The following is a 60,948-nucleotide window of genomic DNA, read 5'->3' on the forward strand; positions in this document are numbered from 1 at the left end:
ATCCCCGCACCCACTCTTTCTGTGATTACACCACACCACCCTCGTTCATCCCGCTCTGTGGAAATACAATTATGATATACAACAGTCGCGGAAATTATAAAACTCGAGGATTCTTTCAGGTTTCACCCGCGGGTTCGTAACCTCCGAGCATCTACGTTTTGTTATGTTTCATTGTCTGGGAGATGGAGAAAAATAACATTTATCCTAAAATCATCGATCAGATGACGTAATTAACACAAAATACCGAATAATTTCAGATACAGCAGAGTATTTGATCATCATTCTTGCATTGGACAAACATCTCAACATCTTAAAAACCGTATCTCGAATCACAAATCCATCATTAGATCTTTAGACCCGGAGAAATGCGCACACACATTTCACAGAACCTTGATAATACTTGCAACAAATATCCGGATGTACAAAATTTGAGTCACCTGTATTCTGATATCTTACACATTTGAATTTATACCGCCTACGCTAACTTCACCTGAGTAGTAACACGCCATCTTTATATAGATCTGTAATCTCACCAATCTCAACTCAATATTTGGTTTCGATATTCAATCGGTTTGGACTTGTACATCTGATAATTTATCACTTCTACACATCATGGCAAATACATAACATCTAGTCCAAGTTCTCACCTTCTTTTTTTGTGAGTAATATTACTCTTCTTCATTTGAAACTTGACTATTATCATGGAAAATTTGGGTATCTACTTGTCGTACTGATATTTATATCAATTATCCTGCTTGTTCATCATTTTCTAAATTCTTTTCAATGCAAACTTTCGCACACCGTGTAACCTTGGCCGCAATAATTTTGACGGGAATTGCATCGAAATTCAGCAATTTTTTTCCAAATTAAGGAGCTTATACCAGTAGAATATTATTGTTTCTGATCCATCAATCTAGTATAAAGGTATATAGTTATAAAAATTATATTTTCCTGGTTTTAGTTTTTTCTTTTGTTAATTACAGCCCGATGATGGCCAGCCGGGCCCGAAACGTTGAATCAAATAAACAAAATTTGATCATATCCGACGAATCCTGATCCGAATTGAACTACCATGGTCACGAATCCCAATTCAGAGTATTTGATATATTTGAAAAATATTTGTCGCGTGATCGAAATTTTCAGCTTTAAAGGTGGGGAACCTTATATCGTTACCATAAGTAATTTAATCCTAAACAGCATAAAAAAAAAAAAAATATTTTACCGTTTTAAAATTAACTACGGACATATTGTCATGTTAAATAATAAGTATGGTATATTTTCACGAGAGGTGGAAAATGGGGCTAAAAAAATAATAACCCGAATGCGTACCGCACCGCACTGTAAAGGGCGGTGAAGAAAAAATGTAGTATATTAAAAAATTCAGGGAACAATATACTTTCGTCGGTAAATCGTAAAAATAATCTCGTTAAATCGTTTCCTCTATGCCGCGTCAAGGCGAAGTCTATATTTTCACCAAAGTCCACGCAGCGGGGAATCAGCTTTTACGACTAAACTCGCACGCCCGTCAACAAACCACGTGAAAAGTACCCTCACACTGTGCAATTGGGAAAAGTACTCGCAGGGTTGTAGAAAAACGAACCGAACGACAAAATGCGAATCATTCGCACGCGAAGCGGTCAGACTGATTGTAAGTTTACGCTGCTTCGGTTTTTTTAAGTCTGAAAATACCGCGTGATCCTTTTTTTTTTTTTTTTTTTTTTATTTCGTCGAATAGATTGAATCTCCGAGACAAAAAATTTGGCAAAATTCTCAAAGATTATCGGGGTGTTTTCGGTCGAGGGTCACGTGTCACGGACAAGCGTCACGCACAGGCATCTTGGGCATAAATTCCGCAGCTAGTGTTAGGCGAACAATAAACTGGCTCCTGCCCCAAGTGTCATCCCTGCAGAACGACATCAATACTCTTCCCGGGGGAACCCGGCTCTTACCCACCAAGACAAATGACGAGCGACACGACGAAGAAACGCCATCATGTGTAACCATCTTCGTGTAACACACCTGTTTTCGTATTTATTCCACTCCCATCCCCGTGGAATCCGGAAAGAATAAATAGAATTCTGCATGTTAATATATTTTTTCATCGCCTCCGCGATCCTTTTTTTTCTTTTTTTTTTTTTTTTTGTTTCTGTCACAGATTCATCTCTCCGTTTCCCAGAGGCGCGTGGTGAACGTGTTCGCCAATTCCTCGCTCTCCAATGGCTGAGGATTGTGACCTGGGAATATGAGGGGTACACGGGTATAATGCTAATGATCGCGAACGAAGAGAAAACGCGTTACGTACATTTATCGGTGTGATTGTGTGCGCGGGCTTGCGGGCGTCTGCGAAAGTGTATATATAAAAAAAAATAGAAAGCAGACTAATAAACAACGGAGCGAAGCTTCCAGCACCCCGCAGAGGCTTGCACGTCAGATTATTAAACTTCATCGTGCAGAATAAGGTGGGTAATACTTATACCTTCCTGCCACCTGTATTATAACCCTGGATACTGGGGAAACGCTATACCGTCTACGCGTGTATTGAATTTCACGTGTACGAATACATTCGCGCTGAAGAAAGTAAGGTGTGAGGGAATTAAGCTGCCTTGAAACGATCAAATTAATAAGGAGACGAGATCATTCCCCGTTATATGGTCGCCAGGCAACTCCGGGGAAAGTAAGAGAAAGTAAAAAAAAAAAAGAAAAAGAAAAAAGTATACACCACCTGGGATTTTGGGTATAAACGAATGAGAATATTACGCTGGACGGAAGAGAATAACTTTGGATTAATCGATAGAGGAAAATATTTATAACGAGTCAAATTGGAAAATGGATAACCATTGGCAGATGAATGAGTTAAGCGATCGATACGGTGCAGAAATGCCAACTGCATGGATCTGAAATTTGCAACATATAGCCGAAACGAACCTGATCCCACGATTTGTGAACTGATTCTAGAAAAAAATTCATTTCGTCATCTTGGCTGAGACATATAAGCTTGCTCCACATTTCTCAACTCATGTTATAAGAAGTAACGTTTGTTTTCAAAATGCACGGTGAAAAGTATATACGGTGGCATGACATGCAATGAACCGTGCACGAAACGGTTACCATGTACATGTACCCAGCAGCCAAGTAAAAAATCCGATTACGAGGTATAATTTTTGTACCTCCAACCTATTCCACGCCAGTATTCAGACGACAGGTAGCACTGTTTATGAAATTCGCTTTCAGCCACTGTAACAACGCAGCTCGACACTCGCGTGGCTTCGGTCAACGTTTCCCTGATCCAATGAAATCCACAGTAGTGTACCGGCGACTACGTGAGCGAATTATATAGGCAGTATGCGAGTCAATAAAGTCGATGAAACCAGTTTTTAACCAGGGAAAACCATGCGAAACACAATCATGTGTCTCCCTGGTTGAATGGATTCCACAAGACTGCTAACCCATTGTCAAAGAATGAGAATGCACCGTGAGATGTCGGACGCTTTAGGCATTTGAACGAGTCGCAGTCGTGCCAATTTTCCTCGCTGGTTACACCGATGCTTGTTAATCGCCAGAATCACTTCACACGGACTATTCGTACTGTCGTTGCTGTCAAGTTGGTTGTATGAATGATGTTTTACCGTAACTGAAGTGCATAGAGTGACGCAGCTTCGGAAGTTCTCTTAAAACTCGTCACGAAGTAACGTAACGTACCCTTTACTTTGTCTTTGACATTGAATATTTTTTAACACCGACCATCAACCCAACGTTTCTTCCTATCATTTATAATCATCATGATCTGTGACAAGCTGGGTTAATTTTTTGGGGGAATCCGAAATGAAGTTTTGTACGTGAAGTTGGATTTAAACTTTATGTACTCGAAAATGACACATTTCTTTAACAATCGACTACAGTGAAAGACTACCTTGCTTTCAAACTTACCTCAAACGGTAGTTGTACCTAAATAATATTAGTCAAGCCGGATATAGCATTGCGGAGGTATTTTCTCTCGCCTAATTACTTCCTGAAAACAATTAGGCCTCCTATTGTTAATTTAAGTTTTGACATACACTTTTAGTAAAAAGCATGCTGCTGGCTTACCAATCTGCCCCTAGTGGGTTCGCCTATCACCAGCGGCTATCAAAGCACTCAACTCCTTTGCACGCAACTGGCGCATAAGGTAGCTAATGAAAATAACGACGTCGAGGCGTTAAAAATGGTTAACCAAAATGAAGAAAGAGAGAAGGCGAAGGCAGCAGGAAAAATTTAAGAAACAGGCTAAACTACTTGGCAAGAAAAAGATGGAGCGATATCTGTCGTGCAGCGTCTGTCATGGCTCACGACTCGGCGGTTTATTCGTCAAAGGAATTGCTGACAAATTTTTCATGAATATTGAATGTTTGTCAAAATTGAATTTACGTTGCGTGGGTAAATTGTCAAGAAAAAATACGGGAAGTATATTAACTGTGTTGACAAATGGGCTGACATTTGAGACTGACTGGTTGAATTAAGTTTAAAATCACCAGAGACCAAACAAAGTTGATTGACTTCCATCCACTTTTCGAATGAAATTCGAAATTGAATGTCAAGAAATTAGGTTCCAGTAAGATGATAATGACACTAATCAAATTCGATGACTTTAAAATCATTGCTAAGGTATTTTCCGTCGTATTCTCACATGATTGTGCAGTTCTAGTTCAGTTTGAGTGACAGTAGGCTATTTTGAAATCACGTAGGTGGCGCAAAATGGATGGAAACATGCTGCCGATTCTTGTTGCAGAAACGTTACAACAGCTTCTCAACTAACCGAGATACTATCGACACTAAAAAGTGTGTCTACGCACGATTCAAGGATAGGATTACACGCTTCCTTGGGTATGAAACGCATTGTTCGAAACGAGGTTGCAGTTCGCTTCCTTCGCTAAGTGAAGGACTGGAGCAGCGCCATAGTCTCCTACTCTCATCCGCGTTCCTGTGTGAAGATGTTGTACGTATGAAGCGCATACATGCCATCCCTTAGCGAGAGAGATTTCAGAGCCTAAGACCTGCTTGACCCCCACTACGCCGACTGATGCATAGTTTAGGACTCGTGATAAACAGTACCAGGTTCCAGCATTTCAAAGCTAACTTCAAGATCGTCAAGAGCACTATGAGACCCTCTTATCTACGCGTCATCCCGTCCATTTTACTTCAGAGACTCACGTGACGCCTCGCGACTTGTTCAACGTTTTACAAATATCACGAGAAATGGGGGAATGAGTGATAATGTGTTTCTTGAATTGAGAGTTCAACTCCAGGCTATTTGACGCGTCAAAGTCTCTTCGGCAATCACTTGTCATACCACTTTTTCAATCGCGGAGGTTTTGATTGTGCCTAAAATTATTTGGCGCCTTTCAGGTGCTGAAGATATTTGTAAACGGTGATTTTTTTTTATTAAAAAATCACTATCTCGCTAATTGAACATTTGGAAATTTCAATTAATCCGACGTGTTATTTTTTTGTTGTATCGATTTTAGAAATTATTACCGTTATAGTATACGTATTCGCAACGTTTTGCCGAATCGAATTCTAACAAGTGCCGCACAAATTACCCACCCAAAATTTATCTTTCAGGTACATTGATTTTTCTGATTCGTAGCATATTCTACACGAATAAATTTCAGAGTTCCATACATTCATTTACTCTCGCAATTTTATAACTCGATATTATCACGTTACTATTTTTTGGTCCTTCCCCATTCCGATTCATATTCTACCACGCATTTTTAAACGAATGTTTGCAGCTTACGAATACAATAATTTCATAACCACCCAATGTTCGATTTATCGATCTTTGATTCGTGTAAACTTGACAAGGTTGAAATTTTTAAATGACACTACCAGCTTCATCGGTCGTTTCACAGTGAGTATCTACAGATATAATCCGTCTATCGTAGGTATACCTATATTCAAACACGTGCTTCAGACACCATAAGAAATGTCCACTGGATGATACATTCTTTATACCCTCTGAATTCGGATGAAGTATCGATCAGTTTTAGAAAACTCTGTACCAGAACGCCGAGAGAAGTAATCTTTGCTTTGATATAGAAAGATAGGTAACAAGGTAAAGTCGGGTGGGCCTGAACCGAGTAGATCTCAGCTTATTTTATGATCAGATTCTGATCGTTTTCTTCGCTCTATTTTGATATACATCCGCACGACAGAAAGTCCGATACGACTTCCTGACCTTTATTATTATGTCGATTTATTTTCCGCTGGGATTTTAGCGACACTGTATCTACCGAACCGATCTCCAACCGTGATAAACCTTTATTGCCGAATCTCAACCGTTCGGCATTTCGGTCGCATATTCTAACCCCTCGCTCTTTGTTTCCACGAAAGCAATGTCACCGAATTGAATGATTTCTTCGCTCTCTTATTTAACTGCCGTTTTTGTTCTCTTCCGTCTCCAGGATTTTCAACATGCGAACGTTCCTTCGATACAAGAACTACATGACGTATATAAAAGTTTTTCAAAGAAACTGCTTACTGATTACAGTGTAAATTGTTCCCTTAATTTAATTTATACGGAATTATATACAAGAAGCTTGCTCCAATTGTTTCTTAGAAATCTAGTGAGATGGCAAAATCAATGTCGGTGAAATCCAACTAATTTGTTTAGACACAAAATATAACAGTAACTGATGTGACAAAATAGCAAATCGATAGTAAGAAAAATCAATACGCAATAAAGACAACCAAAAAATGAAATATTTTTTAACTAACTGCATCTTTATGTACTTAAGAATAGAGACTTGTTTACATAATCTTCATGCGATTATTTGAATTTCAGAACAGAACTTATTGCGGAATTGACAATTGTCTACAATGTTCGAATTTTCTAAAAACCAAATCGTAATTGCTGTTACGAAACATAAAAAAAAAAAATATCTGAGGCCCAAACGCAACCTGAAACAATATTCTCCAGACTGATTGTGAGAAAAAAAAAAGTTATCTTATTTTATTTGGTTCGAACAATTTCTCCCTCAAAAAAACAACTTTTTAGTTTGGACAAAAATATGGATGCATTGATTTGAATGCTATATGCTTTCGAGTTGAATATATTTCAAACAAGTAAAAAAGTTTCGCTCGAATGAACAAACCTCATTTAATTCGTGAAAGAATAGTACTTTAACGAGCTGAACACATCGGTCCAAAAGTACCCGATAGTAGAGATTGGAAATAATAATCCTACGCTTGCTGAAATATCAACGTTATTGCGAGATGGTATATTTGGCTCGATGTGATGTTTTAATTATTTTAAAGTGAAGCTGCTATACTTGTTTAGTATCAGTCAATAACAATAGTACATCGTATTTAAAAAAGTGAAAAAAAGTATGTAACCGAGCGATATTTACGCTACATTTATATATTCTAGAGCAGTACATTACATGGTCGCAGAACTGGTGTAATACTTAAATACTAAAAGAGAATCATTGAATTATTCAATTACGTTATTAATCCAAACACGGGGTTAGTCGTTATGATTTCAATTTTGAAGAATGTCCCCTTTGTTCCCTGTAAACATTATTTGAGCGAAGTATGCAGCGTTTGGATAAAAATATTAAACCAGAATAGTAACTCAATAAGTTATGCCGCTCAATCTCTATTCAATTCATTCAAATTGAATTTTATTGGTCTTTTTTTTAATCCAAACCTACATAAACTGTCGCTTTGAACAAATGTGCTCTCAGGACTATACAAACGCGCATGGATTATTTGGATCAATTAATATTTATTAAATGCAATAACTTTTTTTTGCCCGTTTAGAATCCCATGAAACAGGGATTCACGGTTAATTAAACGGCGAATGACATCACGTGTGTATCCCATTTTTCTTTTTTTCTTTTTCTCTCATACCTGAATGTAGATAAATGACAATCAGGCGTGGCGAGGATGAAAAAAGCCGTGGATACGATTGGAATGTGAGTGAATAGAATAAGGAACAGGCATGTAAGCGAGGCGCAATTATTATCAGTTAGCTCAATACTATAGTTTGCAGCCGGCTGTTACATGTGTGGCCATACCACTGCCATGCTTTGCACCGGATACAGCTGATTCTGGCGGCCACGTACGACTCCCCAGTGGGGCTAATTATGATGTATAAGCATCGTTCATCACCAGAAAACGGGCGCCCCCGCCCCTGGACCATGTGGACTCGGCAACGGGAAACACGCCTACGCGAATAGCGACAAACGAGGTGGTTAGCAGAATTAACCCTCGGGTGAATTTCCGCCCAAGTTTTGTCGCCAACTCCGTGATGATGTTGCAACTCCACGGTGCAATGTCTCCCCCTCACCACTCTCTTTCCACCTTTTCGTGCACCTGGTCAGACTTTTCGGAACATTTCTACTCCCTCTGCCTCTTCCGGTCTGCCTCTCTCTCTCTTTATCGTAAGATAAATTTGTCATCAGACCTATGACAAATGACAAAAAGCATAGCACCAAGCCTCGAGTCATCGTAAATTGATATTGACGACAAATAAAAAATAAAAAAAGTATTGACTCGTGATCAATTTATACTTCTATATGTATGAAAGCAAGTTTTCGAGTTTTACTCATTGAAATTAAATGATGTAAATCGAAGAATACGTCTTGTGCGAACGAATAACTCTAATGTTCAGTCGATGCGCAAGATTTTTGTAACTACAAATTTCGCCACCCGCTTCAACCATTCAACTCCTTACTCAACAAAACACGAATTACAACAAGCTCAATTTTTTTTTTTTTTTGATACAACAATTTCGTATTTTTAATACAAAACGATTGAGGGGCGATCGGTGCGATCAATCAAGTCTTAAGTCATCACGTTCACACATTTTCTTGATAGAAAATTTATATTATCGCCAGAATCTCGCGCCGTGTTATCTTCGATAAACTTATGTTTTCAGCATGATTCATTCAAAGACTTGATTCGATTCTGTATCAAGTTGTCACAAGTAGTTCGTCCGACAAAAGTATTTTATTGAATCAATGAAGTGTTGTGTTCGCCGCATTAGACTATATCATTTGATTGAATAAAACGAATATCACTTGACTCAAATAATCATTCCCCTCGATTGTAACCTTGGTTGCGTGATATCGAAGAAGGTTGATTTGCTGAATAATTCGTCATTTCTTCTAGTGGAGATCCTCGGTAATTCTGGATTATAACCTTGTGCTAGTTTGCTCTGCGTCGCAGGCCTTACGTGATTACAATTTATCTAACCTATTAAGTTGGAGCATTTTTTTATTGACGTTTTATCCTTACGGGGAGTTCAAACAACATCAACATATCATTATCACTTCTGAACACACACGGTGTACTAAATTTCAGCAGGTTTTTGGTAATTTCTTGTGACATATCTTCAATATTTGAAAAACCAAGTACTCTTCGACTATTTTGATCGTCAAGATTTTGCCGTGTTAGATCGGAGTCATAGAAATCTCCAGTCTTCAAATTCTCTAATCTATCGCCGACATGTTTATTGTTGATGCAAAGGGATGATCATTGGTCATTTGTAAATAGAGCTTGTACGATAAGATTAATGTTCTTATCGTAGAAGTGCTGGTGAGCAAGGCTGATTGCTGTCTAGTCAACCTGATATAATCTGTTTTTTTTGTTGTATAGAATGGTGTAAATTGTAGTTAAGATGTCTCGTCGACCACATTGGTTATTGGTACCAGTCAATGACGATCTTAAATTCTGTTGTAAATATATCGAGAAAGCTAATTTTATTGTTCTTGTCCAGTCGCATTGTGAATAAATATTCCGTTTGACGATTTTAGGAGTGACACCGAAGTTGATTAAGTTGGATTTTGATGAAAGAGTCTCTTTAAACTCCGCAAAAAGATAAATATTATAATATGTAAATTTAAATGTAGAAAGTTAATCTGTCAGATACTTCAAAATGATCTCATCATTGTTTTGTTTTTTTAATGCCGTAATCTCATTCTTACTCAATTCATCACGAGTCGCCGGAAATGAATTTTGTTTAACGTTAATATATGTTTGTCAATAAATCAAAAGCTTATCAATCATAGTTGACGATGATTCTGCATATTATATAATCATGTTACATCGTCTGTAAAACCTGACATATCGTATAATTTTTCGCTTAAGAAAAATGATATAACCATCCAATTTATTTGGATATCATTGACAACACTATGCAACTCAAACAAATTTACTAATATCTCGAATAGTTATTCGCATTCGGTATACGTAGTAAGCAAATGAAAACAAATTCATATTTATGCTTATTACTGTGAAATCTGACGTGACGTAACAATGTTATTTATAAACTTCAATTGACTTTAAGGTGAGGAATCATAATTACATACTGTAAGCCCAGTGAAAAAAAAGTATATACTTGTTGCGTAATCTGGGTTTAAAGTCAAAAGTTAAAGGTTGTGACACTTCAGCCACGTGCACTTTGTTAAAAAATAAAATATGGATATTGGACGCCAATTGTTTTCTGTAATAATAATTAAGAACCAAACCGAGAGCGACAAGATCCTTTTCAGGACGTTTGGATTATACCACGGGCTATGAATAAATGTTGGGTTGGATAAATGAGCGTAGGCAATAAAACGACAAGACAAGTCAGACAATTTGTGTGATGAAAAAAAAATTAAGGTAAATTGAAACAATTAACGGGATAGGAGAAATACGTGATGGGTTAGAGTAAGAATGTTGGATGCTTGAAACTTGGCACAGTTTTCTGTGTATTTGGGACAGGCGAGCATACTTGGGATAATTCATTCCATTTCCACTAGCTGGGACATCCAAGGATAATACTGAACCTCCGATATTGGACAATTTTACTCAAAACTAAATTAGTAATTAATAATAAAAACACCTCCGCTATCGTATGGATAATGGATATAAATAATAATTCCGCTTTCGGTTTATTTCTATTAAATCCTTGTGAAGCCCCCTTCAAGCCCACCGACGACTGGATAATAATCCAGACACACGAGCTGCATCGTTGTATTTTCACACTTCCTTGATTGAATTGTGCGCTTGATTCGTGTTTAATATCGAGAGACAGCCAAGAGTTGAAGATCGAGAGGGCAGAAATTTTACAAGTACAGTAAAGTGAATTTTTCCAATCGATCGAGTTTCCGTTAATGAAGTGACTGAAGATTCATATCCGCGTATTTACAACGAGAAAAAAATTCTTGCTACCATGGCTACATTTTTGTGACTGTTTCAATTGTTTTGTACCGGCATGATACGATGACTGCGAAATTGAAGTTCGGTTCTCGCAAGAATTTACGAAACAGTTTATCGAATGCTCGTCGCATCGCGAATTGATCGCGTAGCGTCAATGCAAATATATTGAATATAACCCACAATATCAATAATTCGCATCTTCAGACGAATTAATATCCAAAGAAAAGTAGAGGACGTATTATTTTACTATCATAATGCGCAGCTTTTTTCTTAATGAAAGAAAAGAAAAGGAGAGGTTTAGATTCTTTTTTCGTCCGAAGAGACAAGACTAATTTTTTAATTAATTTTGCAGGGTATTCTGCTTCAGACGAGGAAGTGAACGTTCAATGATAGACTTTAGGTACACCTTCCTTCGAGATGTAGAGTGACTCAAAGGATTCAAAAAATTCTTTCAGACTTCCAATGAATTTAAATTGCTGCAGTGCTTGACTTTCAATGACTTCGTATGACGTCAAATAAATTCACAGATTTCCAGTAAGTGAACGAGTAATTTCATTTAGATGTATTGACGTCAATTAACAAATTTATTTATAAATATTTATTTTTAATCACAGACATACTTACCAATTCCATATAGAAATTTTTCGTGAAATAAAACTTAGCAGACGAAGATTTCAAATGTGATATTTTTTTATTCTTGTCATCGTTAGCAATTTTCTCACCAAGGTAAATCACAATTTAAGATTTAAAATCCTTCACAATCTTCTGTTCGAAATCATTAAAACACAGTAATTCTTCAGGATCATGTTACTAGGACATCTTTTAGAGAGAAAATAAAATAATCGAAAGATGCACAACAATTTTCCTACCGGTAAGAGGAATAACCAAATTTATACTTTCAATATTTGATGCGGGTGGGTCGAGGAAATCAGCATATTTCGAGCATAATTTGTTTCAAATCTGTCTACTATTAAATAACGACTGGGCCAAGTTTTCAGCGAGGAAACATATTTCGCCCATATCGTGTTATATTACAACCAGTTGTATACCCACCTACGCAAGTTCGTGAATACGTGCATATACAACACGATTCCTAATCTTTACTGTGTACAGGTAGCGTGATAGTAGCGATATGCTGCATGAATATTAATTTCTGCTTGTAATAAGGCTCGCCGTTTGACGAAGCATTCTCTACACCTACCTTGTACGTCTGTGCAGACGTGTGATTATTTAAGACGTCCTCGCGGCGATACGATCATACACACCCCTCTAGCATTATTATATGACCCGTTGATAAACCCTCCGCGATACATTACACCTACCTAGATGAGGATGGGGTCGTAGAAATTTTGCGCAATATCACCACGATCGATTAGTATCACTACTGTGTTGCACCAGTCTCAGAGATTATCGTCTCAAAGTTGAACAGGTTTGTTCCCGTGCGTGAATACGTATTAGGCATTTACTCGGGACTTCTTTTTTTTTTTTACTCTAGAAATTCAGCAGGCTTCCAATTTGCAATATTTTGCAACAATCTTCACTGTCCTGTAGAAACGTTCCACGAGTAAAGTGTTAGAATTTTCCAACTCTTAGGAGACGACTGCGTTGTACGCTTTCGAACAATATGTCGGGTAGATTGTGTCACACGAACATAACTTCCCAAAATATATATTCATTCAATGTTCAATGTAATAAATATCTGCAGTATTGAATGAAACAGGAACAAACTTAAATATCGTGAAAGAAACTTGCCGTTTGATTTTGATTAGTTTTCTTTGTGTACGAAAAAAAAGAATGAAAAAAATAATTCATGTAATCGTACACCAAGTAAATACGATCACAAAAATATTTTTATTTCCAGATTTACATCGTCTTGATTTTTATTGAGAAAAATTCTTACTCATTGAAAACTGTCATCGATAAGAGAAATCATTATGGAGTAATAAATTAACCGTCAAGTATGGTGAGTATGGGCTTCGCGACAAACATGATATGTCGTTCAAAACCAAGATTGTACAAATATTACTGACATTTTATTGTGCGACTAAAATAAATTAAATAGTCTTGACGTCCCAACGACGAATCTGACCAGTTCCTCATCGTATCAGTTGAATTTAGTCGTTACATTGCCACAGTAAAAACTATACTAAAAATACATACCGCATGTGATATATATATGTATATATCGTGATGTGGATGTAGGCGGTAACTACACTAATTGCTAGTAAGCACTGATCATCAAAAATCCGTCTATTTCCATCATAATATTCGCTATTTTTTTTTATCGAAAGTAATTTTGTGCCAAAATAAAAAAGAAATAAAGTAAAAGTGGTGTTAATACCAGTACTAATATTAACGAGGAAGGTAAAACCGCTATTCCATTGGGCCGAGCGAACTTCTTGGCAAAATTGTATCAACGGTGGAACTTTCATTACCGCTTACGGTATCTTCGCTGGTCTTACCGACCGAAACGTTGGCTGGTAATTCGGAATCCGTTATCGTCCGCCACGTAGCCTATGTGGATGGGGATTCCCTCGGGACTGGTGTAGCTGTAGCTCCCCTCTTTAGCGATTACGTACTCCCATCCACCGTTGGTTGTTATCAAGTGACCCGATTCCTGGACTTGGGTGCCGTCTGGACCTGAGAACCTGGATTCACGGATAAAGCCGAGTTGTATTGACGCATGTGTTGAGTATGGAAAATTTGCAGAAGACTGTTATACCGAACCAAGAGCTCGATGTTGCCGAACATCGGTAAGACTGCGGCATGAGAAAAATCATAACTTGCTGATTTGTTGCTTCATTCGTCGGTAAGAAAAAACCGTCGTTAACCCAGTGGATCAGCATGAGTGAGTTTTAAAGATTCTGTCTTTTCCGATACTGAAGTTAGCAGATTAATTATAAGGAATGGACAAATCCGCAGTGCAGTTGTTTTATGAAACTCGTCTGGGCGAGCGTCGAGTTCTTACGCCGATGTACAACTTTGATTACAAAATTCTCGGCCACGAAATTTCAGATTTAATTCAAAATGTCTCAAGTGTCGAAGAAATTTGTGACTTTTTTCACGCTGTACAATGCTGATATTTTGCTCAAGAATGATGATTTGTTTGTTTCCATGCGAATATCATCAAATGATGATAGGAAGCTTTTTTTTCAAATTGGACCGACTAAATTGGACCTTCTTGAAGTGAAATTGGGTCGTTCAATGAAAAATTCCGAAAAATTCCATTGGGCCCGTTAGATATAATGACGAAAACTAATTGATACTTTTTTTTTGTTTTGTTTTCAATTCAATGTTTAATAATATCCTTAGCGGCCACATGAGGTAACTCATTACCCCACGCTGAAAAACCTAGTTGTACAAGACATAAGGGTGTTTTAAGACTTCTAAGCGATTGTTTCATGTTTGTTGAAGAGTTCTTCAACATTTTTAATGATTTTTATCACGCTTCTCTACTACCGGCAGATATCGTTACTTGTATCAATTTCAAAGGTTTTAAACCTCTAATTTCACTTTTTCTGAGCCCGGGGTAACTAGGTACCCCGTGTGGCCGCTAAGGATTAACAAAGACATAGCCAGTCGAAGTTGCGTGACGTCATAATGTTGCATACCTATACCTATGCACATTGTGACGTCACGAATAAATTTCAAACTGTTATATTTTTGTTAATGAACATTGAATCGAAAAAAGAAAAAATGCGTGTCAGATATTTCCGTCATTCTATCTGACGGACCTAATGGAATTTTTGATTCAATAACCTAATTCTCGTACATCGAGTATAGATGGAAATAATCTATTTAAATGCACGCTGTACAGTCTAGCTGACCATATCGATTGAAACAGCAATTCACTCTTGAAGGACAAGTTCATAGTTGAAGCAAACACCGATGGATCTGCCTCCGACTGCCCAGGAAGAGGTAACTAATGATTCGTGGTTATTGGCCAGGGGTATAATGTGAACATGAGACGTAATGGTTTGGACTGTGACGTTAATGACACTTGGAACGATGTAAAAACATCGATAACCAGGCTTTTACCCGATCCACAAATTATAGGGAAGTTGTTGGGAGAAATAATCAACTGGTGACGCGAGCAATGCTGTTATTATTAACTCGGTTCTGAGCAATAAGTCGTTAACGAACTCACGCCGCGAAATAATCGTTTTATGATTGTACGTTTAACGATTTGTAATTTCAACAGGAAATATTCTGTTGTCCACCAACTCTCGTCACGTAGTTTTCTTTCGGAGATGAGCGTTAGAGTCACGGGACAATAGGTGTTCCTGTTATTCAAGCCTTGGCAACTTCACTTTTAAATATTCCAGGACGGAACCAGACTCTGGCATATTTGCCCCATTTTTGACCATCTAAATTGCTAGTCGAGTTTTGGCCCTATGCAAAGTACATTTTTTCTATATTCCGATTTTTTAGGTATCAACGTTTCGAGTTTAAATATCATGAAGATTCACGATATGAATGAAAAAATATATTTCGCCGATGTCAAATCAGTATTTTAACAGCTACCCTGGAAAAACATGAGTTACAACAAAAACTCCGAATGGATTTAATACGTCTTTAACCATTTTGGGGGAATTTTTGACGGAGAATTTCCGAATAATGTGAACAATGTGAGCAAAGTCCATATTTAGCAAAACAAAAGGAACATAGCTATGTAGTTCAGATTCTTGGATAACTAATGTGATACCAGAAGTAACATACAGAACCTTGAGAAAAGAATGTGTAAAGAAGGTCAAATCTTACAATTAGTATATTCGACTTAACCCGTCGGCAACTTGGCTTCTGTATGATATCTTTGATGCTCGAATCCAAAGATTTCTCTGAACCACCCACCGTCTACAGTACTACTAACGATAAGTACGTGTTACATCACTCACCCATGTGAATACTGCCCACGATTATCCTCGATCTTGCTCGTGGTCCCAGGTGGAAGAATCACAGGAGATTGACTATTTGATGTCGGTAGACGCGATGCACCATTGCCAGTAGAAAGGATGTCCTGACCGCTTTCTGGTTGAGGAAAATTCGGTCCGATCACAGTTTCGTAAATGTTCGATCCAGCTTCCGGTGGGAACCGTATACCAGCACCCGGTGCTGGTACAGGTGGGTAGTAGTAGTACGGAGTCTGCGTGGACGGTTTCTGGTAATCATAACCTATACTTTCCGGCTGCTGGGACTCACCACCCTGATTATCGGGTCTTGGGTAGTCGTAGCCCTGGCTTTCCGGTTTCGGATATTCGTAACCCTTACTTTCGGGCTTTGGGTAGTCGTAGCCCTGGCTCTCCGGCTTCCGGTAGGCGTAACCTTCACTTTCGGGCTTCTGATAGTCGTAGCCCCGGTATTCAGGCTGCTGTCGGACATTACTAGCCCGGTAATAGGCGATGGGTCGGCTAAAGTAGCCGTCGTGGTACTCGTGCTGCGGGAGCTCCGAGTTCTCCGGAGCCACGGCGACCTCGAGGACTTCTTCCTGTACCGCATTATCCTGGTTTAATTCTGGGATAGGAGGTAAGTTGGGCAGCTGTCTCTTCGACGCGAGATTCCTCGTGCCGGGCAGCGCAGCCACCGGTGTCTGACTCGCGGTGTTAAAGAAATCGCGAGTTCCTTCAAAAGCATTTCTGGCGGGAACTCCATAGCGCAGAGTCGACGCCCTCGGGATACCCAGAGCCCCGTGAATCGCAACGAGGGACAGTATAAGCTGTAAAATAAAAGATAGATGAGCGAATCCGGCCGTAATTTGTACTTTCATGGACGTTCCTCGGTCCTTGTTTCACAAAATATTACACTAAGTTGTATTTTCGATGCACTGTGGGTAGTGGTATGGTGCTTTCCGTTTCACCTACCTTGATCATCTTTCCTCAGGGTGTGGAATAAGACTGTCGTTCAAAACTCCGGTGTCACATTTATATATAAGCTCTGCATACCGGACTTACGACACCGATGATCGTTTTATTTTTATTATTAATTTTGCCCGCGGGGAAATTTTCAATTCTGTTTTGTCAGAACAGGATCTCAGCCCACCTATCACACCCGTATCGATGTGCCAGCGACACTGCTGGACAGGGACCTCTGCCTTCACTCATGCCTGCACGTACACCATCCCACCGCAAGTTGCACCTCCACCCTCTCTTTCTATCTCTCTCTTTGTCTTCATCTCCATCTATCTCTACAGAAACCGTATCAAGAAATACCGTTCACACGATCTGTTTGAGTTTCCGTTATTTCCGACCGAATCACGCTGACCCTCAAACTGCTTCATCAACACCGACTGATTGATGTTGGTTATAAGGGACTTCAAACTGTGAGCTGTTCGAACTCGTCTAAGGGGCATGAAAGATTTAAACTAGGTATCATCAATTCTTTATCATCAAATCATTAACAGAATCGCAAAGTTCTTTGATGAATGCTATTGATATTATAGGCCTGAAATGTTGCCACGCACTCATCACAGGTACCCATAGTAATCCGATCATTTCAGCCTTGGTTTTGGAGATTTCAATGAAACTCTTTTCACTATGAACAGGTTCACTTTTAAGGTGCTGGAGAACCATCAAAGGAGGTTGAGAAAGTGCTGTCAGAATTTTGGAAAGATACAAGGTGAGAAACGAATGACTTGGACTGAGAAGATGGAGAGACCATCGGTATCGATCAGCAGGTATAATTCTAAAATATGTAAATATTATCACTACAGAGCTTGAGCGCCTGGCATAAATTAGTCAAGGTGATCCAGAGCAGCTAGCTAGGGCTCTGTTAATAGTTTGACTATTTGTTTTAAAACCGTGGTGCGGTTTGTTGAACACAGTGGGCTGCGAATCAACCCCGCAGAAAAATTATTGCCGATTTGCTAAAATCTCTCTTATATATTTATCTAACTGAACGAGCAATAACTTATTCCTACGATCCTTAACTCTCCTCTTGATCTTATTGGCTAATTATAGATCATCGTCTGCAGCGAAGTTCACGGCGATCATCATGTGGAGGAAAATAGAATTTACCAAATTGTTAGCCACCAAAAGTATCAAATTTGCGTTACGGAAAAGTTTCGTTGTACAATTATAAGAGAAAAACAGACGCATTCCTTCCTGAACTTCAGACTGCACGACGTCAACTTACTGTAATGATCGTTCCGAGAGGCTTCCAACGTACACGGACGCTAGCACGTAATTTCATATCCTAAATTCGAAGAAATTAATGACTTGACCCATTTATGCACTGTCGATTACCGATGCACTCATCCGGCCGAGTGGTAACATCAAATTAGTAATACCCTTCGCTTTTTCGGTTATTATTAATGACATGGGACATCATGAGGTTACACGTGTCATACATTGAGGAATCGAATGGCCTTTCTGTTATCTGGCAGTCACAATGACGTGTGATAATCATTCGTGCGTATTCTTCGTTGTCACACGTACTGTTATGAAATGATTCACAGTTTCTTAGGACATTTCAGTGTTTATCAGGAATTCGAAATGCCCGATCTTCGGAACTTATAATTGCCTGGTGATAACTTTTAGTGTTTTCAATCAAATGTTTTCATTTTCAGAACATTCATGAGTTCTATTATTTGATGTATGGTTTAAAATTCGACTTTTACGTCTATCTACTGTAAAAAGGCGTATAATTTCACCAATGAATCCCGGAAAGACCGTCAATATACGAAATTTAGCAATCATTAATTCCGTCGCTGTTACGACAGAAACGATCTATTTCACGGTGCAAAGTGACACAAGCCTTTGACGGAACGAACAATAACTTGCGTACTTCGCGTCGAACGAGCACTTTCATAATTTGCAGGTTGCAAGAACGTGCTGCGTGCATAAAGACATCCCTGCATGCGCAGAAGACTCGAGACTCAATTTTGAGTCCAATTGCAGGTGCCAGAGGAATACTAAGGCGACTATATCTCGGCCCCTTCGGCAGTCCGACGTGAAACATCCTGTAATAGAAGGTACGGTACGTAACGAGTTTGAAACCTTGGCTATTCCGTCGGAAAGATAATTAAATACCGAATTGGCACAATCCCTTCACTAATATTCGTTATATTCGGTTTCCGTCCGACTTCCTTATACTGTCGAACGTTTTGCAATCCAAAGGATCTTCAACGCGGCTATTTGTTATATTAGGTTTATTTTTGCTCGAGCTTGATGATGACCTTCCACCGGTGTTCAGTTACTATTGAGAGAGTCGTTCGATTTGTGAAAGCGATTACAGGGTTCGCATGGAACACAGAAACCCGTACAATTTCATACTGAAATAAGTGAAAAGTCAAAACATGAACAAAAATGTTGGTTAATATGAAAATTCAATGACTACCTGTTCAAAGAAAAGAATCAATTACAGTGGCCGTAACGAGCTAATATATTATATTAAACACTGTACTACCACTTGATCCGGATCCGAATACGGATGCATAATGATAGTATAAATCTATTATCGATAATACTCGCGATGTGTTTAAAAAATGAACGAGGAAGTTGGGCATAAATCATTGTCCTATTGTTGACAGGACGATTAGAACCGCACGGCAGGTTTCTCATTCAATAGTCCCTTTTAATAAGAATAACCGTAACATTTTTTTGAATAACGTATGTAAATGTTTGACATAAGTTCTATTGCGTATTCGTTCGGAAATGAAAGATTTGTTATCTGTTGATCGAAGATGCTCGGGATTCAAGCTAATATCCAGTTGTGGCTTACTTTACAGTTCTTAACTGTTTTCTTTCTTTACCGTAACCGAAAAATATGGTTCTGGGTACAAGATGAAAATCAATTTGTAACTGTAACCAGAAAATACAGTTTCATTTACTATTCTTTTTGATTACGGTCACACGTATTTTATTTTCTTGTAACTGTTGTGATCGTTTGATGTTGGTGCAACAATAAGTTACGTTCAATGCCTCATATGACTGACCAAAATAATATACATAATGTACAAAATTAATTGGCAAAACAAAGTTGACTTTGCAATATCAATAAAATGCAGTATTGACAATTATTATCACATGGAACACTTACTACATTTTCTTGAAATTCCAACAATATTCAAAATCATTTTTGAAAGCATATATCGAATGAAACTTTTCTTAGCGAAATCTTTACAATATAATTAAGTTATTTTTGCAGATTTTGAACTAAAGCTTTTGGAACGAATTGTAAATCGTTTTCAAGACCTTTAGTTTTTTTCAAATGAAATTCGGATGTCAAACGAATGCCTTTTAAGTATTTTTTTTTATTTTTTAGTATTTTCCTACAAGCTATGACTACGGAATGTAGGATTCCAAAGTATTCAATTGAACTAACATGACTTAAATTGTAAACTAAAATTGGAACTCATTGTAATCCCTCTAGAACAGGATTGTTTAGCTGGCCTAATTTGATTAATTGTAATTAGCCAACCGGCAAAGATTGGTTGACCTTCCAAAATGGTCAAACGGTTCAACCGGTTGATCGTTGAACCAGCTGAAAATTGATTTGTTTAAAAATCATCTACCCGGTTAACGGGTCAATCCATTGGTTAATTAACCAGGTTAACCCTCTTGGCTAGTTTAGCCTATTGAATTGTACAGTCCTACTTTCGAATACGTATACGATGTCACAGTTGCGTTGTGTTAAAAAAAAAACGGTGAAAATTTGTTTCTGTGATTTCAAGCAATATTGCAATTCATGGCGATTTTCGTCAGAGACGTAACCACAACGACGATGTGATAATAAATTTTATGTTTGTTCGAAGATATATTTCATAGCGTTGTTTATAATTTTTAGATCAGAAACAAACTTCCAAGTTTCCAAGATCGATGAAATAATATTTTGCATGTGTTTACAAGGTCATGGATGTTACATATTTCATTGCTGTCCGACTGGCAAGGCACGTAAAAGATTCCTAGATCAACAGAATAAAACGGAAAGTGAATTATTACGTATAAATGAAGAAATGAAGAACAATGATATGAGATCAGGTTGTTTTTTCTCACCTATGATAAACGTACGTTCCATTAGTATTTTCAAATTGACGTGATACGATTAGAATTTGTATCCCATTCCGTCAAGCTCTGCATTAACGAGGTAAATTTTCGTGAAATCATTTAATTGATCAATTAAAAATTCCCATTCAACTTGATATATACGAATGTGGAAAGACCTAAGGTGATTGTCGTTATTGATTATCGTTGAATCAGCTGCAATAAATGAAAAAATTTTGAAACTTCTGGTGAAATTAAACTCCAGTTGACAAAGCAGTATATTAATTTGAAATCAAATAAAATTATGAATAGTTTTTTTAAACTGTCGTTGAAATCGTTGAAACGACGAGAAGCTAACTTTAATCCAAACAACTGTAAACATATCAAGTGTTTTAAAGAATTCAATTACGGATACGTATACTTGGAATACGCAGGCATTTCATATAAGTAAAAAACACCACATAAGTACCGATACTAGGAATTTGTTTCAAATTGCTGGACCCCCCTGATCGTTGAAGAAATTTACGATCACCTAAATGATTCAGAACGCAGAAGGAAATAATTGAAACGTTTCGACGACCGAACAACTGGGAAATTTGGTGAATATGACTTTCGTATTTCTTTCGGGAACATTCCGTAAATTCTGAACTACTTAAACTCGTTCTGACATTCTTTGCGCGATCAATATTGTCGGTGGTATGGTAAGAATTTTAATGAAACTGAATTCCGTTGAGTTTAGAGAAAAGGGTGAATGAAAATCTGGAAACATGTCAATACTTGACAATATGTTGTTACAAGATTCACACGAACGATTTTGTGTCATCGATCCGATGAGTTTTCGTATCCAGTTTCCACTGTCATTGAAGAAAAAAGAACGGAATCGTTTCCGATTTCGCAATATGCATTTTTTATTTGTCAAGAAAGTTACCTTCTTGACTGAAAAGGATAGATAGGGGTTTGATTTTTATCCACAGATGATGACTTTCTAAAAATGGAAAACGGAAAATTGGCGGAAAAACTTGCAAGAAATTTCATCATAAATAAAAATTCTCTTCTGCACACGAAAAGACGGTGTAATCTTGAATCTATTAAAACGTTGGCTATTAAAACGAGCCAGAATAACAGGCGGTTATAAAATTATTTATAACCAACATCAATTGTTGGTTTATAGTTGCGACGGCTAACTTCTCAACTTTTAACGTGACTCCGGGAAGGTCGAAAATAAAATTTCAGTCAAAGTCGATAATTTGCTTTCAAATCAACACGTCTTTACAATTCTTTGGCTAAAATTTGTAAATCTTCGTGTCAACGGGTGAGCATTTCAATTCGGAAAACGTCAAATTTCGTTGCTTGCGATTTAATGGACAAACATCAGATTTGACTGCAATTGTCTGCGTTGTCCTTGGAATTACTTGTCGATATTTCATTCCGCAACATTTATTACTTAAATATCACACCGCCGATACCAAATCACTCTGAAATTAAGTGTTCTAAGTTTTTACTAACACGCTTTGAAATATGACTGTGAATTGAATTGAATACGTATCACAAGTGCAATTTAGAAGAACAAAATACAATCTGAAAAAGAGAAAAAAAAACATCATATTGAAGCTTACAAAATGATATTAAAATTGATTGAGTTGCAATAAATGAAAGAATGATATGGGAAAGAAATATAAATCATAAACACAAATTACATAATTCCAGTTATTGATGATTATGCATGCGACAGTTTTATCACTAATTAAACAGGGAACTGAGTTTTAAAAAATTATCCCAGTTAATTTTTGGACGATTCGCTGGCATGAAGAATTAATATTTAATATAATTGGACCAAGGAACGCTTTTTGGGATAAAAAGAAGTAGAATAACTTAATTATCTGAAAAACGTTTTTTTTTTTTTTATTTCTCGCAAATTGGCAAATTTAGAATTTTCATTCCTACATTAGGTGAAAATCATTTCAATAAAATTTATATTCATAACTTTTTGACTTCAAGAAGTTTTTGTTACCACTGCAGTGAGATCCCAACAACATAAACTCTCTCAAAAATGAATCATCGCATCATCATTTCCCAAATTATTCCTCATCCAGTATTGAAGCATCACCCCAACGCAAATTTCGTTGAAACTGATCTTTTCGAAGTGCGTTTATAAATTTCCACCGTAAGATTTCAATTAGCCGTTGTAATTACGGCCGACCGTGAAGCGGCGGTTGTATATATAGACACAGTAATTCCCGACTCGGGAAATCAGCATGAAATCGGCAAACGGACTGTGCAGGCATTCACGTACGCCAAGCCATCAAGATTACACAATCGTTTACATTAGCTTTACCAAACGAACGCCGACGAAGTAAGTGCGAGCTCTTTATAACCGAATCGATTTACTTGGTTTCCGAGTTATCCAAGGTCAGAGGGTAAACCTTAAATTGTTTCTTGATTTCGGAAACGTTTCACCTGCCTTACCTCTTACCGTCTACCTCGGTCCCAAAATTCTATCCGCACAGAGAAAAATTTCATTTGTTGCAGTAACTAGAAAAATTCAGCAAAACAGGTATCGTTAAAAAAACTGTATGAATATTGTTGGTATTACAAGAAACAAGCTACGCCCAACCATTTTGCGCTATCGTCGATCCTTTTTTGGTAATTGTAACGCAAAATCAGTTTGTGAGGTTTACTATACTTTTTTAATTAAATAAGGCTTTAACGTCAATTTATTGCTGCATAAGCGTTAAATTTTCGCAACAGTTACGCGAAAATACACAGTGACCGTAATGAGAAAGGATAGTAACGGATGCTAGACTTTCCGGTAACAGCTACAAAACTAATTTTCATTTCTTACCTAGAACTATATTTTTCGATTGTGGTAAAAAAATGAAAATAGTTGAGGACTGAGCGGTAAACGGTACTAAAAATTTCTCTTATTGTTAGTGCGCATTTGTAGTCCACCGGCAAATTCTATAAGCGTTATCTTACAACCGCCAAACGAACTATGCAGCCAGATTCTTCGTGTCCAGATCAACGGGAAAAACAAAGCTCTACTTCATACTCGTAAGCGATACATGGGATGATATAAACTGTTTACAATAATAATTCTATCACGCGAGTCTCGCATATTTTTTCTTTTTTTTTCTTTTTCCATTCCTACTCTAAACCAAAAGTACCAGTTATCAGGAATAATACGAATACGAATTATTGTCCCGAGCTAGAAATAACTGCGACCCTTGACTATTGCTCCTCCATTAATCCTGTCCCGTGGATACACCGTCAGAATTCCCTTGAATTTTATGAGAATGTAGAACAACGTCGAGGAAAAATTACTAGTTACTCTGTTTTCCTTGAGAGCAAATCACTGCGATTTTTTTTCTGATCTGTGAAAAATTATGAGAACGTTTGTTTCTTCAGATCGATACGGATTTAGGGGTTGGAAAACATTGTTTGGCATAGCTTGAAAGACTTCTTGGTAAACAAGTATCGATCTACGTTATTTGGTAGAAGGAAATAGCGATGCAACTCAGCTGCAACTGAGCCATAATCATTTAATTTAATGAATTAAACAGTAAACATCGTTTCTTATTCCGCGTTTCGAGATACGAAAATCTAGTACGGCTAAATCGATGTCCAACAGCCTTTGCAAAGTTTTCTTCGACTTTATATTCTCTCAATTTAGGTGTCTCAAAATGATCATCTGATCAACCATTTCCTTGACAATCTTCAACAGGATTCTTCGAACAAGAGGAAATGATAAAAACACGTTGAATTATTTTTGAGAGTTGAAAAGCTTGTTCGAAATTCCGAAGATTCTTCAAATTGAATGGATGATAAAAATTCTTTCAATACGAATTTGAAGACGAAACAGACTGAGATACGTTGGTAAATTCGTAAACAAAGAAATTATGAATCACTCAACCACGACAAAATCAAATCTGACAATATTTTTAGATTCTAATTTTGTACAGTCACGCTGGCAAATATTTTTCGCTGTTACGACGGTAAGTAGTTTGAAAAATGAACGTTTTCCAGGAAAAATCGTTACTTGTTTGAACATTCTCGTCTCTCATATTCATAAATGTTTTTTATCGAGTTTGTTTTCTGCAAATTTTGTATCTACCACTGAATAAGTTGTATTTTTAGCGGCGAATTGCGCTTCTTTATTGCAAGCGAGTATGTAGGTAGATAGTGAATTATTGCGCTGGCACATCGATTCAAATTGATACATTTGCCGGGGAGTTTCTGTTGAAAGCCTCAAATAAGAAAGATTCATCTTCGCATTTGGAGAGGGTTCAACGACGTTTCGTTTCATCGATTATCAAACATAAATCGTTCTTCATAACGAACAAAAAGTGCCTGAACCTCGATTATTATCATCTCCAACAGTTAGAAATGTATACATTTAATGCTTCGATGTACAAACCTATGTACTATTTCACTCGAAGAAATTGATTAAGTACTTCATTTTGGTTCATATAATCATGCAGTGATCAAAAAGAAATGTCTGAAAAATACAATATATTGTCAAATAAATTTGGCGATGTAAAAATCTACTTTTCCCTCTTATACTCTCTCTCTCTCTCTCTCTCTCTCTCTCTCTCACTCCCTTCGCAATTACACAAGCGTGTAGCAGCTATTTCGGGAATTTCAAATCACGCTAATTACCGAAGGCATGAAATTCCGCAAGTCATTTTGTAACCGCTCACATTCTTCCGGTCATTTCGAATAAATAATCGCTCAGCGAAAATTTCTGCTGGAAAATTTAACACTGAAAATTATTTCATTTGTTATGGTAGATAGAAAAATTCAGTAAAATATGTATCGTTAAAAAAAACTGTTTCAATGATGTTGGAATTACCAAAAACGAGGTACGCGTAACCATTTTTCGCTATCGTCGATACTTTTTTGGTAATTGCAACGCAAAATCAGTTTCTTCGGTTTACTCTACTTTTTTGGTTAAATAAGGCTTCAACGTCAATTTATTGTTGCACAAGCATTGAATTTTTGCAAAAGTTGCAAGAAAATATAGTAACAGTGATCGTAACGAGAAAGAATAGTAACGGATACTAGACTTTCCGGTAACAGCTAGAAAACCAATTTTCATTTTGTACCTAGAATAACATTTTTCGATTGTGGTAAAAAATGAAAATAGTTAAGGACGCATCGCTAACCGGAACTAAAAATATCTCTCAGTGAAGACATGCGTAAATATATTCGCTACGCTGGTCCAAAAAAATCGCACCATTTTTTCTTCAAATGCCGTGTTTAAAAATTGTACCAAGAGGAAATAAGACGCCTGTTATAATCGAACCCTTCATATTAATATTTACTGGTTCCTGAACGTAATTTTCACGCCTGTAATTTGCAAAGGTATGTAAATACAACATTTCCAACAGCTCTACTAGAATCTACGGTGTCATTTGCACCGGCCGAATGCTTGTCTCGTAGACATAGTTGTCTAGAGTATTCGACCGCTGACTTAACGACCCGTAATGCGATGCGTTCAAACCGACATTAGCAAACACGTTAGTGCGTCCAAAGGCAACGCTTTTCACGCCAAGTTCGCCTGACGTGCCAGTTTAGGTGCGCAATTTTTGAGAACACCGCGCGCCAGACTGTGCGTGCTAAAATTTTTGACTGTGTCTATTTTCAACGATTAGTTAAATAAATGACAGAAGCAGATGTAGATATTAAGGTGCCAGCGGCTAAAAGACCTCGGGTAATTTTCGGAATTCACATTTGGAACTCTGTGAATTTGCTACGACATCTGCTACGTTTTCTGAATCATGATGCCGAAACTGAGATGTTTCGAATACGAGGAACAAGTGGCTACGTTACTCGGTGCATGTGATAGAACAAATGGTTTCGATTGATTTTAAACATTTAAAAGAAAGTCTTTTCGGCAAACCGAATCAAATGAATCACCTAGTTTAAATGGAAATCTAAAAAAGTATATGAAAATATAAAGAGAAAGAAGGGGTAATGGTTTAAGTAATCCATAAGTTGAAGGTTTGATTGGTTCATAGACTTGTGAAGTGCAAAACCGCGATAAAAATGGTGATTCAAATTTCCAAGAAAGCGTTTCGATGTGGAACTCACTATTCAATATCTAAGAAGGTCCGTTTCTTAGAATTATTCTAGGCAAAGGACAAGTAAAAAAAATTAAAATTTCAGCAGAAATTAAGCGATACTTTATAAACACCGAGTATTTTCAGAAATTGTGAATAATTGAGAAAATGCTTCAGTGTCTTGAGGCGAATCAATATTTTCTCAATAAAGTTGCGGAATTGGTGACCCCTGCAAAACCTTTCCTCATCAAACATAAAATGGATATGAAAATCTCCTTCGAATTCTAAAAACGACCTGTCTTCGGAATGATTAAAAATACTTGGGTGAAATATTTTCTGAAACATCTAATTCCAGAGTTTTTCAGAAATGTTACCAGACAACAATTTAACAACAACTAACAACGTAATAAATGGGGAAAATAGAGTCAGGATTGTACAGGGCAAAAGAATATTAAAAATCCCAATATCTGTCAGAAAGACAAGGAAAATTAGCGATCGGAAGTTCAGATTTTTCGAAACTCAACTCAATTCATTCTTCACCAAACTCAATTTATCGGTAACTTGCCAAATTTCAAGTCTTTCGAATTAGAACATTGATGCTATTGAAGTATTCGTTCACATCGTACAGTTATTGGTGGAAAAACGATTCGAAAAATTCCAAACTTTTTCAATCGATGACATTAGTTCTATAAGTAATCTTTGTATCGTAAATTTGATGCCAACTTTTCAGTCTCCACGCCACCACGAAATCCACAGAATTATCTAAAACTCTTATGGGATAAAAAGAGTGAAGCAAGAAAATTTATGAAGAACACCAATTTTCCAAATGCAATTTAAATCAATATCTGGGAACTTGCTTCCAATCAAGCGTTATTTTTTCCAATTACTCAAGAAACATCAATTACTATATTTTAATTCCGCTACTCATACATGTTAATATAAGTCTTGAAGTACAAGAAAAACGTTTCTTTTTTTCAATAATTTCAAAACAGAATGGTTGTGAAATGGCTGATGAAAGGGAACTTCTTTTTCTAGAATGACCGTTACGGGCGACGACCTGCGTCTCGCAATTTTAATTCTAGAACAAAAAGCAAAAAAAGATTTTAAAAGAAGATACCGAAATCCAGTACAGCATGTACGATTTTTCAGAAATATGAATTTTTAAAAAAAATGGGTCCATTTGAATGGAAAATTTGTTTTTTTTTCATGAAAAAATCGTTACGATTCAATAAAACGAAAAAATCCTACCCACTTCACTAAAAAATATTGTTATAAAACTATAATCAAAATTTTGAGTGGATCGGTTGGAAATTAAAGGCGCTAGTTGATAGATTTGAGAAAAACGCATTCAAAGTTTCGAGTATTAAATTGTTGAAGAAACTCATCGTTTACCATTATTCTGCAATGCTTGGCTCATACAATTGTCCGTCCGAATGAACATTCTGCCCTTTCTCATCCTTTCTTGATGAAACAGTTATTAGCGGCCAAATAAACTCAAAATTGAAAAAGCAAACAGTCGAAGCTCGCTATTAAATCACCTGAAAATCGTCATCGTGACTTCATACAAGAAATCGAGTATTTAGACGATTTAAAAAATTTTCCCTCGCATACAAACTTTTGGGTATTATTTTTGAATAATTAAGGAAGGATTTAAACCGGTAACAAAAAATTTTAAAGAAAAAAAATTACAAGGCAGCATTACCCCTTAACTTCAGATACTTATTGTTAGTTGAAATTTAATGTTCACCCACTGAGAAAAATTTCATTTGTTACAGTAACTAGAAAAATTCAGTAAACAAGTATCGTTAAAATAACTGTTTGAATATTGTTGGAATTACCAAAAACGAGGTACGCGTAAGCATTTTGCGCTATCGTCGATCCTTTTTTGATAATTGGAGCCCAAAATCAGTTTGTTCGGTTTACTATACTTTTTTAGTTAAACAAGGCTTTAACGTCAATTTATTATTGCACGAGCGTTAAATTTTCGAAACAGTTACAAGAAAATATAGCAACAGTGATCGTAATGAAAAAGAATAGTAACGGATACTAGAGTTTCCGGTAACAGTTAAAAAACTAATTTTCATTTTCTACCTAGAACTATATTTTTCAATTGTGGTAAAAAATGAAAATGGTCAAGGACGCAGCGCTAACCGGAACTAAAAATTACTCTCGGTGCCGTAAAAGTTCCGCTTTAAAAAAATAAACGGTACAATTAATTCCGAATTCGTTGCGACGACCCGAACGAGATGTATCATTTCTGGATTTCGTCTGCAACGGGAAAACTTCGGAGTCAGAATCCAATGCAGAGGCAAAGGCGCAGGGAACGGTGCCAAAAGTGTATCTATAGAAACAACTCTCCGCAGTTTGTCAACTCGTGCTTTGTTTATGTTTCTCAGAGCAACATTCTGTCTCCCAGGTTCCACGCCGAGCCGGCTTCCGGAAACTCCGAATCCAGGAAGGATGATGGTTCACCGGTTACTCGGAGGTTGACAAACTCGCGAACTTCTTCATCGTATGGAAACTATTAATACGCCGCTACGGACATGTAATTATTAAGTGTCTGTAAAAAAGCGAGTCTCGATTTCGCGGTACATTAAAAATACAGCACGTGTTTGCACCCGTTTCATAACTCGTGGATTAAATCGACGATGACATAATCAACGGTTTATATGATTCAACGTTTTCTCAATTTCATATTTCATCTCACTGGCTATTAGAAAATCGATATGATTGAAGAAAAATTCAACGGAAACGAAATAATACCGTGAGAATAGCCATTGAAATTTTCACAGCACTTTTTTGTAAGTAATGAGGAAACCATGACGATTCAAAACTTGTTATGACCAAATCGGAAAGGTGAAATTCCGATAACAATTGATGTATATATCTTCTTCGTATTTTTCAGCTTCAAGAAATTTCAAACCTGCTTTCGAAATCTATCAATATTTCCACATTAATTGTCTGATATCAATTTCACACGATTATTTATCATTCATGTAGTTATTCTACAAAACGTATGTCAGCTAAGTCATTTAATACTCTTCAACTTCAAATTTCTAGTTGTTGGTAGAGAAGGATGGAGCATTTTTGAGATTGAAAAGAAACTATATATCGAAAGAAAGAGTGATTTTGTCAACAATATAGTTTCGAAAACACGTCTCTTCGTATCATTTGATTGAAATTCGTATTCTGACCATAAATTTTCCTGAATTACGTGCAAACATTATTTTACAGAGTTCAATTATCATGAGAAAAAGAAAATTGTAGTCGTGAGACTCGTTGAAACGGATCTTGAACATAATTAATTTCGATTGAAAACAAGTTTCTGCTTTTACGCAGGCAAATATGTAAGAATTTCAAAGTTTATTATCATTCGTTTCGCTTTACCGAGAACCCCCTGAGATCCGGACTTTTCTTTGTTGTATGTATAACACTGTGTATAGGGTATACAGAGAATGGAACGTAGGTAAAAATGTGGAAAACTCGTGTTCGGATTAAAATAGCTCTGGCTCTCCTGGCGGGGGTTAATTGAGGATGCCCAGAGAGTTCGTTAACACGATTCAACCAAAATTATAACTCTGAACAAGGTAGCGAATCGTCTTTAGGTCATCAATTTTTCGACGTAATGTAATTAAAATAATTATAACGAACGTAGTTCCCCGCTGTTGGAAAGGAAAATTGAATCAACAACAGATATCTCGACATTTTTATTTAACGATTCGTATTTTTACCTCTTTTGTTTTCTTATCGCTGTAATAGTTGTTCATTAATCGATGGCGTTTTTTTCTTCTTAATTCAATATCAATTTATCCCAACGTTATTTGTATTGTACTTACGACCTTAATGTTTGCTAGCTGATATAAATTTATTACTGTACGTTACACATATTGATATGACCTATAAAAATGGCAATCCGTATCGAATTGAACTGCCGATGTTCTTGAGCACTCTCAATATTTTCGCCTTCACATATGATTTACGTTGAATCTGAGTAACTAAGGAAAAAATTTGTTGTACAAAAATTTTTCCGTTCTCTGCGAAATTTTCTGGTCTCGTTCATTTTAAATTTAGAATCCAAGCAGCATGATATCAAGAATAGGAACGAATAATAAACTCTAGAAGAGTATCAAAGAAAAAGTTGTGTGTTGTAATAATACTTGTAAGTATTTACATACTCTTTGACATTCATCTTCGGTTTGTTATTCATTTTCGTTCCGAATGCCACGCTATTTGAATTCTGAATTTCATCACGGAATTTCCTGGGCAAAGAGAAATAATTTAATCTTGGGTTCGTGTTCAATCTTATTCTGAGTATCATGATATTTATCATGACATTCCAGTCAATAGCGCCAAAATGCCTCTCGTAATGATACGTGTATTATTAACTTCTCGGTCGTAAAAACTGCACTTTATTGGCAATCTCTTTTTTCTTTTTGGCATCGAATATTAAAATTTTACAATAAACAGCAAAAATTTTCTGCAAATTATTCAGATTTGACGTTACGCTGATCTGAAAACTTTTCGAACTACCGAAATCCAAAGTTTTCACGAATCTCAGAGAAGATCACTTGATATAAATAATTAGTATAAAAGCACGAAAGAGGTTTAAAAAAATTGTATTTTTGCGTTCTGCTTAATAGAGAATGCACCATACACCATTCCGTGTTCTTCTGTATATTCTTTTCCGAGTCAGTAATAAACAATTCAGTAATCGTAATCAGACAAAATACCAAATGAAATGAAGCCTAAAATTAAAGGCTAGCTGAATGTTTATACAAATCATCCTCATATTAGATTATTGATCAAAATTTAGTTACCGAAAACATAAAATGTTTCCATAAATAATCATAACAACTGTGGAAATAGATTGTTTTCGGAAAAAGAAGCCAACACTTTCTCTCCAATTACGTCGCTATAACCGCAGGCCTACCAGAACTGCAAGCTGACAATGAAACGTAGATTCTAGGTACGTAGGTGAAAAATATCAATACGCGATGCCTACTTGTTGACCTGAATTTCCTAGTTTCGACTTCCGGAAACTTCATAAACTAGGGCTTTGATTTTTCCCCGTATCTGTGCTTCGTGCTACCGTTATAGACCATCAATCATACCGACCTGCAGCACACACAGTTCATTAATCATTTTCAAGAAAAATCAAAAATTAGAAGCGTTAAAGGTTCGTGTCCGTCCGATTCAACGAATGATTTTCCGGGTCAAATATAACCGCCCGAAAACTTCAAGGGAAAACTGTAATTCATCTTTCCTCGAATTAATTTAAATTAGTCAAGTTCTCGAGCTTTAGTACCGGACAGTTTTACTTCAAGAAGAGATATAAGCAGTCATAATATTGCAGACAGAGTTTTCATTGATAGACAGACGATGAACACAAATTCACTATAATTTATACAAACTTGTTGTCAAAAGAGAAGAAATTTCTTCGTGGTATGTAATTATATCGTACATTCTTTTCATCTTTCTGTCGAAAACTGAAAGGAGAAAAAAAATCTCTAATTGGAGCACATAGGAATGATTGGTTAAATTTATCACATCTGTATTACGCGGATGAGGATAATTCACTGAGTCTTTTTTTATTACAGTAACAATTCGGTATTCACATTTGTTGATTAGAATCAATATCGGTGCAATGTTGAGAAATTGGATATTCAACGCTGTCAACGTGATGAAAGGAATTAGTGTTTCAGTGAAAAATTGATGAAAAATAATCTTCCGAATAGAGTTATCCGCCATGAAGTGAAATCGAACTGATCTACTAGATTTTTAACAATTTTGAAGCAATTCGAAACGAAGCGTTGATATTCAACAATAAGCTCTCGCTTGCAACTTTATGATTTCCTGTTTCTTTCCATGGAAAATTACATTTCAGAGAACCGTTGAATTCGATATCTGTTACGAAAATTCGATACCTACGATCCGATAAATTGTAATTCGATAAACCGGGTGAATCTGGCGCTCAAGAAGAGATTCTTTTCAATATTATCCCAGTCCGAAGCCTCTGGTTACATTCTAATTTCGTTCTTCAATTTCACTCACGTTTGGGAATAACGGTCGGTTTTTTCACCCGCAATTAAGTCTTACCCTCAATTTAAATTTCTCCGTCACTCGCCGATTTCATCGCAATTCGATTACACCGCGTTTACCTGGAGGATGAACTGGATCAGAGAAAACAAAAATAGTCGGCTTGTTTTCCATTTCGACCGCAAAGATTGAAAGTCACGCTAGGCGTCCCTTTCCAGACTCCAGCAACGAAATGTTTCACCTCTAATAATTGGCAATACTGTTAGATATTTTGAAGACGGACAGACAGTCAGTACACAAGTGCGAGAGACTCAAGAGGGATTATAGTTTCAAGTTCTGTTTACGTGTCCCGGTCTGCTGTAAAAGTACGAGCCGCCGAAACGAGCCGTTGAATCAAGTTCACCCTGAAAACGGTGAGTGCAATTAAAATCAGGACTACGAGAAAGAAAGTAGGGTGAAAAAAGCCCTGAGCCAAGGAGTAACGAAATTTGGCTTTTATAGCGCGAGTGCCAAGAATTTTGCGAGGCTTTAGAACGGTGCTTGTAGTTATTACATCGATATTAATACTAATTGTAAGTCATAAGCGCGGTGGCTGGCTGTAGCCAATATTATTTGGTCCAACATGATTTTATGGTCGATCTCGAATCGAGAAAGACGTTTGCCGGGGAAACACTGTGAGACACTGAAAGAAAGAGCCGAAGTAGAGAAAACGGCGAGAGCAGTAACTTCATCTGGTTATTATTGATGATTTAAACGTTTTTTAAATTTTGAATTGATTTTTTTTTAACATCTCGTAATTACCACCCACGAGGGTCGAGGGAGAAGATTTTTATAAAAATGTCGAAGAATATGATCGAATTGAACGCACGATGATCAAGTTGATTGATTCGGATAACCGAAAAGTATTCCACCGATATTTATTAATCAAGTTTGAATATCGAAAATCAACTTAAATTAGTCGATTTAATAACGATCTTAGAAATCACTGATGTGAAACAAGCGTGCATGTATTTCAGCAGCGGCACTATTGAGAGGTTGTGCCGTACAAAGAGAACCAGCCACCACAGTTATTGGTCGTGATAAACGATTCGCTTTCAAAGTTAAACAAATTTTACAATTCAGTAATATAATAACTCTAAATTCTTTTAACTAGGCTTCGGTAGAATCAATTTTTCCACAATTAAACGCCAATAATTTCAGCCACACGTAATACTGTATAATCATCATTTCAAATTCACAAATTGATCTCATTGTCAGTGGAATGTTTCGATATCTAAAACGATGCCTCAATTAAGTGGCAATTTCGAGATCCATTCACGGTATCAAATTATATTACACGCATGTACCAGCGATCTGAAAAGTGAATAGCCTCTTGGCGCCGGGTCATCGTCCGCTGTTGGTTTGTTACAATAGAAATTCTGCTTCCCTGCTATTCTCCAATTTCAAAATATCCAACGTCGTTAATCACAACGGCCACAAGTTGTGATTGTTTGAGGTAAATAATCGCAAGGAGTTAACGTTACAGCCAGCGAAAGATAGCCGAGGTACAAATGTTGTTTCAACTTTGAATCGTGTACCAGTGATTAGTTCTATACGTCGTTCGAAATGTCTTGCTGGAAAATAAACCCGATCCCTGCTTCTACGCACACATTGAACACACAAATGGACGCAAGTTTGTACACGTAACAAGAATCCGCGGTGTTTATTACACGTTCACAGTTGTACTTTTGTGTATAACCTTTGACATTATACAGATTATACGATATCGACGGAGAAAGAAAAATTTCCTCTCTTCCATTAGTCAATTCAAAATCGCCATTTGTTGATCACGATCAATATCAGTGAGATGGTGAACCGAGAGAAATCTTTAGTTCCGGTTACCGCTCAGTCTTTAATTATTTAGTTTTTTACCACAATCGAAAAACATAGTTTTAGGTACAAAATGAAAATTAGTTTTCTAGTATCCGTTACTATTATTTCTCATTACGATCACTGTTACTATATTTTCTTGCAACTGTTGCGAAAATTTAATGCTTGTGGAACAATAAATTGACGTTAAAGCCTTGCTTAACTAAAAAAGTAGAGTAAACCTCAGAAACTGATTTTGCGTTGCAATTACTAAAAAAGGATCGACGATAGCGCAAAATGGTTACGCGTACCTCGTTTTCTCCTAATTCCAACAATACTCAAACAGTTTTTTTTAACGATACCTGTTTTACTGAATTCTTCTAGTTAATATAACAAATGAAATTTTTCTCAGTGTGTGAAATCAAATATTCAGTAATTTTACCATAATATAAAACAAAAAATTTCACTCAGTTTGTGAAAAGTAGTCTTTTGAACAAAGTGAACCCATCTTATAGAGTAACATCAAACGAGTCTACGAAATCTATTCAAAATAGGATATCGATGTTTAAACTTCTTTTAAATAATTTTGGTATTTTTTTTTTATTTTTTCACCTTTGACGGCGGCTTCACAGCGTACGAATATAACGCGCGATTATATTGTAATGAAATTGATCAACACCGTCAATTTTTTGCCAAGAAATTTTCTCGATAATTTCTCATATAATATTTCGAAATAAAAAGAAAAAAAGAAAAATTCTTCCGCTGCGACATTCTTAAGACTGTTATACCTATGCAGTGACTGTAATTTGGTATAAGGGAAACATTCTTTCCTCAGTAACATTAAATCGCAGTAAAAGTCGCATTAGCATCTGATACTCAATCAAACTAACTTCCGTTTCTTCGTACGCTGTTTTATATCTTTTTCTTTGCACGGACGTTAACAGGCGGCCCGTTATTTTCAAGACGCAGAAACAGTGGCGCGTTTCATCGATTTCAGGCTTGTGTAACATTGTTGACGTTAACGTCAACGGTGAGAAGGCGAACGAACAAGTTTTCACCTACGCCTAGAGCTCGTTGATACGAGTGAAATTAAGTCGTATAACAGGATTTACGACCGTTACCGATATCGGTGACCTTGATCTTAGTTTGTTTGACGGTATTCCTTAATTTGTGTAAAAAAAGTAAGGATACAAAAAGCTGCCTCAACTATCTAAGGAAATACCCAAATTTAAAATCAGGGCCAATCTAATTTTCTATTTCACTGTGTAATAATATGACTGAGTAATTGGAAATAAATATTCATATCTAAAAATAATCAGACTGTATGATCAGATCTCGAGAATTCTTAGGTTCGATCACCGCTAAGTTTATCCGCATGAGTTTGTTTGTAAATCAGTTATTGCAAAGTGCCGAAATGTTTTAATTTACTTGGGAAAATGTGATCGTACAATCAGGATTAGGTAGAATTTCACAAATAATCTTCTACATGATTCGAACGCCGTATTTCAATATTAAAAATACTTCCGATTCATCATCATTACATTCCGTGCATGATGTGAAAAATTTCTCATCCCCTGACCAAATGCTTATTTGCACTAATTTCTTAGTTAAATATGAAAATTAGCCTCGTGCAGTATGAATTTAAATGAACCTTAAGCGTTAATTAACATATCGACGCTTTCATTTACGAATTTTATGCATCAGAGCTTTTTGTAGAGCGTTCAGTTCTTTACGAAAATATTTATTTACGATAACTTTAGGTATATTCTTCAACGACTTATAAAATTTCAATTTTTCGTTGTTAATTCGAAAGCTTTTGAGCACCTCGGAGCATAAGAACTCAAAAACAAGACTATTCAGAAAGTACTGAAATGTTTTTTGATCAATTGTCCAGAACATCAGCATGTCGTCAGGACCGCGTTTGAAGTCAACGGTTGTTTTGACATCGCCGAAGAAGATGAGCCCCGCAGAAACTTCGACAAATCCTGATGCAGAGGGCGGTCAGAAGACCGAGAAGGATATCAAGAAGGAGGGCGCAATTAAAAGGCTAAATTTGATCGACGCGAACATTCAGCAATCGACAAAGAGCGATGATCGCGCAAACGTAGTCTCAGATATGCAGATGAAAACGTCGAAAATGGTGCATAACGTATGTGGCAAACTTCAGAGGATGAAGATAAAGGATGCGGGACAGTACCGAGCGACGAAGGAAGAAGCCGGGAAAAGTTCAGAACCCGAAGAACCGACTCAAAAAACTATGAAGCCTGCTTGTAAGGGAGGAGAATCGGAACTCGATGAAAACGGGAATAAAAACGCAGATAAAGAAGGGATGTAGAAGAAAGAAGGGGTGAATAATGAATCGATCTATCGTATTCTGTATCTTCCATTGCAACTGCAGAATTTTTAATTTCAAACCGCGTCGCCTTCAAACTTCACAGAATTCATCTTGATCCCTTCTTACTCTGCGCTTCAATTTTAGTTTTCATCTAGTAACGATTTTTCTTTCTTACAGATGACGAAGATCCGAAGCTACTAAGGAAAGAAGATCGCAGAACTGCGCGATTGGCAAAGAAGATATCAAAATTCAGCGCGAAATTCATGGCGGCAGCCAGAGAATTAGGAGTCGTTGACCGTAAGTTGTTTTTCAATTGAAAATCTGGTGTTCTTTCAAGTTCGAATGTATGTGTAATACTTGGTTTCGTAATATCTTTCAACATTTACTACAATCCATTGAAACTCCATGAAACCACCGTGAAATTTTTTATTTCTTACAAATCGTGAATCTCCATTGTGAAGTTGAGTGCAATCCTGTAAAATCTTTGGAAGTCCTGTGAAATATCTTGAAATTTATTTCCATTTTCTGAGATTCCTTCAAGCCGGATGAAATCTTTTGGAATAACGTGAATTCTTTGAAGTTTCAAGAAAATTTGAAAAACCTATGACTTCCAATTTTGAATTTCACAGCAATCTTACAAAATCACACAGAATCCGTTAAAGTGTTTTAAGCCACATGAAATCTTACTATTTCAGTATGAGTTCTATCAAGTTTTGTTACAAAGTGATCAACCTCTTTAACGTTATAATTTATTTTTTTTTTGTTTTTTTTTAACTCAAAATACAAACGGAATCAACAGAACAGTCAGAACGTAAAATCGATTATCAATATCAATTCGGAATATTTTTCAAATTCAGTTTGATCTTAGCGCTTGATTATCTGCAGAAAAAAATTAACATCGTAATATGCAATCTGCGTGAAATATTCCCTCTTTTTCCATTAATTTCATGCTCGGTGGAAACTGTTGTTCAATTTTACGATTAATTGCGACTTGGAATAGAAAACGTACAACGGAGAAAAACGAGTGAACTTGAAAGCTACGCAGTCTCGCGTCGCGAATTCTAACAATCTAATTACTCCTAGCTCAGCCTCAGACATGTAACTCATTAAGGCAACTCGTCCTTTCGCTAGGGAATCTAAATATTGTGATGGGGGATTCGGATTTGTTAACTAAAGACGGGTAAATACTGCATTATGTAATTTAACTTTAGAACTGTGAAAACATTTGCGGGATATAAGTATTGCATCAAAACTAACGCTAACAATGAGTAAATTAATGAAACTTTTCGGGAGTTCTGCGGGATATTGAATAACGTTGTGCAGCATGTACCTGCAAAATTATATGACAAATTATTTTGAAAATGTTTCGATATGACCTGCACATTATCAGAAAGACCCACTATGCCCATTTAAAATCTGTAAAACAATACAAATTCTTGGAACAACTGAATCTTCGTAATTCTAGACAAATTTAAGTGGATCTTCTGAAACTAAAAGCGTTCTGAAGTTACATTGAAATAGGTGTTTTCGAACAATGAATATTGCGAAGGTTATGAAATAACGTAGGTTTTTTTTTATAGAATTCATGGAAAACTGTTGAAAAAATTTTGAGAAGTGTTGTTATATTTCTAAAAACCATGCGATAACCATTCGGCTTGCGTTCAAACGTTTCATCGTTCTCCAAATTCTCATGACCCTTAACCCCAATATGTCACACCTCGACAGAATCGCATAACGGTCGCATGGGGTCAAATTCACCCCAGCTCCAAAAAAGAGATATCCTGCTTCAACAACGAGTTCTAAGAACCTGAAAAGAATATCTAGTTATTGTTTAAGTATGGCAAAAAAAGTTCTCTCAGTTTTCATAGCCAAAATCAATTGTTCAAATATTATACAACGTCGGCAAAGTTAAGGTAAAATGTAAAAAAAAAAAATGTATACTGATTTGTTTCTTTTTTTTCTTTTTTTTTCTTTAGAGTAAAAAAACTATGAAAGTTTATTTCTGAACTGTTCGAGAAGTTTGAAAAATGTCTGGGGTGAAATTCACCCCCATCGACCGATCAAGGCCAAGTAATCTGTCTGAACTAATTTTTTTACGGAATCATTGCGTGTACGAATACTTTTGAATACTAATTCCGTATAAAAACCACAGTCTTTCAAAATTTAATTCAAACGTGTCTTTCGAAATTCATGAAGTGCGTTTGAAATCGTCGAAGAATTTAATCAAGTTTCTTAAATCTGTGTAAAGTTCGCAGGCTCTTCGTGAGAAGATTCAGGAAATATTTCTACAGTTCGTTAAATTTGTAAACTTCTGCTGAAATATCGCATAAAATTTTCGAAGTGTGTGCAAATATCTGAATTTATGATATCTCTAAGATTCTGCAATGTTTTTACGAAACTCTGACGTCCGTTGTTCGAAAAAGCATACAACTCTTCACGTTTCCATTTGTTTTCATTATACCTACGTCAATTTGACGCGAAACAATTTCACTGCAATACGACACCGATTTCTAGATAGCACAAAATTGATTGTAAAGGTCGCAGCATCAACGTTTATTACTACACCAGCAAACGACGATAACCTTGTGCCGCCAATTGCAGTGAACGAGGACTACAATTCAGATTCTGATTCCTCCTGGAGCTTGACCAACTCCTCGTTGTGTTCAACCAGCTGCTCGTGTTCGGAGAGCTGCACAACCGATTATTCGTCGTGTAGCTGTTCAATTTGCTGCTCTGACGAGGAAAGCAGCTCAACTTCAGGCACTGCAGACGCGTCGACTACGGATTCGTCGTCAGAATCGAGCACAAAAAGCGCGTCTTATTCTCTGTCATCCGATAATCGTACCGACTGAAATTTTGAAATTGCGCTTTAAGATTTCGATATTTAATGTTGGATAACAGACTACATCAATTCGGCTTTCTGCCTAAGTAATTGTTGCTTCGGATTTTGCCAAGATTTCGGGAGTACTTGATAAGAATTTTAAACGATCATTTTCGATAATTGAAAATTTGTTAGAGTACCAATCCGATGATGGTCATTGATCGGTGTATTTACTGTAATAATCAAATTTCCATTCCCTGTGATTGTACAAGAAAGGGAATCAAAACGAAAAATGTGTAATCGAATAAATACAACGTATGTGATATTTTACCCTGTTAGAATATAACGGTGATTTTTACATGTGTGAGGATTTTTGTATCTAATTAAATGCCATCTCTTTCGTGCTGTATCCTGTGATTTTGAAATAGATAATTAAGCTTGTATAATCGTGTGCTGTAAATGAGAATATATCGTTTATTAATCAAAGATAATGAATAAAGTTTGTTTTTAATTCATCGCCGAAGTGACGTCAAGTTTCACGCTCTAAGCGAAATTGAATTCTAGCAATCACGTTTATGTATAATTCAGTCTGTCGTCATGGCCGAGAAGAAAACGTGTTATTATTCATACTGTACATAATTTTCGGAATCCTCAAAGCGAAGCCAAGATGCTGAGAATCAGATGTGACACCTAGTGCCGGGAATACACGTACACCGAAAGGAAAAAAATTCTTGAACCTCATTATTATAAATGTTAAAACGTTCAATTTTCTCACGATCAGAGTTGTACCAAAGAAAATATCGTCAATGTAATTTGGAGGAGAATGCGTTACGCCAACTTTGAAAAAGGAATTCGTAATTCCGAGAAATCTTAGCTAACGCAATAGAAATTGTAATCCAAGCAGTTTATCCTATTCTATAAATAGATGATAGGTGAGCTTCGCACCTATACATACATATATTCTCAGTCACTGATCGCCCACGGCGTCGCGAGAAATCCAATTCTGTCCTTCCACCCACAGTTCCGTCGCTTCCGCTTCCCCTCGCTTTCTCTTTCCACTTCTCACATCCATTTCTCAATTTCAGACCCTTACATCAATCTTTGGATATATCTCTTTGTGCTTGCGGTACCTGCGCAAACACGCTCGTCGAGAGGACCGAGAGACTACATTACCTGTAATTGCCTCTAAAATTGCGGTCTTTCATTCATCCGTTTGCTGATCTAACTTCAGGAACCACTGAGGTCGAGCTTTAACGATCGATTCAGCCTGTCTGGAATTATATGTCACTCTCGATTCATGTTTTACTTATATTGAGATAATTTACTCATTACACTTGGCGTGACCTTTTTTGAAACGTTCTTTGTCTCTTTCAGAAATCATTTATTCGCTAATCGGATTTGGATGAAATTGAGTTCAATTTTCTTCCAGCATCGCAAGATCAACGTCGTCGCACCGATCCTCCGAAAGACATGCGCAAACTTATTTCGAGGGTGCGAAGCCACGCCAGGAACACGAAAACGACGACGTAAAAATGAAGGAAAAATCGTTCGCCGAAACGTTATACCTCATACGATAAAACGTTGCGTGTCACGTGCGCGAGATGGGAAAAACAGAAGACGAAAAGAAAAATTGAACGCCTTCCAGAAATTACGTGCTTCTTCATTTGTACGTATAATTTCATCCTTTTTCTCTCTCTCTCTCTCTCTCCCTTCCGTCGCATCTGCAGCACACGAAAAGCAAGCGACGGGTAGCATCGGCGTAAATTATCGCCAGCTATTCGGTTTCGCACACGTTTCTGTATTTCCGATGACTCGCGTTCGGGGTTAATGAACGTCTTACAAGTTTTTACCAACCGAGGAACGAAATTCGTGATTTTCGCGATCTAAGCTGGGGGGCAAGAGGAACGCGAGTTAGAAAAATTGAGGCGAGGGTGGTCGTGAAATCGGGTCCGGAAAATTTTCCGCAATATCGGACGAATGTACGTCTGCGCGTCGCGCCGTCGGTTCAGGTCTATATAAACGACGTCGAGCGTCGCGACGCCGTCAGACGTTGGGAACCGCGCACCAATGAAAATGCGATGCCGAAGCTCAGCTGGCAGGCAGGTAAACACAGTGACGGGATGATTTTCTGAGTGACAGTTTTACCATCGATAATCGCGTCCGATGACACAATTATATTTTCGCCTAAACGAGCAATAATTCGGACAATAATCTACAAACAAACCACTCGTTACGTGTGATTGAACATTATCCGCAAAACTGATTTTCCCGGGGCCGGTTGTGATTGCTGAGGAAACGAGGCGCTTATACTCGAACCTGTGTCGACAATGTAAATCAATTGTTTCTAATATCAGTGCAGTTTCTTGGAATACCCCGTCGACAAGAGGCTATTCAAAGGTGAGTTGGGATTGCCAATACCAACGCTATTATTATCATAAGTTGAAACTGCAACTTGCGAAAAACAAGAGAGATTTGGTCTCGTCACGAAGAAGTCTAAGATGTTAGTAAAACACCGCAAAAGTTCTTTTTTCTGCGTTATAAGTTGTTTACGAATGTCGAGTCGGCGTAATTTTTCTACTCCAAGCCCGTTTTTTCTCTTCGTAGTTTGATTGATCAGCTTTCGTCATAGATAAATATTCGCTCTTTTACACGGTTACCGTAACCAAGACAAGGTTCCATTTTCAATAGGCTAAAGTTTGTAAAGTTATTGCAATGATGCATCTATGGAAAAAATTCGTTATTTCACAACTTTAAGATCACTCGAAATTTAGTAAACTGTTAATACAGCGTCAAAAAGCTCAGATTTCGTAAATTCAACTTCTGCAGGGATTCCAAAGGAGCAGAATAAGAATTTTGATTTCAACGTTTCGATACATGAACATTACATTTTCGGTACCAATGCCACCATGATCAAATTTCTTTCACCGTCTTGAACAGACCGCGAAAGCTGTTCAATTTTCGGGTGACTGCGGTGAAGAATGCGAGTCGGCGTTGATCGACTCGCCGGCACCAAAGGTAGTTTGGAAATGGCATTAAGTGACGTTTAGAAGTTGCAGAAATTTCACTCGGACGCATCTCGATTCGGTAATACAGTCCGATAATCGCATTATACCGACGTCAGACTTGTGTTATAAATAGAAGTTGTACATCCAGGAATCGACCAACCCTGTCCTGGGTCAGACGAGAGTCATAACTGTCGAGCCATTGACATTATGGGAGGTCATTGAAGGAGCTGGTCGAATAAATGGATGAAAATCAATCATCTTCGTGAAGCGTCCAACGTTATTGATGATCGTGTTGGGGTTTCCTCGAAATTCAAGCCGAGTAAGACTCGGCTCTCGCATCGTTCACGTCACTCAAAATCGCGAAAGACCCGTCATTCAAAGTTGAAACACAAAATATGGTTAGATATTTCGGTTTCTTTCACCTTATTCACCGTCCTTTCAAAGTCTGGAAGGATGGCATTCGAGCCAGGCGACCATCTGGGTATTTTCTATCGACCACGCCCGTGCAAAGGTCTCGAGTTTGAACTGTAAAACTTGCAGGGAGGTTGGAAGTGGTGGTATAAACCAGCCGAGGAGGGGGGGGGGGCGGGAGGGTGGAAAAGTGTAAGGGTGCACGCTGGCTGAAGTCCAGCTCAACAAACGGGAGCCAGCCGAGTTGAAGTAGCATTGATCGCTCCTCGGATGAGCTAAGGGTACTTTTTCCGACTTTAGGTTCCACCTGACGTCGCAAAAAACTTACCTCTCCGCGCTCGAAGTTCTTTTTCCATTACTTGTTAGCGCTAGATTTCTCTCTGATGCAAAAAATGCGCTGTTTTCAAAAAGCCGTTGCAAATCCTGACAATTTAATCAGTCCAATGATGCAATCCGTACGTAACTGCAAGATTGTAATTTATTCATTTCCTCCTGCATGCAAGTAGCATGTTTTTACAGCGATCGGTGAGCTGAAAAAAGTTTCAGAAAGTCTGCGAATAAACCTTCATTTTTAATATTCGTATGACTGCAGACGTTTTTCCGTCGGTCTCATAAGCGAAGTTTTTTAACAGACTTGATCTTTTCGTGAATTAACTTACCTCATGATTTATTGAAAACCCTTTAAACCTCACCGTGTCTGATATTTACGGACAAATCCTATCGGCTCTCATTTTAATTTAGTTTTAATCTCTAAGAAATTAATTGCGATTACAGAGATTTTTTAATTAAAAAATTGAACAGCTCCGATTACTCAACTCTTGGGATTAAGAGTGCGAGGGGATACGATTAATTAATCAAAAGTAGCTCAATCAAGTACGATCGCTATATTGGATCTAACGCCAGCTGTTTTACGACTGAAAAACATTTAGGGGTGGGTGTCGAAAATTCGAGGAATTCGAAATTGTTCGGGGAACGTGTTTAATCGAGACTTCATTAATTCAGGCTTCGTTACAAATTGTTAAACGCTCTGTAGCGTTGCAAAATTATGAAAAATGACCGATAGCAAGAACTGTGTGAATCGAACCAGAAATGGAATCGTCTCATTTTTACGATCACCGATCGATCGATGACGTCTTTCTCAATCGAGAGATTTGTTCAATCTTCAATCATTTGCCCAATAGCTGTGTAAAACGAATATTAACGATTTGCTTACTTCGATCTCATCTCACGAAGGTTTCAAGTTGTTTCGCATTTATTTTGTCTTCGAATGTTTTTTTTCCGTTGTTTTTCTTCTTTTTTTTTTTATCAAATGGCGTGAGTAACATCAGATGTTAAAATAATATTGATAGGTTGAAAAGCCAGGAAAGAAGTGTTAATGTGTTGACATGTCAAAGGAAGTTTTTTAGCCATGATAATTGCGTGTATGACGATTCTTCGGATCGATCCAAACTCATTGCCAATTTAGCTATAAGGCTTGTTGTTTTTTAACAAATGACGTGGATAGAGTTACAGGATGTTGTTGGTAGAACCCTAAACAAATTTGTTTTCTCGATGATTACCACGGTTTTTTTCATCTAGGCTCAATGAGAAGAATCAAATGAAACAACCGTTTTTTCACATTTTATTACCACGGAATATTTCTTAAAACAAATGTCTAATCAAATTCCGGCATTGATTACCTGTGTAATTTTAATTCATCAACGAACACATTCAAAACAGAGTTTCCAGCGGTCGAGGAAAGAAGGATGAGAAAAGGCTGGAAAAAATTGTTTCTGATTATTCAACACATGTAAAGCGTGCAGATAATGGCCAAAGCTTTCGATTTACTTTCCTTCTATATCTTGGCCGATCAATGAACGGGAAAAAAGATGTAAAATCTTCTTTCCTTTTTTTATTTTGTCTTCGTCCGTTGCGACGACATCACTACGTATCCACGCGTATCTGCTATTACCGCTATTTTAAGACAAAACATACGCTCATAGCATAAAAATATTTTGAATGATCAAAGTACGGCGATAAATAATTTTTTTCCGTACGATTTAACAGTGCCCGTGTTTCTTTTTTTATACATACATCTCTTTTTCACACACATCGGTAAGATAGAATAACAAACATATCGCCAAGTCTTTGCCGCAGAATGAAGAAGCTCGTTATAAACAATCATTGCCGGAATATATTTCATTGCGTGCTCGTGGTCTGTCTGGATTTTATCGCTTTCCCAAATTTTTTTTTTTTTTTTACACTCTTTACGGCTGCTGGATTTCATGACGTCACAACGATTGAAAATTTCGTTACCCTACTCGTGATGTATTGACAAAAGTCTGTTCGGTCCTTTCGCGCTTCGACTGGGAATCGATATCGTGTAACAATCGCGTGCGTCAAACGCACACAGCTGAACGTAAAATGTATAAGCGTGACGCACATGCCGGCAATTCTTGCCTTATACTTGGAAAATTGGTTCATTTGCCATGCATTGTGTCGCCTCGTATCTCATTTCGAAATATTAAACGACCTGTGTCTGGTTTTCCGAAGAAGCAAACCCGGCTCTATGAGATGAATATTAAATTTTTTCAATGCTAAAGCTCTGACACGCGGTATCATATTGAGGATTTTTTGCTGGGATCTTCAAGGTTCGGATGTTCGTGTTTGAAATTATTATCCGAAGGCATGAATATTTCGCAATAAGATCAGTCATTCACAAAGCTGTTTCTGAAGATTAGCCGTTACCGATTAATCGTCAGAGTAGAAGATTTTTTATTGACAAAATTCACCGCAAACAATTCGGTAACATGTGTATAGATTAGATAGCATGGAGATGAACGATCTGCAATGGATTTACTGATACAAGCAAAACAAGTGAACGGAAAACGACAGGTGTCAGTGTGTTTGTAATTGTTTTTTGCATATTTTTTTTCTGTGAATCGTTTGGAAACTACACGTTTTAGTTACAACCGCAACAAATTAAACAGGCACGTAAGAACGTAGTCTGATTGACACGCCAAGGAGAAAATATTGATGTACCTAAACCAAATTTCGATACCTACACCTTTTGCTCAGAAAAAAATTGTGTTGTGGTAAGGCTATTTTTATACCCGAAGCTCGGATTCACGAATCAGGCGCATCATATGTCCGGTTTAGCTATGATTTCAGTTCCATTTCAGGGTTAATATTCCTTCAAATGATAATAAATTATTCATGATCAGGGTATAAATTGTATTTTCCGTTCAAGAATAACGCGATTGAATAAAGAGTAGAAAATTTCGTACAACTAGCTTTTACGTTACATGTAAGTCGCAGAATGGTTATTGTACACTAAATTGATCACAAAACATCATTCGATACTATAATTTACGTAAAAGAATTTTTCTTCGCGAATTCTGACATGAGATTGAACTTGTTTTCAGTGTAATTACGTCAGTTGAGTCAGTGCACTTAATTGGTTCTGTTATTAATTCACGAAATTGTTTCCAATGTCACTATATATTCAACTTTACTGAAAAAAATCTTTGTATTCGGTTAATTTTATTCTAAAAAACATTATACAAACTGTGGAGAAGAATCTGGTTCTATTAATAAGATTTTTAAAAACGAAACACAATTGTTCATTGATAAATACGGGTTCTTGTAAGCGAAACAAGAATATTCTATTCATGATTCGGGTATAATTTTTGAGACGAAAGTAGTAACGTATTCAAAACTCACTTCGAGCTCAAACATTGCTGCAAATTGGGCATATTATACGTGATTGAGGCTCATTTTTTCTGGGTACTTATAGTATTGTCAAAACATATGGGCGAAATAGTTTTACCCTGACACATATCTACATGAACTTACGTATCGACATATATAAACCTTATGTTTATTTCGTAAAATCATAGATTTGTCAAAGTTAAGTATTCGTTGTTTCGAACAAACAGACCGAACGATTTGTGGACCAGAAAAGACCAGCCGGAAATAAATGTGTATACTTCTCGTTGCAGATGAAGCTTCACGAAAAAAAAGAGTCGGGTATTCACCGCGTGCAGGAAGTCGCCCTCGAGGACTTGGACCTCACTAAGGAGTACAACGTGGAGAAGACGCTGGGCGAGGGTAGCTTCGCGAAGGTGCTTCTGGCAAGGCACAAGCGAACGCAAACCCGGGTTGTCCTGAAAGCTGTTCACCAGGAGTTGACGTCGGAGAAGGACTTCTACAGGGAATTCCACTACTCGTACCATCTGAGCCCACACCCGAACATCCTGAGCTCGTACGCAGTGGCCTTCAGAGCCGAGAACTGCTACGTCTTCGCCCAGGAGTACGCGCCGTTTGGCGACCTCTCGGGGAACGTTAAGGCCGGGGGACTGTCCGAGGACGTGTGCAAAAGAATCGGAGGTCAGCTGGCATCGGCGCTTGATTTCCTACACTCCAAACAGCTGGCGCACCGGGACGTAAAGCTGGAGAACATCCTGGTATTCACGCACGACATGTCGAAGATAAAGCTCTGCGACTTTGGTTGCACCAAGAAGGAGGGAACCCTGGTGAACAGGATACGATGCACGTGGGTGCCGTTTTTACCACCGGAAGTCTACGAGGTGATAAAGAACGAGCGGTACACCTGCAAGCGCAGCGCCGACTGCTGGCAGTTCGGGATTGTGCTCTTCGTTTGCCTGACCGGAAACCCACCATGGCAGAGCGCGGACCTTATCCAGGACCCCGACTACTCGGCCTTTCAGCGTTGGCTCAAGCGAAGGACGACCAAGATCCCCGCTACGTTCAGGCGTTTCACACCCCGGCTGCTCCGGTACTTCAGGCGGACATTCGAGCACAAGCCCGAGAAGCGGGCGAACGTCACCGAGATCAACAAGTACCTGAAGGACTCCTGGTGCGTCAACAAGCTCAGCCATAGCGCTACATCCACTTCCGTCGACGTTAGCGAGAGCCTTGCGAGGCGGGGCGACAGTCTGCTTTACCTCGATACGCTCGTCGACGACAAGAACAACATCGACGAGAACAAGAACAAACTGAGGAAACTGCTCAACAGCTACGGGCTCGAGACCACCGTCGATCAAAAGGTCGTCACCAAGCGGATCTGGGAGTGGGTCATGCAGTGCGACTCCAACATCGGTGAGCCCGGGCTGATCGGCGGACTGAACTCCGAGCCCATGTGAGTGCTGGCTGGGCCATCGAGATCGGTCAGCGAACCCAGCCTCAGGGTTGACGCGAAGGTGCCTGTGATCGAGTCGAGTCGTAACGTGCGCGAACGGCAGAGATTCGTTGTTGCCAGTCTGGGCAGAACGAAAATCAAGTACCACAAGTACGTCGAGGGGTATCAGAGCACAGTTGCTCCAGCGAATTTGTCGCTACAAAACTTGGTATATATGTAGTTTTTAACAGCTGTCAATTATGCGTGGTAGGGGACGAGTAAGTCGTCTATTACTACAGCTTGATAGTTACGATCGATTAAAATTGCTGGGTTGGCGAACGTGCCGCGAGTTATTCGAAGTGATCCGAATTGGGTCGAACCGTGAGTGACACGTGACTCAAGTATGAGTGAATTTCAAAAGCGGAATTTTCAGTTCTCCTGCTTCCATACTAGACGGAATTGTGACCAAACTGTTCTTGCCATCATTCTGTTGAGCAGGAAAAAACGCGCTGTAGCCAATTAGGTCTGGAAATAATCTTACCTTCGAAATAAAATCGCTAGTGTGTCAATGGCGGCCATCTTGTTTCACCTTCCGGCTTCTAAATTCGCTCGGAAAAATTTGAGAAACATTGCTTTCCACCCCGTGAGCCAAATTTTTACCAAACGCCAAACATTCGAACCGATAAATTCAAGTAGATGTCAGTAACAATGATGTAGCACCACTTCGTCGTTACGATTGATAAGTTAACAGGAGTTTTTTTGGTAGCTCCGGTCGTTTGCCAAACTATGCATCTTTGAATAACGAAATACAAAAGTAGATGCGTGAATGACGGTTTGATGTTACGAGTAGAATTGCACCAACGTTCAATTATACTTTTAAAATTATTGTACATAGATATTACGAACTTGGTTAACTCTGCATCGGATGATGACGTCTTCTCACGCGTGAATCGTCTTGCGACAGAGCGATGAGAATGGTTATTATTTTTAATGAAATGATGGGAACATTCCCACTTTTCCTCGTGTATTCTTCACTTCCTCGGCCGAATGAACAAACAAGTATTTTTGTCAATGTATTAAAAGTCCGGCGTCTAAGGAGCGCGTACCTACCGACGTCGGACTGATAGAGACAATAAATAACATTTCCATGAAATTTACTTTCTAAGATGATAATAGATATAAATGATAACATTGATAATCGTATTGATATAATGTAACATTAATAGGCGTAGTCACGGCAATGATAATAATCGTCGCGTTAGTGTACAGAAATATTTGTGGTAGTAGCGGTATTTTATTAGAAATCGTTTAATCGTCAACAATCAAAATTCCACAAACACAGCAACAATTTTCGACATGCAAATGCTTTACACACGCAAGGCTTCGATCCTCAATCATCCGACTCTACGGAAATTAAATAAAATAAAACAGAAAAATAGAGGGGGACAAGGTTAGGAAAGAGTGAAAAAATAAAAGGAAATCGATATGTTTTCATACGATTTTTTTTTTTTTTTTTGTTAAAAAAATTCACCCTGTCAAGTTAACGGTGACTTTTACACGTACATGACTCTAAAACTGATACACTACACGATGATTTAGAAGCTATAATACACGTTACCCACTGGAAGCAGAGTATTACTATAACTGTGCGAGTAGCGTATTCGTATAGGAAAAGTGTCTAATAGAGCCAAATATGGTAGAAAAAGAAGTGAAGAAAAATTATTTGGCAACTGCATCAAGTGCGATAAATTAAGGCGTGCATTTATAGCCAGAACAATGGCTTCCTCGCCTTACATATATTCTTGTAGTAATTTACGATGCCCTTAGGAATTAGGCAATATATAATACATGTATATACATGTACGATATATACAGCATATATATATATATATATATATATATATATGTATAGACTATAGACACATGCGGTAGCGTGTATATTACATATTTATATACATGTATATAAATGATATATGTTTAGGAATCATATAAGTTTAAAAAACGGTGTATATAATTAATTGTGAACGATAAATTATTGATACGCGAGTGTATGAATACGTAGACGTATATAAAGACGGTGATTAATCAAATTCGGGGACTTGTCACATTTGTTAATCAAAATTTGATCCGCGCATAAATGTGTAGATGCAAAAGTCAAACGATAGATAAAGAGTAATGAAACTGCTGCAATTCACGGAAAAAACCGTGAGCTTGAACAATGTCCTTGGACTATGTTTATATACGTGTATCGTATTTCATGTTGCATATGAGAATTACGTGAGGTATATGTATTAATTTGTTACTTCGGTCGAGTGAAATTGAATTCTGGTGCACTTGTAGATTGAATGGGATTCTAGTCAGGTATGTTAATGTGACTAGCTGATAGCGGAAGTGATATACATATATATGCACTTACAGCGAGGAAATGGGTTATTTATAATCGTAGCGATAATTCAATTTACAACTATTGTTTAGCCATAATTCATTCATTCGTTCATTCATTCATTCAATCACTTATTCTATATTGATCGATGAATCATTCAATTTATTCATCGCGCAGTGATTTCTCGCTGTGAGAAACGTAGGAATAAATCGAATTCGCAACTGGCACGTTTCTATATTTATACGTTTATATAGAAGCGAAGTGAGCATATGTTTAGATACTTTGTGTATAATATTGTTTGATAACATCAGATATTAAAAAAAGATAAACAGCTGGTTGCCATCCGACGACTTGGCCTTATCCTAAAACTATAAGTAAGATAATGTACAGTGTGTACGTCACGATAAACTATTAAACGAGATTAGTGGTCTGACAATGTTTTGGGCTTAGTTTAATTGAAAATATCTACGTAAATACATACGTGCGTACGAATAATTTGACGAGAGGTAAACATCAACACATATTCGGGTTTTCATTGTTTTTGTATATAATTGAAATAAACGTTAATATTGTATAACGAAAATGCTTAGAACACCATAAATCCTCATTTTCATTTTTCTCTTTCCATACCCTAGTCTGAAATGCATTCAGTCGGCAAAACTATTCGTCTCTGGATAATCATAGTCGAAAAGAATTCATCAGAAAACACTTCGTTTATTCGGTTGAAACGCGGTTGCGAAATCGTTCGATCAAATCCTGAGCTTCCAAAGGTTTTTCGCAAGAATTCATGAAATTTGGTCGCACGGGTGAAATTGCATTGACTGCGACATTTTTACTGCATCGGTGCCGCGCAGCCTATAATAATAGTCAAAGAGAGTGACGTCTTACTCCGTCGGTAATAACTGATTTCAGCATCCTCTTAAGTCTGGCCGTTTAACACGGTATTTTAGACCAAATTATATTCGTAACAATAACTTAATATCCAAAAGATTTACAGGTTCAAATTTCCCTCTATTTTATTCAATTTCATACGATACGTTTCAAGATTCGGGGCAATTCCTTGCGACGAACGATCGTCTTTCTTGTTCGAGAGAAAAAATCCCGTCCACCAAATTAACGAGTAACGGTGTTTCAAAGTTCATCAAGCCGGGGAAAAAACGACACAGCTCCCTAACGCCTCGTCGCAGCGTGGGTACAGGAATAATTAGAGTACCGAGGCAAGAACCACTTGAACGGCTGACGTCGAGCCGGACCCTGGGGATGCCTGGGGAAAGTCTCGTCGCCATGACGACGCAGCCTGGATACCCGGGCTCCCGACCAACCACCCACGAGAATCCCCAACTTCACCCGGGGCGACGCAAAAAGTCATTTCCGGCTTCAGGCGTGGGTAGGGCCAATTTTGCTCGTGTTGCATGAATTACTCCATGAATTTTTGATCCCAGAAATTTGTTACAGTAACTAGAACGATTCAGTAGAACAGGTATCGTTGAAAAACTGTTTTAATATCGTTGGAATTGCGAAAAACGAGGTACGCGTACAATTTATTGTTGCACAAGCATTGAATTTTCGCAACAGTTGCAAGAAAATATAATAACAACGATCGTAATGAGAAAGAATAGTAAGTGATAATAGACTTTCTGGTAACAGCTAGAAAACTGATTTTGATTTTCTACCTAGGACTATATTTTTCGATTGTGGTAAAAAATGAAGGACTAGGCGGTAACCGGAACTAAGAATTTCTCTCAGTGTACCATGGATTTAGTTTTCAGGCCGTGGATGCGAGAATCGATCGCTGACGAATGGATTTTCCAACACTACTAATAGGATTTGAATATTTAATACAGATTTTCCCCGATGGATTGATTTGATTCTCATGGAATCCATGCAATCGTGGATTATAGCCATTCGAAGTTTAGAATCACTTTTTCATTAAGCCCTCATGTACGTCGATTCTTTTTTATGAACGATAAAATTTTCGCACATTATTTTCACCAATCAAAACGTGGTTGTTCATCTTCAAAGTGTATTTATGCAACCGGGCTTGATTTCATAATTTCATTCGAAAATAAGTAGAATTAAAATAGCGGTGAATTTCAATATTTTCAAATTTCGTTTATACAGTATTTACGAGATTGGTTAATTGCAGATAATACAGTCTTAAATGTGAATAACCTTCGGGAACTCTTGGTTGGAGCATGGCAAAAAATGGCTCGTCAAATCGTCATTTCTGACTTTGAATAATTTTGCGGTTTACGTGGAAAAAAAATTCGAGTCTGTTATTCCGTATTTTCGTCTCGATATTCTTGCATGTCGGATGTTACGATTCAGAACGACAGTAACCTTGCAGATATTGAAACAAGCAAAACTATTATTTCAACCTTCAGACTGCCGGGATTTTAAGAGCTTTATTCCTCTTAGAAGGTCTCAAAATGTTGTGCTTTTATCTTATGTATAACATATGTTGAGTCCTGATCACAGGCAAAGACTATATTGAGAATTTCCGCCCGTATAAAGGTTAGTTGATTGAAAAGCTAGTCAAATATCGCCTAGGTTGTAAATTTTAAAGATAATATTTGATTTTTGCACGAAAGTCAAAAACGAACTTCAAGCACCATTTCAGAACGCTTTATCAATCCGCATTAATTTTCTGTTTTTTTTTTTTTGAAAATGTTGGCTGAGTAAATCGGGTTTCACGCACATAAGATTTTCGTCTCGCAGACAATTCAGTGTTCGATTTACACACCATCCACTGTCGGCGGTTGGATATCTCCTTCAAGGCAGAACGCACAAACGTTTTTGGCGGTGAGCCAAATAGAAAACTTCCAAAAAGGGATAACGAATCGTTTTTCACTGCTCGTATACAAAAAATAACGCCTTAACTTAGCTTTCAATTTGATAAACGTGATCGTAAATTAATTTTCAAATATTACCTTGAAAATTACATCTGTTGCTTATTTCTTAATAACATTCAAACCACTTTTGGGGAAACATCCCATGCAATCTGTGATTGATAATCATCTGTTTCGCAGTATTATAAATCGTGATAGTCCACATTGTGAGTATAAAAATACATCGATACGATTTAGTCTAATCCAAAAAGCAAAAAACACCTCAAACATTCCAGTTCAAAGACGAAGGTGTTAGAGCCGAACATATGTTCAGCCGAATTTAGATTCAATTTCGTTCTACATCGAATAGCAGAAGTGACTTTCACCCTAAATTGCGCGTTTCGTTGAATTGAACGTCGCAGTGATCGTCGCAGTCAGCCCCTGCTTTACGAAAATCACGTGTCCCTGGGGTGGAATCCGCGTTCTCCTTTGAGAAGGACGATCAGTGACCTGCAATAAATGGTCTGCGACGTTGATGGCAGCTGGTAGACATATTAGAAGTTTGGAGACTCACTGAGAAAAATTTCATTTGTTACGTTGACTGAAAAAATTCGGTAAGACAGGTATCGTTAAAAAAACTGTTCAAATATTGTTGGAATTACGAAAAACGAGGTACGCCTAACCATTTTGCGCTGTTGTCGATCCTTTTTTGGTTATTGCTACGCAAAATCAGTTTCTGAGATTTACTCCACTTTTTTATTTAAATAAGGCTTTAACGTCAATTTATTGCTGCACAAGCAGCAGTTGCAAGGAAATATAGTAACAGTGATCGTAATGAGAAAAAATAGTAACGGATGCCAGACTTTCTGGTAACGGCTAGAATACTAATTATCATTTTGTACCTGGAACTATATTTTTCGATTGTTGTGAAAAATAAAAATAGTTAAGGACTGAGCGGTAACCGGAACTAAAAATTTCTCTCAGTGCAGGCTGTTGTAGCTGCACCGAGAATCGCTCTAAACGAGACAAAGAGAAGAGCTGAAAAGAATCCCCGGCATGTCAGCAGGCTATGTTCATTCCAGTCAGATTGGTGAATAATTTATTTTCTGTAAAATTTATTGGTAAAACAAAATTTTTTATTTTATTAACATTCAATTGAAAAGTATAATATACATATATAATTCATATTCTGTTGTTCCTGTTGCTGTTGTTACTATTATCATTATTGTTGTTGCTGTTGTTGTTATTATTATGTATAAGCATATATATGTGTAAATATATACATGTATGTATAAAATCGAGCCAAGTACCACTTACAAATGTAATTTCTTTTCTGGATTTTCAATTTCATTAGGTAGCAGTTATCAATCTTCACTTCTTCTATCTCGCTTGGAAAGTTACAACAAGTTTCAATCATACTTTTATTGTAAATTAACAGACATGTACTTGGCAGTAGTATGTGATTTGAATCTTCTTTTTTTTTATAAAGGATGAGAGTATTTAGAGAATTTTTTTTTTTTTTTTTCTTGCGTGAGGTGATCATGTGCATACATTTTTTAACAGAGCAGATATTTTTGGGGCCAATGACCACATTTTTAATGTACTTGACGAAAGGTTTTTGCACCAGAGATGCTTTCTGGGGAGATGTGTTTATAATATGGGGTATTTGAGGTCTAGCCCCGGCTATTTCGGATTTGTTTCATAATTTGTTCATATTGTCAAGCATTCTTCGAATCAACTCGCAACGTATGATGCGCAAATTTGTTTTTGTGTTGAAAAATTTCTTGAAAATTCTGTAACTTGAAATTGAACCGTGGCGCATTTTTTGGGATAATGGAATCCCTGACTCGAATGACTAAAGATGAATCCATTGACTTATTGTTCAAAGCCTTTTCAATTAAAACGTCATCTGTTGTTCGATAAGTACTTGTACTAACAATAAGTACTAAATGACAAAATATATTGTAATAGCACACTTTTAGTATTTCGTTATGAACTAATTAATGGTTACGATCGTGACTCTACGTGCTTATCAATTTTCGCTCAAATCTCAATCTCGCATATAAAATGTCTGTTGTATGTACAATCGTAACATCCCAGTCCTCGAGTCTCATCGTCCATTCGGGTACAGAAACCTGTACCGTTAGGTTCACCTGCTTGCCAGGGTATAGACGACAGGATCGATCCTAAATTACCAATGTTCGTAGACGTTAGACATTATCCGACTCTGTGTTTAAAAATTATCAAAGGCCATTGCAAGTCTCGTTCATTAGCTTACCTGTTCTGAAGTCGACCCAATGCTGGGATTCGTACATGAGAGTTATGCCTACGTGGATGTATTCAGCGAACGATAAAAGTGACTGGGCGACGTCGAACTTGCGCCACGAATCAATCACCGCCAAGTTTCCACCCTCGTCGACGCATCTCTTCGCAGCAATTGGCCACTCCACCGCTTCGTCACGATGATGCTTGAAGGCTACTCCGAGTTCAGGGAACCTTACATAGCCATCCGGGAGCATCTTTCCCTTCGGTGATGATTCAGTCACACATGGATTTGAAGTCGGAGTTGTGTCGTGCAACAAGTCAGCCGAGTTTTCCGCATTGGAGACGTTCAGATTTTCTGATTGAACCGACGTGAGTTTTGAATCCAAATTTGAGATGTTCGTGCCTGGAGATCCCGGGATGACGAGATTACACACAAGCTGCATCGCAGGCAGCGTATAAGATATCATCGGTGCCATCTTTGCTTCCAACGTTAACTCTCCAGATTCACTAATGACATGCTATCAGCTTTCAGCGCTATTTATACAGCCTTGCGGTCTGATATCTCGCGACATTCGTGTGGGGAAAAGTAAGACAGGATTGGATGAACGCAGAACGTTTGATAGAGTCAACTTCTCAGTTACGATGCCTCGCCCAATTAACACATGATTTTTAAATCCTCTTGTACTTAATTGCTCAAGGAAAGACTTTCCTGGAGATTTCAATATTCGATTCTACTTTTGTTTTCGTACGACAGAATGTCGGATCAAGAAATCCTTTCAGAAAGTAATTTTGAAATTCATCGTTCAAAAAAGAGACGCACAGTAACATGATGAAAAAAAATTTGCGACAAGTGTTTTTAATCAGAGATCTTTTTGCATGAAAGTAAAAATCCAAGCGGAATGTACGAAATTTCATCGAAATCTCCTCCTTGTTGGGATGAAATTGAGCCACTGACTTTTTTTTTTTTTTCCTCTAGATCTTCACCATGCGAATAGAAACGGCAGCTTTGCGTCAGCGATTAAATCGATGACCATGCGTATCGTGGCTGAAGATGTAGCAAGTAATTGAACATTATGCCGATATTTGAATTTGCGTTATATACCGACGTCGTACCAACTTAAAATATACCCTTTTTATTAAACAGTCTAGAAAGGACACATCCTTGTTCTCAGGATGTCGATTTTCTTTGCAAAGGAAATTCAGGATAATATAATAGATCATACCTACATTTATAAATATTAACGAATCGTAATGTCACACCATCAATTTATCTGTATTCGGTCCAATACAAACATGAACAATAATATCTCTGATTCTGAAGATAAAGGTTTAATATTCAATGAATTTCAAGCAAATAATTACAATTTCAACGAAAATATGTTGATTTTCCAAATTTCCTGCTGATACTTTTGACGCTCACGTTATCATTTTAAGCGTTTCGCGAAGAATGAATGATACGGGTGGAATAGTTTAGGTTGAAAAAATTTCAGTCATTACCAATACCACAAATACATGTTTCATGCAACATCTGAGATCTCGTGGTGTAGATTGTTGGTTTCATATTATTGTGTATACAAAAATAATCTCTATAGTCTATATATAGAAATGTCTTATGTCGATCTTTAATCTGCTGATATTTGTAAACTCGTATTACGCTCTTACGTATTTAGAGCAATGGGTACGGATGAATAATCCTCTCTTCTACAGCCCCTCAGTTCGTCAGTCTTATCTAATACCTCGAACGAGGAACATCTAATAAAAGTATAAGATAACAGAATATAAGCAGAATTCATTAACCCATTTCCTACATAGATTTCTACACCCGGAATATTCTAAAGTGAACTGAGAAAAAAAAGTCATGGAACCAAATAACTATTTTTTTTTCTTACTTCCAGTTTATTTGATTCAAACAATGCCTCACTCAACACGGTGACTTTTTAGTTATAAAAAAATATTGATGCTTTGATTTGAATGCTGTATGTTTTCGAGTTTAATATATTTCAAACAAGTACATATTGATTTCATAGGATTAAACGAGAAATTTTGGAACGACAAATTTGCTCGAATCAACAAACCTCATTCAGCTTACGAAAGAATAGTACTTTAACCGCTGAACACATCGGCTGAACGGTACCAAGAGATTGGAAATAATAATGCTACGCTTGCTGAAATATCAACGTTATTGCCAGATAGTATATTTGCCTCAATGTGATGTTTGACCGACATAATCAATGATAACTATGGTCAAAGAAATGTGTAATATGTTGAAAGAAGAATTTGTTTCCGAAGACAGGTTTTGATTTTCATTTAAGAAAATTATTTTGTTCATCAGATTATATAGCTACATCGAACAAAAAAAAAACTCCATCCAAGTAAACGAAGATATGTTTCAGTGCAACCAAGGAAGAGTTCTTAAGTTGCTATATGTTTCACATTTAATTCAAGTTATTGACAAATACAATGAAATGTAATGTTTCTCAGTTTTATATAGTCATGTGTAGTCGAAAATTGCAAACATACACTTTAAATTGATTTCAAGAACTCTCGATACAATTGCATACGCGTTTGCTATAAATGAATCATTACCTCTAAGAAATAAATATTATTTTATTGAAATAAAATTTTTTTTGATTCAGAAATCTTCTGAGTTTTGGATCTGCATGTTTTACGTTTTTGAAACAAAATTACAATTCATTCGAAGTAGTACCAATTTTGGTCACTAGATGGCAAGTTTTCCCGCTTGAAAAGTATCTCCAAAGATGTTTATACTCGAATTCTTCCCATTACCTCAGTGAAGATTGATACGAATCCTCCAATTAGTCGTGATGCGGAATGTTGGGTCGTGAATTGATCGAACCGTGTAATCCAAGAACTATATTGGAACAATGCCACTATAGTTGTTTTGGTGACAGTCGATAACATTAGCATATCGTATTGAAAAAATTAAAACGATCACGTAACCCAGCAAATTTACGCTACATTTAGGTATATATCATAGAGCAGTACATCACGTGTTCCAAGAACTGACATTTATGCTCAATTACTAAAAGAATGATTGAATTATTTAAATACATTCTTCATCCAAATACGGGGTCAGTCGTGATTTCAATTTTTTCTGTACAATACCATAGCTTCTTTGATCGGAAGGATATTCCATTTAACTTTGTAAACATTATTTGAGTGAAGGAACAATTTTATTGACATGAAGCTGCTGCGTTTGGATAAAAATATCAAACCAGCAGAGCAATTCAGTGAATTATGCCGTTAAATCGTTATTCAATTCATTTAAATTATTTTCTATTGGTCCTAAATACGGATTTTTTTAAATTGACAAGTACATAAAGTATCGCTTTGAATGAATGTGCTCTCAGGATTGTACAAACGCACGGATTATTTGGATCAATTATTATTTATTAAATCCAATAACTTTTTTTTCTCAGTGTCGGGAATGCTCACATTATCCACATAATCGACATCGTGCCTAGGAACGCTTGGACATTTTTTCGGACTGCAGTGATTTGGAATGGAGAGAAAAATTACAATTTTCCCTATCTACAAAGGTAAGTTTCTTAAACAACACATTTGTCTACGATATCGCTTGAATAATTTCGTTCACACCAATTGAACATTCACATCATTCTGTATATATATATATGACATGTATGGAAGTAAATGGAAAAAATTTCATAGTGAATTTCACATATGTGTTACAATTTCCAGATCATTTTATATAAAACGACTGATTTTTTGCCCGCCTCATTTTCATTTCCGTGCAGATACAGAACTATGAGACCCAAACGATTCAAAGCTTGAAGTGTGAGACGTTTACACATCGCAAAGGTTAAGCAAGTTGATAGGCCGTCTTAGAATACCGGTGGTATACGCACCGATGAAATTGGTTAATAACAAGAAAGAATGGAAACTGGGAAATATACCGTAAAATGGAAATTTTCCTATAGTACATTTGAATTAACGCGGTATTTGATTATACCGTTGCTGGGTACTTAGTGTCTTATAAATGAGACTACTTTTTTGTATCGAAGTGTTTTTGGATCAGACCAGTATCGAATTTTGTTGAATAATTATGATCAAAATTGGCTCAGCGGAATTTCGAACCCGCATAGAAAACGTATTTCATCTTAACAATTACAAATTTACAGTCCATCCTTCATTCGATTTATATTGGCACAACAATGATTGCCCCTGCACTGAGAAAAATTTCATTTTTCATACTAACTAGAAAAATTCAGTAAAACAGGTTTCGTTGAAAAAACTGTTTGAATATTGTTGGAATTACGAAAATCGAGGTACGCGTAACCATTTTGCGGTATTGTCAATCCTTTTTTGGTTATTGCTACGCAAAATCAGTTTCTGAGGCTTACTCTACTTTTTTAGTTAAATAAGGCTTTAAAATCAATTCATTGTTGCACATGCAGTAAATTTTCGCAACAGTTACAAGAAAATATAGTAACAGTGATCGTAATGAGAAAGAATAGTAACGGATACCAGACTTTCCGGCAACAGCTAGAAAACTAATTTTCGTTTCTTACCTAGAACTATATTTTTCGATTATGGTAAAAAATAAAAATAGTTAAGGACCGAGCGGTAACCGGAACTAAAAATTTCTCTCAGTGTGAGTTCATATGTCGCCCAAAGTATGATCAGCAAGGGCGATGC

General features: G+C 37.2%; 3 protein-coding genes and 1 long non-coding RNA gene across 6 annotated transcripts; 2 read left to right on the forward strand and 2 right to left on the reverse strand.

Moving 5' to 3' along the window:
- Positions 1–13,075: 13,075 nt before the first annotated feature.
- LOC124212116 (uncharacterized) lies at positions 13,076–17,109 on the reverse strand. The gene is made up of 3 exons (XM_046611882.1): positions 17,043–17,109; positions 16,080–16,897; positions 13,076–13,832 (listed from the first exon to the last, which is right to left on the reverse strand). Exons 1-3 carry the CDS (start codon positions 17,049–17,051, stop codon positions 13,643–13,645), a joined length of 1,017 nt encoding a protein of 338 aa, XP_046467838.1. The 5' UTR covers positions 17,052–17,109; the 3' UTR covers positions 13,076–13,642.
- A 16,302-nt stretch (positions 17,110–33,411) lies between these two features.
- On the forward strand, positions 33,412–40,738 carry LOC124212117 (uncharacterized). 3 transcript variants are annotated; one of them, XM_046611885.2, is made up of 4 exons: positions 33,412–33,669; positions 36,999–37,374; positions 37,617–37,736; positions 39,977–40,049. In XM_046611885.2, exons 2-4 carry the CDS (start codon positions 37,008–37,010, stop codon positions 40,018–40,020), a joined length of 531 nt encoding a protein of 176 aa, XP_046467841.1. In that variant the 5' UTR covers positions 33,412–33,669; positions 36,999–37,007; the 3' UTR covers positions 40,021–40,049. The 3 variants fall into 3 exon arrangements, with proteins under 3 accessions (XP_046467841.1, XP_046467839.1, XP_068989753.1); XM_046611883.2 differs by having other exon boundaries at positions 33,420–33,669; positions 40,041–40,736; XM_069133652.1 differs by lacking the exon at positions 33,412–33,669 and adding an exon at positions 35,084–35,191 and having other exon boundaries at positions 40,041–40,738.
- A 1,585-nt stretch (positions 40,739–42,323) lies between these two features.
- On the forward strand, positions 42,324–51,761 carry meng (meng-po). The gene is made up of 2 exons (XM_046611448.2): positions 42,324–42,657; positions 47,657–51,761. The coding sequence occupies exon 2, from the start codon at positions 47,657–47,659 to the stop codon at positions 48,818–48,820; it is 1,164 nt and encodes a 387-aa protein (XP_046467404.1). The 5' UTR covers positions 42,324–42,657; the 3' UTR covers positions 48,821–51,761.
- Positions 51,762–55,452: 3,691 nt separating this feature from the next.
- On the reverse strand, positions 55,453–56,766 carry LOC124212091 (uncharacterized). The gene is made up of 2 exons (XR_011176446.1): positions 56,285–56,766; positions 55,453–56,192 (listed from the first exon to the last, which is right to left on the reverse strand). It is a non-coding gene; the product is annotated as an uncharacterized lncRNA (long non-coding RNA).
- Positions 56,767–60,948: the final 4,182 nt, after the last annotated feature.

Source organism: Neodiprion pinetum, chromosome 2, assembly GCF_021155775.2.
Source record: "Neodiprion pinetum isolate iyNeoPine1 chromosome 2, iyNeoPine1.2, whole genome shotgun sequence".
Classification (NCBI taxonomy): domain Eukaryota; kingdom Metazoa; phylum Arthropoda; class Insecta; order Hymenoptera; family Diprionidae; genus Neodiprion; species Neodiprion pinetum.

Coding starts and splice junctions, on each gene's coding strand:
- meng (XM_046611448.2), top strand. CDS start 47,657: ATGAAGCTTCACGAAAAAAAAGAGTCGGGTATTCACCGCGTGCAGGAA.
- LOC124212117 (XM_046611883.2), top strand. CDS start 37,008: ATGTCGTCAGGACCGCGTTTGAAGTCAACGGTTGTTTTGACATCGCCG. Junction 37,375..37,616: donor AAAAACTATGAAGCCTGCTT/GTAAGGGAGGAG, acceptor TCTTTCTTACAG/ATGACGAAGATCCGAAGCTA. Junction 37,737..40,040: donor AGAATTAGGAGTCGTTGACC/GTAAGTTGTTTT, acceptor CGCCAATTGCAG/TGAACGAGGACTACAATTCA.
- LOC124212116 (XM_046611882.1), bottom strand. Junction 13,833..16,079: donor CGTGGGCAGTATTCACATGG/GTGAGTGATGTA, acceptor CCGTGAATCCAG/GTTCTCAGGTCCAGACGGCA.